Source organism: Nelumbo nucifera, chromosome 3, assembly GCF_055504915.1.
Source record: "Nelumbo nucifera cultivar China Antique chromosome 3, China Antique-T2T, whole genome shotgun sequence".
Lineage (NCBI taxonomy): Eukaryota > Viridiplantae > Streptophyta > Magnoliopsida > Proteales > Nelumbonaceae > Nelumbo > Nelumbo nucifera.
In genome coordinates this window covers 32,100,667-32,155,206 of record NC_142651.1, presented here as the reverse complement: position 1 = coordinate 32,155,206, position 54,540 = coordinate 32,100,667, and the positions used below count along the sequence as shown (strand labels likewise).

At 38.8% G+C, this 54,540-nt stretch overlaps 5 protein-coding genes across 9 annotated transcripts; 3 read left to right on the top strand and 2 right to left on the bottom strand.

Annotated features, from left to right (window-relative positions):
* Positions 1 to 8,981: 8,981 nt before the first annotated feature.
* LOC104591493 (pentatricopeptide repeat-containing protein At4g33990-like) lies at positions 8,982 to 19,862 on the bottom strand. Of its 2 annotated transcripts, XM_010250347.3 has the most exons (3): positions 17,080 to 19,862; positions 10,005 to 10,137; positions 8,982 to 9,879 (listed from the first exon to the last, which is right to left on the bottom strand). In XM_010250347.3, the coding sequence occupies exon 1, from the start codon at positions 19,784 to 19,786 to the stop codon at positions 17,954 to 17,956; it is 1,833 nt and encodes a 610-aa protein (XP_010248649.1). In that variant the 5' UTR covers positions 19,787 to 19,862; the 3' UTR covers positions 8,982 to 9,879; positions 10,005 to 10,137; positions 17,080 to 17,953. The 2 variants fall into 2 exon arrangements, with proteins under 2 accessions (XP_010248649.1, XP_010248641.1); XM_010250339.3 differs by having other exon boundaries at positions 8,982 to 10,137.
* Positions 19,863 to 20,094: 232 nt separating this feature from the next.
* MIA40 (Cox19-like CHCH family protein) lies at positions 20,095 to 31,275 on the top strand. Of its 4 annotated transcripts, none has more exons than XM_088902283.1 (5): positions 20,107 to 20,419; positions 24,896 to 24,927; positions 25,044 to 25,169; positions 30,325 to 30,547; positions 30,928 to 31,275. In XM_088902283.1, exons 1-4 carry the CDS (start codon positions 20,314 to 20,316, stop codon positions 30,505 to 30,507), a joined length of 447 nt encoding a protein of 148 aa, XP_088758409.1. In that variant the 5' UTR covers positions 20,107 to 20,313; the 3' UTR covers positions 30,508 to 30,547; positions 30,928 to 31,275. The 4 variants fall into 4 exon arrangements, with proteins under 4 accessions (XP_010248631.1, XP_088758410.1, XP_088758409.1 ...); XM_088902282.1 differs by lacking the exon at positions 30,928 to 31,275 and adding an exon at positions 30,695 to 30,843; XM_010250329.3 differs by lacking the exon at positions 30,928 to 31,275 and having other exon boundaries at positions 20,095 to 20,419; positions 30,325 to 30,843.
* Positions 31,276 to 34,915: 3,640 nt separating this feature from the next.
* On the top strand, positions 34,916 to 44,525 carry LOC104591473 (ribosomal RNA small subunit methyltransferase J). Its single transcript, XM_010250318.3, has 6 exons — positions 34,916 to 35,459; positions 37,308 to 37,406; positions 39,153 to 39,330; positions 43,249 to 43,346; positions 43,883 to 43,944; positions 44,045 to 44,525. Exons 1-6 carry the CDS (start codon positions 34,995 to 34,997, stop codon positions 44,172 to 44,174), a joined length of 1,032 nt encoding a protein of 343 aa, XP_010248620.1. The 5' UTR covers positions 34,916 to 34,994; the 3' UTR covers positions 44,175 to 44,525.
* Positions 44,526 to 45,520: 995 nt separating this feature from the next.
* Positions 45,521 to 47,443, top strand: LOC104591463 (AAA-ATPase ASD, mitochondrial-like). The gene has a single exon (XM_010250307.3). The coding sequence runs from the start codon at positions 45,527 to 45,529 to the stop codon at positions 47,006 to 47,008; it is 1,482 nt and encodes a 493-aa protein (XP_010248609.1). The 5' UTR covers positions 45,521 to 45,526; the 3' UTR covers positions 47,009 to 47,443.
* A 569-nt stretch (positions 47,444 to 48,012) lies between these two features.
* LOC104594849 (putative pectate lyase 2) lies at positions 48,013 to 50,838 on the bottom strand. The gene is made up of 4 exons (XM_010255370.2): positions 50,276 to 50,838; positions 49,183 to 49,538; positions 48,933 to 49,068; positions 48,013 to 48,457 (listed from the first exon to the last, which is right to left on the bottom strand). Exons 1-4 carry the CDS (start codon positions 50,735 to 50,737, stop codon positions 48,242 to 48,244), a joined length of 1,170 nt encoding a protein of 389 aa, XP_010253672.2. The 5' UTR covers positions 50,738 to 50,838; the 3' UTR covers positions 48,013 to 48,241.
* Between the last annotated feature and the right edge of the window lie 3,702 nt (positions 50,839 to 54,540).

The window sequence follows — 54,540 nt, the reverse complement described above, 5'->3', positions numbered from 1 at the left end:
AAGAACTCATTTTTTAGAAAATAAGTGTTTGACTCGTAATAATATATTTTCATTCTAGTCATTTTTATCCTTCCTTTTTCATTTTAGAATTTGAACTCATGTAAAACCAAACATGACCTAACTACTAAGTAGCTCCTTCAGATTTTGATACTTTTGTTAATTACCAGCTCTCGATCAAGGCCTTGTCCTGGATCAAATGCAGCAAGGGAGCCAAGGAAACCCCGTCTGGTTCTGTACGATGTTATGGGCACACCATCCGGCAGCGCACTGCGGAGCAGTCATAGGCAGCAGCATGCACGGCAGGCCGCACAACAGCAGGCACCGCCAGGCAGCAGTGCGCACCGCACGGCGGCACGCACCGCGCACCCACCCGGTACCACATGACAGTGGCACCATGGCGCGCAGCACGCACCGCCAGGCAGCAGCGCGCACTGCACGCACTGCACGGCAGCACGCACCGCGCACACGCCCGGCACCACACGGCAGCGGCACCATGAGCCGCGCACACGCACTGCGCGGCAGCAGCACTGCGTGCACGCACCGCCCGGCAGCAGCACTGCGCGGCAGCGGCACCATGAGCCGCACGCACACACCCAGCAGCAACAGCAGAGCGGGGCCCACACGACAGCTCATAGGGGTGGGCCCACCCTTATTTGGACACGTCAAGCCAACTCGCCGCCAGCTTACCTTATCCTTATCTTATCCCTATCCCTTATCTTATCCTATCCCTTATCATTGTCTTATTTTATCTTCGTAAGTAGGAGTTGTGTTACCATTAGGAGTAGGTAATTAGGAGTTTTAGTTTAAGTTGGATTACCCTAGCCTAGCCGAATCCAACAAGTAATTCTCTTCTGTAATCTCCTATTTAAGGAGCTACGAATTGAAATAAAGCATTCAGTTTTTCGGCCAAGAAAAGAGTGAGGAGAGTTCGGGTGGTCTCTTGGACAAATCACCCATTCAGTTTGTTACGGTCCCGCGCGTAGGATCCCGTCACGAGTCGGTCCACGGTGCGAAGCCCTGCTTCCCCTTGCGCCTTCCCTTGCGTGCAGACCCTATTGCGGAAACTGAATGGGTGATTTGTCCAAGAGACCACCCGAACTCTCCTCACTCTTTTCTTGACTGAAAAACTGAATGCTTTATTTCAATTCGTAGCTCCTTAAATAGGAGATTACAGAAGAGAATTCCTTGTTGGATTTGGCTAGGGTAGGGTAATCCAACTTAAACTAAAACTCCTAATTACCTACTCTTAATGATAACACAACTCCTACTTACGAAGATAAAATAAGACAAGGATAAGGGATAGGGATAAGATAAGGATAAGGTAAGCTGGCGGCGAGTTGGCTTGACGTGTCCAGATAAGGGTGGGCCCACCCCTATGAGCTATCGTGTGGGCCCCGCTCTGCTGCTGCTGTCAGGTGCGTGCGCGCGGCTCATGGTGCCGCTGCCGTGCGGTGCCGGGCATGTGCGCGGTGCGTGCTGCCGTGCAGTGCGTGCGGTGCGCGCTGCTGCCTGGCGGTGCGTGCTGCGCGCCATGGTGCCGCTGCCGTGCGGTGCCGGGTGGGTGCGCGGTGCGTACGGTGTGCGCTGCTGCCTGGCGGTGCGCGTTGCACGCTATCGGTGCGTGCTGCTGTGCGGCTTGTCGTGCGTGCTGCTGCCGGATGGTGTGCCCATAACATTAGTGTCTACAGGCAGGGGCCAGACCATAGAGCCTCTACACTCGGCCGTCGCCATGTGTTTGATGAAGAGAGCAAGTGAGCACAGAGTGGCTGGCGAGAAGACGCAATATTCGGTCAAGCAAAACCGGGGCCTCTGGGTTCTGGGTAGAGAGGTGAGCTGCGATCTCTAGAGGGGAGAGGTGCGCGCCGGGACCTTCTCTGGCTATTATCTCCAGAACGTTGAGCTCCATGGCTGCTTTCAAGACCATGGGGAGAACTGAAGCGCTCGCCAACTGCATGGCAAACAGACAATGATTCTCATCTTCTTCGGAGGTTGGGAGTTGGGTTGTGATCGAATTCATATTGGGTTTCTGTGTCGATCGAAGTACTGTCGAGAAAGAGAAAAATCTGGGAAAAGCCTGGGGTTGGGTGGTTGAGGATATACTCAGAAATGAATAAATGTCTGTTGTTGTTGCAACTGCAGATTGCATAGGCCATATGGTTAGCAAAATCAAACGAGTACTCAGATCCAACACGGCTGTCCACCGGCGGCTTAAAGTTTCAAGGAATGCAGCTTTCAAAGGTTTCAACCTGTGGACAAATTGGCGCTTCCACCAATAACCACCTCACCAGTCAACGTTACTGCCAAGAACACGACGTTGGAAGTCTAGGCATCTCCCAAAAAAAGGTTTATATATTTTTATTTATACTAAATTTCCGAAAAAAAAAGCTTTATATATTAGGACTCTCGATCTCCTGCCCACGCCTACCTACAAGACACCACCTCCCGTGAATTGGGAGCATCTCCCCCTACATATACTATGCAGAGGATGAGATGCTCTCCATGTGCTGCGATAAACGTGGGCAGGAGATCCGGGTTCATATATTAGTACCTTCAAACTTTAAAGTGCAACAGTTCGGGTACTGAATTATCACATTTTAAAATTCGAGGACCAAAGTGGCACTAGGCTAAAGGTACAAGGTACTAATTGGGAATTATGAATGAGGGTATGGAACTTTTCTCAACAAAAATGTCCACAATTGTTATTTTATCTATATCTAACTATGATGGTTGAAAATGTAATTTCAATTAATGCTGTTTACCTCATTTAATCCCCTCTCATTAACTCTTATGTTTAAGTTATTAACTCTCATTATCTCTTATTAAATTCTATATTTAAGATGTTTTTTCACTAATAAATGCTACTAATTAGATCTATGTTCGAAACTTTTAACAATATAAACCCATATATTTTAAAACTTACTTAAAAAAACAAAACAATTCTTTACCTAAGTGATGACTAAGCAATTCAACCATTAAAGTCAAATTAGTCAACCCATGAAGTCATTGTTAGATAATAAATTTTTTAAATAGAAACGAATATAAAAAATTACAAAAATGTAAAAAAAAAGATACATTTACGATATTTTTATTAATCAAATTAAAAAATAAGTGTAATAAACAAGAATTATTTTTGTTGATAATGAAAATGAAATTCATAATCTAAAACTAACCAAAAATGAACTTATTTTCATGTTTAGCGGAGATCATAGTTCAACTTTTGGGTCAAATCTATCAACCTTTAATGTCATAATTAAATAATAAAAAATAATAAAACATAAAAAACACAAAAATAAAAAACTACATAAATTTTATAAAAAAATTAGGCACATGTATAATATCATATATTTATCATATTAAACAAAAATTAAGTGTATATAATAGTATTATTTTTACACACATAGAAATAGAAAAAATTGAACATATCTATAATTCCATATTTACACTACTATTAAAAATATGAATAAGATTGTTGAACTTTCTTTTGACTAAAATACCCATCTTTTGAATTTAATCCCTATTTAATTGTGAGGTTAAAATGTAGTTTTAACTACAATTTTCACCTCATTTAATTCCCTCTCTTTAAATCTTACATTTTTTTTTTGATAAATGAATAAAAAAAACTAAGATAAAACATTACAAAAAGAAAAATCTAACCAAGTAGGTAGGTTGTCAATGATACCCAAAACTTTGCAACTCAATATGAGGTGCTTACATAATCAAATTCGGAATTTGCAATCTGCATCTGATTAATAGTGAAAAACAAAAAATATATGAATTTTATAAAAAATTTTGGATACATTATTATTATTATTATTATTATCTAGAATTCCCATGTGAAAAGCATGTGCATACTTTCTAGTATGTGTGTGTGTGTCAAATAATATTGGAGAAGAGAAAGGAAGTGCAATGGGAAGCCAATAATTAATTCGGCCTTCAATAAATTATTCTAGGGCTACATCGTTGAGCCCAAATGCATAATAGTATAAGTATATTCAATGAGCACTTAATAAATATTTTGACATCTAAATCAAAAGTTCTTAATCTTTTTCATGGGAAGGCTGGGGCACTTTAATGGAATTGGGATCTGCTCCTTACAGCCACACCCCACTCTATATTGGGAACATCCCCCCATGAATGATAAATAAAAATATGGAAGATGTTCTTGATGTACGACCAAGATAGGCTGTGAAGTCAATGTGAGGCACACTCCGTCAGAGCAAATATGGACTCACTTTATTGGTGTCAAAATAAATAAATGCTTACTCAGTGTATTCATCATGTGTGTCTATCTGATGATCTGAACTGTCCATATTGCTTCTTTATTCTGAGCAGGTGGGAAAGCAGGAAGCCTAAGCAATAGGAAGGGTGAATTAGTTGAGTTTACATCTGTGCCCCCACAAATTCCTCACATGCACATCTCAGCGTGTATTGGGAATATCTCCTAATGACAAGTGAGGCACACCTTGTTGGGTGCAGATGCGATCTCGAATCCGTTGGGACTAGGAACTCGACTATTATGAAGCCAAGGAAGAACAAATAAGTGTTACAATCTGACACAAGATTAGCCTTACCTACGCTGGGCAAGCTTACGTTGAGTGGCAATACTATAAATATGCCAGTATGATTTTTCGCAAAAGTGATGTTTCTTACTAGTAGACCTCTAAAAGCTTAACGTACTCTTTGAGGAGGTGCCTAACCTTGGCACTCCTAGACCAATATCTCTTGTAGGGTGGCCCTAGTTAATAGCTAGCATGACTATTAGGGTTCCTCATGGGCACAATGCTTATGGGGACAATGCATGGACCGACACTATGCCACGCACATGAAGGGGAGGCTTTCTATGTGGGCCTGACCCAAGTATGTCCCTACACCTCAGCAGCCCCATGTCTAAGCTAATCAAACTACCCCATTGCCCACAACGCATGGGTGTGCTCAGGCCCAAGTGGTTTCCTTACACATCATCAACACAACACGCACCTCTCATCATGGCAATCCCCCTTTGGCACGTAAGAGGTGTCTCTCGTGGACCGATAAGAACCAGCACAGAGCCCCGACCATGAGACACAAGATCATGATCCAGTGCCACTGACCTTGGTGGAGCCATTATTTAGTCGACACATGTCCCTTAAGCACACCTCAGGCTTGTCCTGCCACACAAATTTCTTCCGTTGCAAATCTACCCCTGTGACAGTTGGTATCAAAGTCGATCATCCAACTACTATTGTAGTTGGCATTAGAGCAACAAGTTGCCAAATTGGAGTGATCATCTCGACAAGCAGCCACATTGTGGGATGCGGTCCCTCAACACGCCCACTTAAAAGGGTTGAGCAAGCAACAAGCATTAGGCCTAGGCCATATCTTGGAAGGCATATTGTGGTGGTTTGAGTGGGGGAGTACCATGCTTCCTCATGGACATCGGTTGCTGTTTATTTTGGTGAGGTGTGGGTGGTGCGCCTACATCTTGGTTTCATAACGGATGAACCATTGTTCCGTAACTTGTCAAAGGCACTACTAAGGCAGAGACAACAGTCCGAAATTGGTTGGTGCCGACTGTTGGGCAAGGAATATCACTAAAGTGGTGGCATTAGCACAACAAGGGCCCTTGGTTGAAACCACGATATTGAAATGATAGGAATGTGGGTAAACTTGCTGTTGGAGCATGGTGGCACTACACTGGCAATGCATCGGAGGACATGCTTAACACACAACACGCGGAGCATTCGTAGCAACAACACATCACAAAGGCGAGTTCATGTTCGACAACATCATAGGTAAAAGTTGCCACCACTCGTGCATATTATGGTCGGATCCTTGAGGCAAAACACATTGGGGTCCCCTTGGAGCAAAGAGGTAGCCCAAACTGGCGAGGTGAAGTGTAGTTTCGAGGGCCAACAACGCATAAGCCATGGCTAGGTTTGAGTAACCTGAACACAACGAGGTGAAGTCCATAGGCCAGCATGGTGAAAGGGTTCTCGGGACACTATGCCAACAACAGGTGAACACCTATCACATTGTTTTCGGTAGAACCACCAAAAATCTACCAAGAAGATGGCCGAACCTTGAGGTAAAGAGAACACAGGACGAACCTCCACGAAGCATTTCACATACATCACTTCAAGGGCCATACACACACACACGCATTGACGGCATAGACATTGCGCGGTTTGAGTAACCCCAACACAATGAGTGAAGTCTAGGTAGGCTAACATGGTGAAATAGTTCCGTCCCCTTACATGGACACCAAGACCCGGGTTAACCAGGTGGCCCTAAAGTAGAGCACACATGGATGGTGCGAGACACACACACCCATTCACAAAGGAGCCATTGTCAAGGATGACAAAAGATTGAGAGGGGGAGCCTACCACAGTCTGATACAGGCTTAACTTTGTCTACGCTTGGCAGGCTTACATTGAGTGGCAATACGGTAAATATGCCAATATAATTTTTTGGAAAAGTGATGTTTCTTACTAGTAGACCTCTAAAAGCTTAACGTACTCTTTGAGGAGGGGTGGTCGACCTCTTTGGGTGCCTAACCTTAGCACTCCTAAACCAATATCCATTGTGGGGCAGCCCTAGTTAATGGCTAGTATGGCTACTAAGGTTCCTCATGGGCACACACACACTCATGGGGACAGGGCATGGACTGGCACTTGCACCACTCACATGAAGGGGAGGCTTTCCATGCGGGTCTGTTCCAAGCATGTCCCTACACCTTGCCATTCCCATGTCTAAGTTAATCGAGCTACCCTTTTGCACACAGCGCATGGGTGTGTTTAGGCCCAAGCGGTTGCCTTACACATCATCGGCGCAACATGCGCTTCTCACGATCCCCCTTTAGCATGTAAAATGTGCCTCCCATGGACTGACAAGAACTAGCACAGAACCCGACGATGAACCACGAGGTCATGATCCAATGCCACTGACCTTGGTGGAGCCATCATCGAACTGACAGGTAGTCATTAAATACACCTTAGGCTTGTCCTAGCCACCCATGGCCTGGACGCCGCATGGGTTTCTTCCACTACATATCTACCCCCATGACAGAAGGGCATGAATGCCACATGGGTTTCTTCCACTACAGGTCTACCCCCGTGACAGAAGGGCATGGAGATGGGCTGTAGAGCATGTAAGGTTACAGGCAACATGGAATGGATTACGTAAATTCATTTGTTTACATCTATAGACATTCCATTTAATTCTCCTTTTGATCATTTTAGGCATCACCCTTTAGGGGCATTTTGGTCATTTCACCAATTTGAGCAAGCATCGACACAAGCACAGTCACAACTGACAAGGATGGTTGGGGAATCACTCCAATTTGAGCAATTCAAGCAAATCAAATAACAATTTCCATTTTTTTTTTCAAATTTGGGGCAACCACGCAGCTGTTGAATCCATCTGACAATTTGTAGCACAACTGACGGACACTTAAAATCCAATTTTTCTGTTACTTAAGAAAGAAGTCCCTTGCCTTTGGCATTTTCAGTGCTAGTAAGCCTAGACAAAATTAAAGGGTATCTTGCCAACCCACAATTCCTTTCCAGATAAAGCCTCTTCTGCTGTATCTGTTAGTTTTCGACAACCGTTTCACCTCATCACCCCAAAACTCCATTCTTTCAAAATGGTCACACTTGGCATGAACAGTAAAAAAACAAAAACAAACTACCATCCAGTAATTCAATTCTGACAATTGATAATTTGATCTGTGTCACCTACCAACACAATTGTGAAATCATCCTTCAAAAAAAAAAATTAAATTTTCATACCCACATTCGGTAACACACTAGACATATAAGTTTCCTAGAGGTAGAAGCAATTCTCCTATCATCTGCCATCAGTGGCGGAGCCAAGAATTTTCTTTTTTCTTTTTTTTTTTTTTTTTTTTTTTTTGGGGGGGGGGGTTGGGGAGCACATGTTGAACAAGAAAATGAGATATGGAGCAGAAGTAGGGTATAGGAAAAAATGGCTTGAAAATATTTGAATCTATTACATATTTTTTAAAGAAAAAATAAACAATATATATATATATTTTTTTTATTTTGGGGGTTGAAAGAGAATTAGAGTATGATCTTTTACATTTTAATTCTTTTATTTATTTTGGGGGGGCGAGGACCCCCACCAGTATACTTGGCCCCACCCCTGACTGCCATAAGCTTTGACAGAGCTAACAAACCAACACCATGTAGATTAATCAATTTCTTCAAACGGCTGACAATGGGGACATTAGTGGCCTCAAATTCCAAAACATACCATTCAAAAAAGGAATTCAGAGAAGAAACAAGGATCCAAGTGAACGTAGGGTTTTCTGGAGGTTTCCCCGAAGCCTTTCCATCGCTCCCCGATTCGAATTTTAGCTTTTACGCCAAATCAAAGCTTGTTAGTGCATTTGATTTGGTTCTCACAGCAAATTAGCCTCATAGCTTATTAGTTTAGAGCTGAGGAATTTCTAAATTCCTCTCCCAGCCCTTTATTTTTGAAAATGGTTTCGATCATGCACATGTTAATTGGAGTAAATAAAAGAAAGAAAGAAAGAAAGATAAAAATAAGAGCTAGAACTTCTCTATAGTATACCACTCAAGACTACCCATCCAACCCATTGTTTTTGTCATTTCAAAATCCATATAATAGCACCAAATATAAGTTAAAAATTTACAGATTGTAGACACTTGATAATATAATAGCTTTCACAGTCAGGACAGAAGGAATGCTTTTCAATGTGAGACAAGAAACAGGTGAGCTCCTCTAAAACCTTACCTGTTGATGTACATAACCTTCAGAATTCTTCATCAAAATCAGCTTACTTGCCAAAAAAAAGAGAACTACTCAAGAAATGTATGCTATTGTATGGAGCTTTTGCCTTGAATTTCACAGATCAAAGTGGTACCATAAATCCCTGTAAATAGATACACTTTCTTTCTTTCTTCTTTTTCTTCTTTTTTTTTTTGAGAAAAGACAAAGTATACTCATATTGCTGAAGTATAAATGGGTGAAACTTTTTTTTTATCAATATAAATGGGTGAAACTTCCAATACAATGAGTAGCTGTACACCATAAATGGATTCACAAAACTTCAAAAATATACAAGTTATGCCTTTTCTTATCCAATCAGAGAACTTGAAATAAAAGAAGACAGCTCCTTCTCTACCAAAGCTACATTTTCTTTTTTGATCAATAACAATGTAACTTCATTAAACTTTAGGAAAAAGTGCATACAAGCAGAGGGAGGTAAACTGTCTTAACTTCTCCACAAGCAAAACAAAAACAATATTAGAAATGAGCCCAAAACAAAGAATCCCTATTCACCCCTTGCTTGGCTAGCCCATCAACAAGTGAGTTAGCATTTCTTTTCACCAGCTGCATTTTATCTCAATGTCCTTATCCAGTCAGTTGATTTTTTTTTTCTTTTCATCGCTATACTTCCACATTCCAGTCTTGTCTTCCTTTAACCATCTTATCACCTCTGAGTCACCTTCAATTACCAGCCTCCTAATGTTCAATTCTCTTGCTCTTTGGATTCCATCCAAGGTCACAAAGATCTCAGCCCTGAGAGAGTCACCTTCTCCAATTCGGCCTGAGTAAATGGCTAACACATTCCCTTCCTCATTCCTGAAAACTCCCCCAATACCTGATGGCCCTAGATTCCCAATGCTATTGCCATCGAAATTCAGTTTTATGAAGCCAGAGGGGGAGAGGTCCAAGGACTTGGAACGCTCTTAATCTGGGCAGAATTTGCTATCTCTTTCCAATTTCTCAACAGGTCATCCAAAGTGAAATCTATGAACAAGTCCAAGGATTTCAGCCATTGTGCCACCCTTATATGGACCAACTCTATGAATAAGTCCAAGGTTCCAAAAACAATATCAGAACCCTCTACCAAAGCTGCATTCAGAGTTGTATCACGAGCTATATGACTTGCTAATCTAGGAATATACAGATGAATAGATAACTAACTAAATAAGAAGAAATCCAAAAATATGCTGTAAGGGTTCAAGCTGTCATCCCACCTCTTCTCTTGAACTGATAAATAGAATTTATTTTTCAGCATCCATTTCCACTTTTTAATTTGAGGCCATCACTGTTGGCACATAACTGTCTCTGCCTCCACACTGCTTTACGACCTGAAAGGTCTCCCATAAGCTGCAAGAAGATGATTCTTATCAGTACATAACAATAAAATCTCATGAAAAAACTTCTGTATAGATTACAAGTGACTGATAAGTGGTTGGAGGATGCTTATAATCCTCATCAAGATTGTTGGAAAACGTGGGGTTACTGGTGCAGATCTATATTTGGTAGTTGTGTAAAAATAGAATTGTATATATTCCTAGGGTTGTGGAAGGTTTGATTTAGAAAGTTTTTTCTTTCTATTTTCTTTTCTTTCTATTTTTTTTTCTTTCTATTTATTGCAGCAGCTTACTGTATAAATATGCCGATTGGCAATAGAATGAAATACATCAGTATTCTACCATTCCAAAACATGGTATCAGAGCTCTAGGTTTGTCAACCTTGAGATTTTTTTTCGGCCTTCATTGCCAGTTTTTCGTGTTTTTTCTCTTTTGGCCTTCAGTGTTGATCTGTAACCAGAAGTGTTCATTTATTCTCCTTTATTCCGGCCAGTTCTTCCCTCCTTTATTCTCCTTTCCTGCTGGCCTTATTTTTCCTCCATTAACAATGTCCGACATGACTACAACAAGTGCTCCCGTCCAAACCGATGAAGGATCAACAAATTCTCATCCTCACACTGGTGATTTGCAGAATATTCAGGCAACATATAGACTGAATGGCCAGAACTACTTGAAGTGGTCACAACTAGTGCGTACCTATTTGAAGGGAAAAGGAAAAATTAGTCACCTTCTTGGAACAGGGCCAAAGTTGGGCGAGCCAAATTTTGATGCTTGGGACGAAGAGGACTCCATGATTATGTCATGGTTGTGGGGTTCAATGACACCCGAGATCAGTGATGCTTGTATGTTTCTTCCCTCTGCAAAGGCTATTTGGGATGCTGCCCGACAAACCTATTCCAAAGCCCATGACGCTGCTCGTGTCTATGAGGTCAAAGTGAAGACAGTCGCAGCCAAACAAGGGAGCAGAAGTGTTACAGAGTATGCAAATCTGCTGCAAAATTTATGGCATGAGCTTGATCATTATCGGGTTCTTGAGACAAAGTGCCCTGATGATGCTGTGATCTTGAAGATTTTATTGAAAGAGATAGGGTGTATGATTTTTTGGTCGGACTGAATGCTGAATTTGATCAGGTCCGAATACAAATTCTTGGCAAAGAAGAAGTGCCTCCATTGAATGAAGTCATAGCCCTTGTCAGAGCTGAGGAAAGCCGTCGTGGAATCATGCTTGAGCCTAAAGATCCCGAAGGCTCAGCCATGGTGGCAAGGGGAGGAAGTTACAGTGGTTCAAAGGGTGAGAACAATCACAACTTGGCTCGTGACACAACCACCCGTGACTCTAACGATAACCTCTGATGCACCTATTGCAAGAAGCCCAGACACACAAAAGATCGGTGCTGGAAACTTCATGGGAAACCTCCCACATCCAGCAAGGAATGGGGAAATCGAGGAGTTTCAAAAGGTGTTCAACAGGCCCATAATGTCTCCACAACCCCGCAGCAAGAACACTCAAGTCAAGGACCATTTAATGATGAAGAAATTGAAAGGCTAAGGAGCTTCCTGAAATCCTTGAAACCAGGAAGTGGTTCTACCTCTCTTGCTCTCTCAGGTGAGTCTTTATCTCTAGGATTACATGCCTCGGCTAGTGTTTTTCCATGGATTCTTGATTCTGGAGCTACTGACCACATGACACCCTCTTCACTACATTTTCTCACCTATACACCCTGTCCTAGTAATAGAAAAATTTCTGTTGCTGATGGTTCTTTCACCACAGTAGCAGGGATTGGGAATATTCAAATTACTCCATCCCTATTACTTAAAAATGTGCTTCATGTTCCTAAGTTATCCACTAGCCTTATCTCTATACATAAACTCACCCAGGATGTGAACTGCAATGTTGTGTTCTTTCCTTCTTACTGTGTATTTCAGAACCAGGTTTTGGGGAAGAAGATTGGACTTGCTAAGGAAAGGGATGGACTCACTACCTTGAAGCAACCAGCAAACCATCTCACACTGTTATGCATGTCACACACGAGTCATTCTTATCTACCTCCAATAAAAATTTAATTTGGCGTCATCACTTCCGTTTCGGTCATCCTTCATTTCCTGTTTTAAAAACAATGCTTCCTTCCTTGTTTAAAGGAATTGATGTTGAAACCTTTCATTGTGATGTTTGTGAACTTGCTAAGCACAAAAGGGTTTCTTTCCCAATCAGCAATAAAAGATCTTCAACTCCTTTTTATTTGACTCATTCGGATATATGGGGCCCTTCTCAAATTCCCAACATTACTGGTTCTAGATGGTTCGTCACCTTTATTGACGATTGTACTAGGGTCACATGGATTTTTCTTCTTAAGTCTAAATCTGATGTGGGTACGATTCTTCCCAACTTTCATAACATGGTCCAAACTCAGTTTGGTGTGAGAATTAAAAGGTTTTGATCTAATAATGCTACAGATTATTTTAATCAGAATTTGTCCCCATTTTTTCAGAAAGAAGGCATTGTGCATGAATCCTCCTATGTTAACACTCCCCAACAGAATGGGATAGCTGAGAGAAAAAATGGCCATCTTTTGCAAACCACCCGAGCCTTTCTCTTTCAAAATCAGGTGCCAAAACAATATTGGGGGGAAGCTGTCCTTACTGCTGCCTACACCATAAATAGACTACCATCTAAAGTTCTTGACAACTGAAACCCAATACAAGTCCTTTCTCAATTTTACCCTGATATTCGAACCTCAAATAATCTCACACCAAGAATTTTTGGCTGCACTGCCTTTGTTCATGTCCATAATAAGGGAAAATTAGACCCACGAGCAATCGGGTGTGTCTTCTTGGGATATTCCCCAACTCAGAAAGGTTATAAATATTATCATCCAGCCACCAGAAAATTCTACACCTCCATCGATGTCACATTTGAGGAAGGAAAATCTTTTTTCACTCAACCTTATCTTCAGGGGGAGCCCTCATTAATGGAAGATAAGGCCTTGGATCTACTCTCTCTAGATGTATTACCCTCCTCACAGACACCCAATCGTCAAGAATCACATCCCTCTGAGTCACATTCCTCTGAGCCCCACATTCCCGAGTCTCAACAAGAGTCAAACAACCCGACCATTGAACCAAATTCGGACACTGTTAACCCCACGAATGATGTGCATGATAATGTGAGATATATGCAGGTTTACTCTAGGAGAAGAAATCCAGATCCTCAACTTGTGCAAGTCCAAGATTCAACTCCTAATCCTAGAACTAAGGGATGCTCAGAACCTGAACCTACACCTTCACAGTCTGAGTATGAGTATGACCTTCCTATTGCACTGAGAAAAGGAACCAGAGAATGTACCAAACGCCCATTGTACCCTTTAGCCAAATCTGTATCATTCCAAAGATTCTCTAAATCCCATAAAAGTTTTCTAGCCAGCCTTAACACCATTCCAATTCCTAATACTCTAGCCGAGGCACTTTCTAATAAGGAGTGGAGAAAAGCCATGAGAGTGGAAATGGAGGCACTAGAAAAAAACAACACATGGGAAGTTGTGGATCTACCAAGAAACAAGAAGACGGTAGGTTGTAAATGGGTGTTCACAATTAAGTACAAATCTGATGGGTCATTAGAAAGGTACAAAGCACGACTGGTAGCCAAGGGATATACACAGACTTATGGGGTAGATTATCAGGAGACTTTTGCCCCAGTAGCTAAAATGAATACAGTAAGGGTGTTACTGTCGTTGGCTGCTAACTATAATTGGGATTTGCAACAGTTTGATGTAAAGAATGCGTTTCTCCATGGTGATCTAGAAGAGGAGATATACATGGACATTCCACAGGGTTTTGGAGAAGGCATTAAAGGGAACAAAGTTTGTAGGTTGAAGAAAGCACTATACGGTCTCAAACAATCTCCGAGAGCATGGTTTGGAAGGTTTACGAAGGTGATGCTTAGTACAGGTTACAAGCAAAGTCAAGGTGACCACACATTGTTTATCAAACACACAACCTCAGGGGGAGTTATTGCACTATTAGTCTATGTGGACGATATAATCGTTACTGGGAATGATAAAAAGGAGAAGGAAGCATTGAAAAACTGCCTTGCCAGAGAATTTGAGATAAAAGACTTGGGGAGACTAAAGTATTTTCTCGGAATTGAAGTTGCACATTCTAAACAAGGCATCTTTATCTCTCAACAAAAGTATGTTGTTGATCTTTTGAGAGAAACAGGAAATATGGCATGTAAACCAGCTTCCACGCCTATAGATCCCAATCATAAACTTGGAGAAGCCAACGAGAATGCAAGTGTAGACAAGGAGATGTTCCAAAGACTAGTTGGAAAACTCATTTATCTTGCACATACACGACTGGATATTGCATATGCTGTAAGTGTAATAAGTCAGTTTATGCATAATCCTAAAGAAGTTCATCTGCAGGCTGCTCATCGAATTCTGCACTATTTGAAAGCCAATCCAGGATAAGGAATTTTATTCAGAAGAAATGGGGGACTGGCTCTTGAAGCATATACAAATGCCGATTATGCAGGATCTCCAGTAGATAGATGGTCCACTTCTGGTTACTGTACCTTCTTGGGAGGAAATTTAGTCACTTGGAGGAGTAAGAAGCAAAATGTAGTGGCTCGGTCAAGTGCAGAGGCAGAATTCAGGGCTATGGCACAAGGAGTGTGTGAATTACTCTGGTTGAAGATAATTTTAGAAGACCTGAAGATTCCACAAGAAGAGCCTATGAAACTATATTGTGACAACAAGTCAGCCATCAATATTGCTCACAATCCTGTTCAACATAACAGGACGAAGCACATCGAAATAGACCGACACTTTATAAAAGAGAAACTGGACAGCAAGTTGATTTGCACTCCCTATGTGTCTACAAAAGGACAACTGGCCGATATACTTACTAAAGGGCTCAATAGTACAAACTTTCGAAGAATTATAGCCAAGCTGGGAATGAAGGATCTCTATTCACCAGCTTGAGGGGGAGTGTTGGAAAACGTGGGGTTACTGGTGCAGATCTATATTTGGTAGTTGTGTAAAAATAGAATTGTATATATTCCTAGGGTTGTGGAAGGATTGATTTAGAAAGTTTTTTCTTTCTATTTCTTTCTTTCTATTTCTGTACTTTCTATTTTCTTTTCTTTCTATTTTTCTACTTTCTATTTTCTTTTCTTTCTATTTTTTTCTTTCTATTTATTGCAGCAGCTTACTGTATAAATATGCCGATTGGCAATAGAATGAAATACATCAGTATTCTACCATTCCAAAACAAAGATCTATTTCTATGGATGACCTTCCAACCATTCTATAAGAGCAGCCCAGTGCATGAGGCTCCTGCCAAGGTGGGGTCTGGGGAGGGACAGATGTACACAGCCTTACTACCCCTGCACATAGAGAGAGGCTGTTTCCAAGATTTGAAATTTTGAACCCCAGTCAACCAGGTTGCTATGGAGCAACCCAACCATTGCACCAAGGCCCACCTTCCATTCTATTTATCGTAAAACAGTCCACTAAGTAACATTATTAAATCCAATTCCCATCTATGAAGCACAAGGAGCCATGGCTACAACAGATGCTCCTAAATCTCTATGAAGTTGTTGTACATACCATGTGGTTCCATTAGTATTCAGTACATAAAGTATGACTCCATATAGCTAAACAAAATTGACCCCTAACTTCTTTGTCCAAGCCACTAAATGTTGTAGATAAACTAATTCTAGTTCCCAAATATATAGAAGGCATTTGCATTTACGAGTTACTTTCAAGAGATTTGTCCATATGTTCAGCTGTATATTTTCTCCATATTTTACAGAGATCTCTTATTTCCCCTATTTGGGGAGTCAGTATCTTCTAATTTATGTTTCCATTTAAGAATATAATGGAAATTTTCTTTGAAGTAAGAAAAATGTGCTCCAAATGATAGATCCATAAAAAGATACAAAATATGCACTGGATCCCACTGTCAAGTGTCAACATAAAATAACTTATGAAAGCAAAGAGGTTTCACTATGCATAAATAAATCCTTCCTATACCCAATTATGTAAGTCCCCTGGAAATTGAGTTCAGCTCTGTAGATCTGTAGGAGTACCAATAAACCTTTTGCTATTAATCACTATCTATGAGATATCAAGGATGGCCTTAAACTTGATAAAATCTTTGCTAGGCAGGCTAAACAACCAGAGAAACCTTTCTCTAAGGAGGGAAGATTCTAAGTGATAAAGGAAATAGAAGGGGACAAAACCCATGGACAACATGATTTTGACTTTAAACATGACTAAACATAAAATATGTTGGGCCATTGTAAATGCTGAATTAATGAAGATTTGTTTTTCAAAATAAGCTTGAATACCTACCAGATTCAATGCAGTTATCTCAGAAAAGAGATGTCTGACTGGACCAAATTATACAGAGGCTTAACAATCATTTCTAAGATCTCATCCATGAGATTGAAGAATGTGATGAGTCTAGTGGTTTCCCCTTGTCAAGGAGCTAAAAGAACAAAAAACAAATTTTAAATGGTATCTTATAATGATCATAATGGACTCAAGAAGGATAAATGGTAGACCTGGTGTGTCATGCAAAATAGACAAGAAAATGCACAACCACATAAATTGAGATTTCTTGATTACATTTTAGGGAAAGAATTTTAGAACTAAATAGTGCAAATTGGATAGTATCTTGTGTTTACTCCAGAATTTTCCTTTCTCTTGAGTGGGGCATCAAAAGGTTTCTTTGATTGGTCAAGAGATCTTTGGCAAGGCTACCACCTCTAACACTGTTCTTATAAATTGAGAGTCCATGAAGAAAAATGCAGTTAAATTAGGAATTTTCATCAGTCAGTCGCCAAAGAAAGAAAGAAAGGAAAAAGAACAAAAATAAAAACAAAAACAAGAAGCAAAATAATTGCAGGTAAACTGAAGTTCATAATCAGGAGACCCTATAAATAAATACTTACCAAAATAATTGCAGGTAACTTAAAAGTGTTCTCTGCCTCTTTATTCACCACTCTCATGATGATGATGGTTATATGAGATGATTGACTTATAGTTTTGCAACAAAGGAAGAGGCAATAAAATGATACTCAAGAGAAACCCTGGTGCAGACCAAGCATGGATCACACTTCAGCATTCAGGCTTCAATGATATTTGATTGTACTAAGAAGACCAAGCATGACCCGACCCTCACAATATACTTCATAACTGCTCTCTCTTCCTACTTCGAATCATGCATCACCATCTGTGTTTCTGAAACATCATGTCAAAGTTCTTTAAGTTCAGCATTTAACTCCTCTACCTTCTTATAAATATTGACTAGTCAATGGTTTGACTGATTTCCAGTGAAGAAACATCATTAGAGCCATTCACCTCAACCTGGCTTCATCCAGATTCCTTTGCAATTCCTCTATCATTTATCAACCTCCTATAGCTGTTGTGTTTTCCCACTTCCCTTTATTACTTTACATGCTAGCTAACAATTTATAACTGCCAGTGATATAGGGGTACCATATGAAATGGATCACACTCAAAATGTTGAAAGCAGCAGGAATTTCTCAGAGCAAGAGGTCACAGTCATATTCAAGAGAAACCCTGGTACATGGAAAACAATTGTAAGTTTGTAACAAACATTCATATGCTCCATGACCCTGAAAATGATATTTGATTGCACTGAGCAGGCTAAGCATGATAACTTCCTTACTAAAATACTTCTTAACTGCTCCTTCTTCCTAATTCAAGTCACACATCACCATCTCTGTTTCTGAACATGCCAATGTTCTCTAGGTTCCACGTTTAGCTCCTCTACCTTCTTATAAATATCGATTAACCAATGGTTCAATTGATTTCCAACGAAGAAACATCATCAAACACATTGACCTCAACCAGGCTCCATCCAGCTTCCTTTACAACCACTCTATCATTTATCAACCTTCTTGTAGCTGCTGCATTCTCCCATTTCCCTATATTACCATACATGCTTGCCAACACTTTATAATTTCCAGTGACATGAGGCACCATATCAAATAATAGCTTAGCTACAGACTCCCCAAGCTGGATATTGAGATGGATCCTGCATGCACTCAATAATGGAGCCCAAATTTGAGAATTTGCTTGAACAGGTGATTCTTGTATGGTTTTCAAAGCTACATCCAACTGTCCAGACCGACCTAGAAGATCAACTAGACATGAATAATGTTCTATACTAGGTTCTATCCCAAAATCGCACTGCATGCTTTTAAAATACTTCAGTCCATCATCTACCAAGCCAGAATGACTGCAAGCTAATAATACATTTGTGTAAACAATTTCATCTGGCTTAATTCCTTCTTCCCTCTGCATCCTCTGAAAGAGATTAAGAGCTTCTTCTCCCATACCATGGATTGCATAACCATATATCATGGAACTCCACAAAGCTAAATCTTTATCGGAGCTCCTATCAAATACTTCCTTTGCACTTGTTATGTTTCCACACTTGCAATACATGTAGATTAATGAGGTCTGAATGTGCAAATCAGCCTCTAATCCATTCAATCTAATGTACTGTGCCACCTCTTCACCCATGCTAAGTGACCCTAAATCAGCACAAGCAGAGAGCACAATAGCTAATGTTACTTTGTTCGGTCTAACACCTGTCAACAACATTCTCTTAAAAAGATCAAGTGCTTCACTAGGATGCCCAGAGTGAACGTATCCATTAATCATTGATGTCCATAATACCACATTTTTATCATCTGCTAAATCAAAAATCCTTTGAGCAGATATAAGATCTCCACATTTTCCATATATGCTAATAAGAGAGCTTTGAATTGGATATTCATGATTCCACCCACTTTTGAGTATGAGTGCGTGAACTGAGGAAAGTGCTAACAAACTCTCCAATTGGGTACAACCGAGAGTGAGATTTATTAACGAAATAGAATCTGGACTAAGTAGATTGTGCCGCATCTGGTTGAAAAGATAGAAAGCTTTGCCAACATCCCCAATGTGCACATACCCACCAATGATTGTTGTCCAGGAAATGACAGATTTCACATCCATTGAATAGAACACAGAGCAAGCAGAATTTAGTTGATTATACTGCAAATACATACTCATAATCGAATTGGAAAGAAGCAAATCATAATCTAACCCAAGCTTAATCGCATAACAATGTACTGAACAGCCTTCTTGAAGTGCCCAACCTGAACCATAGCAACTTGAGACAATGCTCACGAATGTGCTCGAGTTTGGCTGGAAACCAAGAACCTGCATTTGTTTAAGTAGTCTAAGTGATTCGTTTATTAGAAGCCAATTGCAGTATGCAGATATCATTGAATTCCAAGAAATTAAGCTTCTAACGGGCATTTCATCAAATACTCGGCGGGAAGCAGTCAAGTTTGAGCATTTGGCATACATATCGACCAAAGCTGTCTGGACAAAAGCATCACCTTGAAACCCCATTAGAAATGCATGGGCATGAATCTGCATACCATTTCGCAGCGAACCCAGCCTTGCACAAGCCTTTAAGATCAAAGGAAAAGTGAAGCTATTACCATGAACCCCGGATTTAAGCATTGAGTGGTAGATTTCAAGAGTTTCTGTGAAGAACCCATCTCTTGTTGCAGCTCGAATCCTCAAATTACATAGGAATAACGGTCGTTTGGATATTAATTGGTTACGGAACTGCATCAGTTCGCAGTTGGTACCTCTTTCCTTCCCCGGGAAATTATCTCCGTCTCCCTCACGGGAACATTTCCCGGGGCCATTTGAGTATAGAGCAATTCTAGTCACACGGTTAGTCAAAAACGTATTTATACGGGTTCCGGAATATTGAGTATTGATTCTATTCTACTGGACCCAGCCGGTGCCAAGCGACGCGCGCCAGGAGTGTACAGGATCACGTTGTTGAAAGAACCGTATTCAAGCACGGGTTGACCACCCCGTGTTGGACCGGTCTGATAGTTGATCCCATCCGGGTCATTTCATTATTTCAACTCGGTCTCGCTCAACGATACGCCATTGTTCTCTGACTCGTGCAGTCGTGCTTGACCCTCTCTCCTTCACCTCAGTAATCAGACGCAGTCATACACAAAGAGGGAGAAAGGATCTCTCTAATGCTATAATGCTGGTTTCATTAACGTCTCTGAATTAAGCAGCCCTAGTATATCTGATCTGATGAACGGGATTTACTTTCAGAAGCAAGATTTATCATCTCGATGGGTCAAATTCAGAGTGGCATTGCCTCGGCCGATCAAAGCGTCCAAGACCCTTTAATTGCAAAACATGAATCTCGGCCAACTTCAATGGAAGATTTAATTGCAGGTCGGTCAATTGATCTCTGTTGTTATTATTTCTTTTTTAGTTTTCAGTGATAGAGAGGCCCGTGAATCCTTGTTTGGCATGTGTACAACCGATACTTGTCCAAGAAAAATCAGCCCTATTACTCATTTGAAACTGTGATTTGCGCATTCCTTGTGAAAGTGGAACGTACATAGGGCTTTCTTTTACTGGTTTAAGTTCGAGGATTGTTAAGTGATGATAGTTTGTAGAACAAGAGGGAACAAGAGAGAGAACTTAGGGTCATTACGCAATGCTGGTCCTGATTATTTGTTATGAGCTTGACCAATATGCCAAAAGCCTTAAGACTGTTGGAACGCGTCAAGCACAGCCCTTTAACATTTAGGAATGTGCCACAACACTTCCGCAACCAAGGTCTTTGCGGCTTCACTCTTGGCAGTTTTTACTTTAGCGGCAGGTAGCTCTTTGCCTCTTTCCCTCTTGGTGGCTTTTACTCTACACTAGGCTGTCCTCTCCGTCATTGGAACGTGAGATATGGTGGTAGGCTCTGATATCATTTGTTATGTGCTTAACCAATATGCCAGAAGCATTAAGTCTGTTGAAATACGTCAAGCCAAACCCTTTATAACATTTAGGATTAGCACTATCTAGGGTCTTGGTAGAAGCAGACAAGATATGGACCAAACTCCTGTTTTCTTCATTTCTTTTTCTTTTTTGGCATGAAGTGACCACTCTCAGATTGAAGCCTGTGTTCTCACTTGCCAACCCAAGATTTTACCATTGCACCAAGTAATGTCTCCCAAATGCAGAATGGTCTTTCATTAAATATGACCAAATCATCTTTGAACGATTATCTGTAAATGCAGATGTCCAAATCCACCAATTACCCTAAGAAGCCAAAACATTTGAGCCTACTAAATTTAAGGGAAGTAACCAATTTGTACACAGTGAGAAGAAAGAAAGATTATAGGATGCTTATTAGCTAACACAATTTACAACTACTCAAGACCACGGAGGCCAGCAGTGGCCTTCTGTATCAGATTTTCCTTTTGTGAAGATGGGAGAGGAAGGTGCCTGGGTATAGCTAGCAGGTAGAAAAAAAGTGTTAAAAATTGAGTCTATTGCTATCTGGTGGAGAGTATACTTGTAATTCCTGGGCTGGACTGGTCGATGTTGAGTGAGGAGTTGGTCTTGGAGTCAGAGAAAAGGTTTGAATTGGAGGAGATCAAGGCGGATGTGTTCTCCATGGAGAGGTCTAAAGCACTGGGCCCAAATGATTTCACATTGGTTTTTTATCGAGACTGTTGGGAGATTGTGAAAACAAACCTTTTGGAAGTGTTAATGTGCTCTTTGAGAGGGTGTTTAATAAATTCAAGTGCCAGTGCAAATTTTATAGCCTTGATTCAAAGAGAAATTTTGGTGCTTTCCACCCCAAGAAATTTCAACCTGTTAGCCTAGTAGGGAGCATGTATAAGATTATTGCAAAAGTCTGTCATTGAGGTTAAAGAAGATCTTGCCATCACTCATTTCATAGTTCCAAGGAGCATTTGTTCAGGGTAGGCAAATTGTTGATCAAATTCTTGTGGCTAATGAGTGTGTAGACTCATAGAGGATAAGAAAAGGAGTGGTGGGAAGGGCCTGATATGTAAATTAGACTTAGAGAAGGCTTATGACTTAGTAAACTGGTTCTTTTTGGTGGAAATAATATTTAGGTGTAAGTTTGGATTAAGATGGTCTAGGTGGATGTAGGTGGATGAGTGGGTTGCCTTGGTTCTTATCTACTCAGTGTTGGCGAATGGAGTGGTAAATTGGTAATGGATTTTTTTTTTCTTTTTTTTTTTTAGGCTAAAAGGGGGCTATGACAGAGAGACCCTTTCTCTCTATTTTTATTCACCTTGATAGCCAATATGTTTAGTAGATTGATTTCCAGAGCAGACTTGGGCTACTTTGTACATAAAATTCTCTTATATTAATCAATAAAGGTTACAAGTTACTATCAAATAAAGGGTTATAGCTTGTCCATTACGGTTTTTTACCATTTGCTAGAATATATATGGTGATGAGGTTTTAAAAGGCAAAACAAATGACTAAAGATGTGAGAAACAATAGTTGGCTGATCACTTCAAGCTAATTGGTCCGCCAAAATATATGGCTTTATTTATTTTTTTCAGGAAGATAGTTTAAAATAAATTTTTCTTCATCATTAAGTGAATTAATCATCAATTTGAGAGTATCTTGAATAACTCTTGCTTCTACCAGCACTCTAAAATTTGAATACATTTGCAGTTTGCACAGCTAGCAACAGGACAAGCAGACAACCATAAAACATTTTGAAGTGGTACCACAGAAAAAAAAATATGAACAGTTATCAACTTTCAATTCAACCAATTAAGCATTTTGTCAAACAATGAAATAATGGAGCTATATAAGTGGATAAAGCAAATTGCAGAACCTCTACTTAGAAAAAAGGAAAACAAAACCTATATACATCCAATGTACTAAAGTCTAGAACTAATGAACACAGTTTCATACCAATGAAACTAAAATGAGCATGGTTTCATAAAAAACTTTAAAAAGTAGGGATAGAAAGAAAACAGAAGAAAAGGCATTTAGGTTGTGTGCTTAGCAGTGAAAGTGAGAGTAGAGTGGTTCTGAGAAAGTTTTTGGGTTCAATGAAGGACTTGTTTCAAAATGCAGAGAGATCATAGCCTGGGTTATGTGAGCTTTAGTAGAAAGTAGAAACTTCTTGAAGTTTTGGGTTTCCTCTTTTTCATTCTCACCCTCCAAAGCATAAAATGTTCAGAAAACACATATTTCTTGCTGTTACTGGGCACTTGGCACATGATGGTAGGGCTGTACACAGGTCGGTTCAGTTCAGTTACATAATTTTTTGAACCAAACCGACTGAAACCGACCAACCCTACATGAAAACCAACCACTTGGGTTGAGAGTCGGTTTCTCGATTTGGTCGATTTTAAGCCCAATGACTTTTGACAGTCTTGATTTTAACATTTCTGTTTTACAATAGCCCCAATAAAAAGTTTGCTTGACCTAAAAAGTAGAGCTTGAACAGCCAAGCGTCATTTATGCAGCTTTTACATAAAAAATAAATATGATTGTAAATGGGGAAAAGTTCAAATAAAGCTTACTAAAATAACATTGGTTAAATGGCATTTGAGTCTTTCACATGTTAGGTGAGAAAGAAGGCATTCTCAAAAGGAGTGAAAAACAATTAATGAAGAGAGAGAGAGAGAGAGGTTTCTTTCTACTTTTGTTAAATAGCACTGGTTACTAAATTAACATTTGAGTGTTTCACAAGTTAAGCCAGCAGCCTCAAAAAGAGTGAAAAGTAATTAATGAATGAGAGAGTGAATAGAGATGTTAACAAATATATATATATAATAACACATAGCTGGTTCGGGTTAGTTATTTTCAGTTTACAAACTTACAAACCAAAAACTGAACCGGCCATTCAGTTTATACTTTATACATATTGATGAACCAGAACCAACCCAAAAACTTTTAAAAAGTGGCTATATTGGATCAGTTTGGTTGGTTTGGTGATTTTTGTGAACAGCCCTACATGATGACACATTGGCAGTAGCCATGCCAGTGCCACTTTCATTATCTTAGTACCATCTTGTTTTGTTTCAAAAGAGTTGTCCGTTCTCTGTTTCTCAATGGAGGTAATGCCCCCATCTCAAATATCAGGAGTTCATCCCTCTCGTTATCTTTCCATTCATGTCTTTCAGGTTTCAATCAAAACCCATCAGTTGACCATCTTCATTACTTGTTATTTATCTGCATGGGACAATTATCCATGATTCCTCTCTCATTTTGGAGTGCATTTGACAGGTCTGAAGTCCCTCTTCTCTCTACTTTTAACGGATCTATTTAACCCCCTTCTCTTTTTGATTTTGGAGTGCTTTTATTATAATCACAAAAAAAAAAAACAAAAAAATACAAACAGAAGTCCTTTTATGTAGTCTCTAAAATTCCCAAATCCCAAGCATTCCAGGTATATGCCTCCAGAAATTCAAGGCATACCCCTTGCAATTTGGAGTACAAGCATCTAAGGAAACTTGGAGAGGCTATTTGGAGCAAGGTCAACTGAGCACATTATGCTTGGAAGAAATAATATTGAAATTGAAACCAATGGAATTTTTCAGCCATTCAGATCCCACCAATTAGGATCTAGGAGGAGCAATACCAGAGTTAAAAATAGGGCTGTCAATGTACTGACTACTGAGCTGAGCAGATTGCTAGAACCAGGTTCAGGCTCCATTGTGCTTGGAACAGGCTCAGACTCAATCCTGATCATCTGACCTATGGACCTTTTCCCAACATCCCACTGGAAAAATTTATTACTTTGGATGGTACTGTCAACATTGATATTTTCTTAAAATTGAATCTGTTTTCATGCAACAGTTGTGCTCTATTTTCTTGGTATGTAGAGCATATTCAATATTAGTATTATCTTATTGTCTTCCCTTTTTGCAGAAGCTACAGCATTTGGTGATAATGAGAATGAGGTTAGTCCCTTTTCAGAATGGAGTCAAGACTTATTTTTAGTTGCAAAACTTGACTTAAAGGTATAATTCTTCTATGTATTTGCATTCAGCAAAAAAATTGAACCTTTCTTTTTCAGTCCCTTGATGCAAAGGCACAGAAAGCATTGGAATGCCCTTGTGTAGCTGGATTGCGAAATGGTCCATGTGGGACCCAGTTTTCAGAGGCTTTTGTCTGTTTTCTCAAGAGCACAGCTGAAGAGAAGGTAACTATGGTTAAATCAGGTGATTCTTATGATTTCATTTTGAGTATCTGATCTTTGCATCTCATTGGTATCTGCTTACATAATATATTTGATGAAATTAAAGCTGGCCTTAACAATTATTTTGGTCTAAGAAAACAAAAGATTTCACAAATGTTGTAGTTGCACCTTTATTTATCAATAGCACATTCAAAGGAGATTTTATTAATGTATTTGGAAAGCTCTACTATTCAAGTTCCAAATGGCAGGGGCATAAAATTACACTTCATAATTGGCATGCATTTAATTTTTTCACAAGAAACAAATAAACGATATATAAGAACAAAAACAAGGGTGGTCATGACCAAACCACCACATAGCTGTCCAATCCAAGTGACATGAACAAAAAAGTATGAAACTGCATTCCCAGACCTGAAACTCCTAATTCAAGTTCATGCTGTCCACACATTCTTTTGCCGACGAGTCAGCCAAGGCATTTGTGGATTTGTACACCCACCCAAATGAGACATTTAGGTTGGCTGCTAATATTTTGGACTATCTAATGAGAAATCTGAATTTCTAATGTCCTTGTTTCCTTGAAGACATCAAGTTATTAACTGCTAAACAGTCCCTCCAAGTCTCCAACTGGACAAATTGGTCCTTCTAGTTCAGGTTTCTGTTCCATCAAGTTAATAAATTGAGAGTTCTCTTATTTAATAAAATTCATGGTCATTGATCAAACAAAAATTATGACTTATGTTCCAATTAATTTTTGGATCTTATGTAGATAGGCTTTCTAAAAGCTTGGCTTAGACAAGGTTTAAAATGCCGAATTGCTGATGTCAGTGAAATGTCAATCATCCGAATATGAACATGTCAAGAATGTTGGAAGCATCATATGGAATAATGAAGTTAAATTTTGATGGGAGTTCAATGGGAAACCTGGAGATGGCAGGTATGGGTGGTGTGCTTAGAGACTCCTCAAGTAAAGTGCTGGCTATGTATTCAGGACCCATAGGAGAAGGGGATTCTCTTAAGGCTGGACTGATGTCACTGTTACAAGGCCTAAAATTTGCTAAGCAATCCAATTTCCGAAACCTGGAAGTTGAAGGTGACTCAAAAGTGGTTATTTCTTGGATCACTTCTAGTCACAATTATTCTGTGGGTTTACATACATGCCTTAAGGAAGATGGACAGCTTGAGAGGGGACCTGAATGCTTCCTTCGATTGGATTCACAGGACAGATAATGGGATGGCTGACACTCTAGCTAAGCAAGGGGTTTTGAGGCAGCAGTTATTCTGGGCTCTATTGTAATTTAGTTTTTGAGAGGGGACCTGAATGCTTCCTTCGATTGGATTCACAGGACAGATAATGGGATGGCTGACACTCTAGCTAAGCAAGGGGTTTTGAGGCAGCAGTTATTCTGGGCTCTCTTGTAATTTAGTTTTTGGACATTTGTATTTCCGGGTGGATGGATCCCCAAGCTGTTGTATCTTTTACCTCCCATTAATAAATTAATCATTTTTTTCTGATAAAAAAATCATATGGAATAACGTAAAAATTATAGACATGGTGGAAAACATTATGAAATATGCAAATTGAAAAATTATAGAATGCTGTTTTGTGTAATAATAAAAGATGCATACCTAGAGCCTTTTAAATTATTATCTTGTTCCAAATCATCAAAATTACATGATAGAGTGAGTTCAAACAAAATTTAAATTCATAGAAAGTGCAAGTGGTTCTACTAGATCAACCAAATAATTTATTATACAATAAAAACTAAGATCTAACATCATATTTGAAGATAATTTCGAGCTGGCTCAAAGTAATAATCATGTCCACTAGGTAGGTGGCCAATAACATTGTTACTTCAAATATCTAAAGTATTGTTGCCAACTTATAATACTATCTATTGCACTCCACATAGCACCAGTAACTTTTATTGGGGAATATGTCGACTCCAGTAATATTTCGTGTTAGTACCCATGGAAATGGAAATATGTCATGGAAATATCAAATAATTTATGGACATTTTAAACCATGAGTATAGATCATATATATCTTTGGGAGGCAAGATCACCTTGATCAAATCAACCTTAAACAATCTTCCAATGTATTTCCTTTAAGTGTTTAGGATCCTGTCAAAGTTTGCAAATAGGTTGGAGAAGATCATGAGGGGCTTCCTATGGGAACTGGGGGACAATAAGAGAGACCATTTAGTTAATTTGAGAGGTGGTATGCAGAAGCAAAGAGGAGGGAGATTTGGGGTAGAGAATATTAGAATGAAGAATGTGGCACTGGGCTTCCTATGGGAACTGGGGGACAATAAGAGAGACCATTTAGTTAATTTGAGAGGTGGTATGCAGAAGCAAAGAGGAGGGAGATTTGGGGTAGAGAATATTAGAATGAAGAATGTGGCACTGGGCTTCCTATGGGAACTGGGGGACAATAAGAGAGACCATTTAGTTAATTTGAGAGGTGGTATGCAGAAGCAAAGAGGAGGGAGATTTGGGGTAGAGAATATTAGAATGAAGAATGTGGCACTGGGCTTCCTATGGGAACTGGGGGACAATAAGAGAGACCATTTAGTTAATTTGAGAGGTGGTATGCAGAAGCAAAGAGGAGGGAGATTTGGGGTAGAGAATATTAGAATGAAGAATGTGGCACTGTTTTTTTTTTTTTTGATAAATGAAAGATAATTTTATTAATAAGATAGAAAAGGTGTACCGACACCCTAAGAGGAGGCACGAGATGTTACCTCCCCTTAGGAAAGAGAATATGAACACACTCTTTACAGAAATACGCTTATAAAGTAGCCCAGAACAAATCACCCCTCGAAGCCCCTTGTTTAGCCAAGGAATCAGCCATAGCATTTGCCGATCTGCTAACCCACTGAAAGCTTACAGTCATGTTTCTTGTCAGCCACATAGTTGTCAGGGCAACGCCTAGGTGGGCGCCTAGTCGATCTAGGCGACTAGGCGCCCTTTGAGGCTTGCCTCGCCTAATCGTGTAGCAGTTTTGTACTATGTACTGTAAAATACTTTTTTATTCTTTATTTTTTGACATTATAATTATAAAATAGGCACTATTAAACTAAAATACTCATTTTGTGTGTTTATATACTAATTTGTTTTTATTATTTTCTTATTTGTTAGGATTTAATCAATACAAACATTGCTAAATGCTGTATTGAACCCTCAAAGACTTTAAAACCTGAACCAATAAGTAAGGAAGAAGTTAAAATTTTGTCTAATCAACACTTTTTCTTTTCTTCTTTTCCTATAACAAAAATAAGGGTTCAGACCCTATATTTTTTTAATTTTCTTTTCCTTCTTTTTTTTCTTCTCATGAATATGTTGATTTTCTATACTTTAACATGAATTCTATATTTTTCTTATGAAAATTATGAATAATTATTAAGGAAATATGGCTATGGTACCTAGGGAACTACCCTAGGATCTATATTTTCTATATAAAAAAGTCCATTGCCTAGGCGACAAGGTGCTCCCTTGACGCCCAGCCTTGAAAACTATGGTCAGCCACTTAACTTTCTTGAGAAGACCCCTGTAAGGCCAGAAAACCGTGTCCGAATCTGACAGCCAACCTACTACCACCTTAGAGTCCCCCTCAACTATCAAGTGTTCCACTCCAAGTTGGTTTGTAATCTGTATTCCTTGTACTGCAGCCAATATCTCAGCCCTTGTAGAGTCACCAACATCCACTGATCCAGCAGAGTATAGGGATAAGATGTTGCTATCATTATTGATAAAAAAAAAAAAGATGTTGCTATCATTATCTCTCAAACCCCTCTTATGCCTGAAGGCGACCTCTGCCCAGCTTTTCCAAAGATCATCAAAGGAATAATTCATAAAAAGATCTGAAGTTTTCAACCAAAAAATTGTTCTTGTCAAGATACACTCCTTTACTTCGGCTAAACTTCTTTCCTTTTCTTGGAAAATCCGGGCATTCCTCTCCTCCCAAATGATCCACAGAATAGCTGCCCTCTCTTTGTTGATCGGGAGTATCCATGTCTGGCAGAGTGATGGCCAGGATGCTGATTTTGAAGACACGGGCAAACTCTCTTCTCCCTAGAAAGCTACTTTCAACTTCTATCACCTTTTTCTACGATGCATAAGGTGGTATGATGTATCTTCATGTTCTAAAACCAAGTTTTGGGAAGACATATGGTGGGGGTAGATTTCTCTGAAGGAGAAGTATCCAAGCCTTCACATGTTATCTCACAATTCAAAGCCTATTATCCAAATACAAATAGTGTCTTGGTCTCAATTTGTGGCTTCATGGGACTTGGGTTTTGGGGAGGTTGAAGCGCCTTTACTGTATGAGCTTCTCAAATCCTTGGAGGCTGTATGTATTATTCCCATTATGGATGATTGTCACATTTGAACCCTCAATTTATCAGGTTTTTTCTCATGTGTATCATTATTTATGTTTCTAACCTCCTCTTCTCTTGTGTCTCAAACTTTTCCTATTAAAGAGATCTGGTTTAATCCAATCCCTCCTACAATAAGATCTTTCTATTGGGAAGTGTTTCATGAGAGAATCAATTCCTGCAAATGGATCCAAAACAAAAGACCTATTGGACTTCATCCTCACATGTTGTGCTCGTTTTGCTTTACTGGTGGAGAATCCACTTACTATTTGCTAATCGATTAGTTGCTAGCATTTGGGAATGGTTTCTTTCTCTTTTTGATGGTAGGTGGATCCCGCCTCAAAACTTGGAAAGTCCTTTCTCTTTTTTCTCTATTTTGGAGATGTAGAGGCAGAATCATTTGGAGATGTAAAAGGGCACCCATCCTCTGCACTGTTTGGAAGGAAAGAAATGATAGAATTTTTAGAGAAGGCATAGTAATCGGCCCAACTGAAGCTTCAACCATTAAGGAGCTTACAACCTCCTGAATAACTTATTCACTAAAAGACAAAGCAATATGGCATTCAGTTCAACCACTTGTCCCATTAGTTAATATGGCTATAAGCATTTAAATGAATCGTTTTCACATAATATCCTAGATGTACCTATCAAATGGTGTTTTCCCATTTGTGACATGTGTACAAACAGCAGGAGATCAACTGGAATTTGGAGGTGTAGACATTGTGACTTGTAATTTCTTTCTTCTTATATACTAAATTAATAGCATAAATGTTATGTTTCTGTAGGGCTCGGATTGTGTGCATCCATTTGTGGCTTTGCAGAATTGTATCAAAGCAAATCCCGATGCATTTTCCAAGGATCTTTTAGATGGTGATGATGATGGTGGGAGCAAGAAAGAGGAAGAACACACCCAAGAATACAAAATCATTCCACCAAGATGGTCGAGAGAACCAAAAGACAAGCTTTAGAGATATTGATTACTCCTACATATCTGACATATCATATGTGGTAATTTTTTTTTTCTCGATCCTCTTAATTCTTTTTTGTGGAGGAAGAAACTGTTGAGCTGTTTTGACAAGTTAATTTTCTTACTTCTACAAAGGTGTAGAAGTGGTAGGCTGACATTGGTCAGTGATTGATGTATTTTTTTATTAGGGTTATACTAGCCTGGGAGAATCATAAGGTATGGGGAAACCTCAGCCTCTCATTTCATGGAAGCTGAGGTCATCAGGTGGGACTAGGGTCATAAAGTGGAATGCATGCAAATACAATGGGGGATTGTGTGGTCACAATTCATTCTCATAGCATAAAGTCTAAGGTGTTTTCCACATACTATCATTTGCCTTTTTATTAATATAGAGGAACAAGTTAGATCTTCTTTGTGGCAGAAAAAAGAGATGTGGTGCTTGGAGCTATTCCTAATAGAAGGCAATAGACTCGTAAAGATGAGCAAATCTAGCTGCCTTCAACTTCCGTATGTGATATCTGTAATGGGAAAGATTCCATTCTGCTCAATTCCATTTAGGAGTTTATAGGGCCCAAGAATCAGTTTCTTGGATGATATTTACTTCTGGCTGTTGTGGTATAGAAATATGATTCATGTTCCAAAAATTAGTGTCACTTTGATATGGATTGGCCAACTTTTGTCTAGTTATCCAATGGGGTTAAAAATACCACCTTGGAGTTCTCCTTGCTGCGAATGGGTAATAAAATTTCTCGTTTGCAATTGATTTGATATGCAGCGTGCAGTGTCTTAGCTTTTTAATTTGTAGGTTATGTATTTTGTTATTTTATTTTATGTATTTATTCTTTTGAGGGGGTGGGGGAAACGGGGAAGGAATGTTTTCTTCTTGAATTTTCGGTTAGAGGGGAAGAGCAAAGTTCAAACATCGCAACATGCCATTGCATATTATACATGCCTGTATCATTTTTCAGGGTCACCAATACATTTAGGGCCAGTTTGGTTCGCAATTGGAATTGAAATCGGAATCAAAATTAAAATCTTTCTAAATTGGAATCTGAATGGTCTATTCCTATAGTCTGTTTGGTTCAGACAGGAATGGGAATGAGAATTGAAATCAGCAGGAATGAGATTTTATTTCCAAGGGAGAGGCCAGGAATGACCATTCGCCCAAATGAGAGAATACCATTTCAGCTGGAAGCTTGGAATGAGAATGAGATTTCAATTCTATTCAACCAAACAGTTGGAAGACCCCTATTCCTGCAAATCAAATGGGGCCTTAATACTAGGTTTTTTTTAAGCCGGACTTAATACTATGAGTTGGGTCTAATTGATGGATTTAAATAATAAGGAATTAATAATAATAATCATATGAAGCTACAACTCTGTAAACTGCCAAACTCAGAAAAGGCATATATCCAATCTTTTAGTATCGAACCTATAAATGCTTTGAGCCATGTTTGAGATGAGAATTTAGAATACTCAAAACCAAGGTTTTTAAAATCGAATTGGACAATGAACCGGTCAGGGGTCTGGTTTCCTAGTCGATGAATAGACAACCTGTTCTGACAAAAAAATAAAAAATAAATAAAAACCAATTAATTTGTTGACGATTGAATGGTTCAAACAGTTCAACCACCTGGGTCAATGGTTTGTTGACCAAATCAATGGTTTTTGGGAAAATAACAGTTTTGGGGTAAAATGGACCAGTCACCTGACCAGTTTTTGGTTTTTCTGGTCCGATCGTCTGGTCTGGTTTGGTTTTGAAAACCATGCTCAAAACATTAAAGTATGTGTGAGAGGCAACCTGAATATTCTAGCTAAAGTTGAAGCATGCATTTCTTAAATATGTATGTGCGAGAGGCAACCTGAATAGGCATTAATTGATATTTTTTGCTGAGTTGATGTTTAATGTTTAATTATTCTAGCTAAAGTGATTTTCATATGTGATGTGATAATATATTAGGGTTCATTTGGTTTGCAGTCATAATTGGAATCAAAATCCTTTGGAATTAGAATCGGAATGGTCCATTTCCATAGTCCGTTTGGTTAAGGCAGGAATGGGAATGGAAATTGGTATCATCAAGAATTGGATTTCATTCTCAAGGGGCAAGGAATGGTCATTCCCTCAAATGGGGGAATGCCATTCCAGCAGGAATGGGAATGGGATTCCGATTCCACCCAACCAAACAGTTGGAATCAGAATTAGACTGGAATAGCCCATTCTAATTCTGATTCCATACCATATCAAGGTTCAAAATTTCGATACATATCAGCCCGTATTGGCCAATATGTATCGTATCGGGGCCTTCCCGATACACCCCTACAAGGGGTGTTTCAGGTTGGTGAATGGTTCAGGGGGAGACCGGTCTTAAACCGCCCCCTCTAAACCAGATTTGAAAAAAAAAAAACAAAAAAGAACAGTATTATTATTATTATTATTTTGAACCTTAACCCCTATTCCTGCAAACCAAACGGGGTCTAAATCTCCAATTTGTATTGATTAGCCCAAAACGTTTCAGGTAAAAACAATAATGATATCAATCACAACCAAGATGAAACAAAAATGGTCGGATCTCAGCTCTATTCAAGACAAAAAGGAAAAAAATCTGCTACAATTGGGGAGATTTAAGACTTATTAATCAAAGGGGTGATTTGAGATTTAGTGTCATGAGTGTAAAAAAAAAAAAAAAAAAAAAAAAAAAAAAAAACAGCTGACCATGGTTTTTAAAAACGAACCGGTCAGGGGTCCGGTTATCGGTTCGAACGGTTTGACTGTTCAACCTGAACGGTCAGCCCGTTCTGACGAAAAAATAAAAAATTGGAAAATGGTCAAAACCGTTCGAACGATTAATCAGCCGATTCAGTAGTTTGCTGACCAAAATCAACGATTTTGGAAGAAAACGAACCGATTCCCGATTTTTCCGGTCCAATACGTTGATCAATATTTCACTCCTACAAATTGATACTCAACTGTTACAGATTGTATATTTGACTGTCACAAACTGTTACAAATTCATATTCAACCACTACAAATTGCATTCAACCGTTACGAATGGTCCGATTCATTTCCCACCATGACAATCATCACAAATACTTTTACAAATACGCATTCAATCATCACAAATACTCAATGATACAAACTCTCTCAAAGTCTATAATCAATCATTACAAATGAACATTTACCAAGTACAAAATTGTTGCAAACTCATTCTTAACCATCAAAAGCCATATTTAGTGTCTGTTTGGCATGCCGTTGCTCAAGGAAACAGTGATACATTAGTGTCACATTGGAAAAATTAGTGCTCTAAGAAACGTTAATATATTTGGAACTGTTTCTCCAAAAAAAAATGGTGCTCTAAATCATGCCTTGGAAATTGAGAAGGCATAGTTTGGAACAACGCCGAATTCGACGTTTTCTTAGATTGGAATTTGTTACTGTCAACGAGGGCATGAGGTGGCAGTGATGTGGATTTCCTATAATGGGTATTAGTATTGAAAATAGATATAGAGCATTAGTATCAAACAGAAGGTGTTGCTGTTGCTCCAGGAAACATCCTACCTGGCAACAACGTTTCCAACCCACATATATATAGAGAGAAAAACAGTGATATATCTACAGGATTGATGCCAAACATATACTTAATTGTTATAAACTCATACTTAACTACTACAAACTGATATTCAACTAGCACAAACCTTCATGATCCCATATTTAACCATCACAAACCATGTTCAACCATTACAATTGGTACCCAATCAATGCAATTCATTACAAACCAATACTCAATTATTGTAATCCTATATTCAACCATTACATATTGATACTCGACTAGTATAAATTATGGTTATTGATCATCAATAAGCATTAAGGGTGCGATTGTGTTTGGTTTGAAAGAAAAGATAGGAAAAGGAAGAAAGAGTAATTTTCACATAACTTAGACAAATGACAATACAAAACTTTTGTATCAGTTTGGAAGGAATACAAATACAACAAATATGTAGAGTGAAAAGCCTTATATTTTATATGTATTTGCATTGTATATATTTGTATTTGTACTCCTTCCAAACTGAGCCTAATAAGCAAACCAAACAACATTATGATTTGGTGAAGTCCAATTGCCTTGTAGCACTGATGTGGCAAAGAAGTGGATATGCAATACAATGATACCAAACACACCTTATATGAGTGAGAATCAAGGTAGGAGGAAGGTAATGCAAAATTTGAACCAATTTTAGTGTAAATGAGACTAAGTATACAAATTTTGTAACAGTTAGGCTCAGTTTGAAAAAAATACACATACAAATATGTACAATGCAGATACAAACAAAATATAGAGGTGTGCACACTGCGCACTTCGTTCATTTTAGAACGACTCATTTTTTGGGTCTTTTTGTTATAAGTTTTGAACGATAAAAAGAAAGAACTGAGACTGAGACAGAAAGGGAGGAGCCGGAGAGATTAGAGAGGAAGAACGCAGAAACTTAGCAGCAATGGCTTGTTGTTCACAACTGCTCGGAGCTTCGTCTGCCAGTATTACTAACCTGCGCTTCCGTGCGCCTCCAAAGAGTGGTTTATTCATCTTCCCTAAACCTTCATCTTTATCTGTGCCTAATCATCAGCATAGATGCAGAACCTCTCTCCCGGTTTCAACAATGGCAAAGAAGAGGAGCGAAGAAGCTTCAGTTCAGCAACAAGCAAACTCTAGAACAGAGAAGCCAGTAGAAGAAGAGGAGGAGGAAGTAGAGGAAGACTTGCCGTGGATTCAGGAGAAGGCCATGGACCTGGTGGAGTTCACAGGTTCCGTAACGCAGGCCATTCCCGGGCCGAGAGTCGGTGGAAGCTCCTTGCCTTGGATTCTGGCAATTCCGCTAGCTTATGCAGGAATCACTTTTGTTATCGCATTCGCTAACACCGTCAGGAAGTTCAATTCTCCCAGGGAGAAAAGGAAGAAATTGGTCAGTTCTTTTTCTTCTGCTCCTTCCATTTTATTGTTATCTTTTTATTCGTTTTTTGAATTTGTTCGATTTTTTATTTCTTTTGGGAAATCGGAAGAAGAGAGCTTACATCACTTAACTATCATATATTAGGAAAGCAAAAAATGGCATAAGCCAGTGGAATCATGGTAGAGCTATTGATGCTTTGTTCGCATAGAGCAAGTGGAGACTATAAAGTGGAGGAGCGTCAGTAGAAAGGAATACAGGAGCTAGTGGATGTTATTTTTTGATTCTTATGTGGTGCCTTATTCCTTCAAGAGATTGAAGGAAGTGCAGGTTTTAGTTGGACATCATCACCATCCTCATCTAAGCCCTATCCCAACTATATGGGATTGGATACATGAATCATGTCTAGCCATTCCGTTGTGTTTAATGCTATATCCATTGTTAAATTATGAGCGTTTGAATAATTTCTTACTACTTTGACCAATGCCCTTTTTGCCCCTAGCCCTTAGTTGGACTTCCCATAGGAAATTCTTTTTTCTTTCGATGAATGTACCTTGTCAAGAGCATGTTTTGCTTATCATATCACAGGAACATCATGGTACTAACATTGAGAATTCATCCTTATTATTGATCAAAAAAAAAAAAGAATTCATCCTTATTTATTTGCTTTCTCTTTTTTCCCCTACATAATGTTCTATTAGATGCATGCATTAAGTATAGGCAGGGTTGTCCTTTTACTGTGGACTTTGTAATTTTAAATTTTTTATAGCATCTTTGTTGTCTGAAAATGTCCAAAAATGACCGTTGTATTTGTTTGTCCTCCAAAGAAGTCAGACTTCTTGGATATTTCATATTTCTACATGTCATTAGATAAATTAGATGTTTGGTCTCCTTTCCAAACATTTACTTGCCAAAAAGAAAGGCCAGGATAGGAATTGACATGCTTGCATGGTGACTTGATTCAATCTTCTAATTTTTATTCTTTTCAACTTGTTCTAAGAATTAAAAGTTTCAAGACAATTCGGTCAATCATGCCGACTATAACAAAATATTTAAGGTTATACATTTTTGCAGAATGAAAGAAACAGTAAAGAAGGAACAATATTAGATCTTTTTAGATGTTTGGGATCAATAAATCAATCTGACCTTCTGGGTGGATGTGTCCTACAAGTTTGGGTACATTTGTTTTGAATCATTGCAATAAGAAATCAGTAATACCCTATATTTGGTTTAGAAAATAGTACCCATGTCTATATCAATGTTTGCAAACTGTTGTTGACCCGGATGGTTCGACAGTTTAACCCATCACCTGGAAGCAAGACCACTTCCATTTTTACCTCAAACATATTAGAAGCCAAATAGCCAATAAAACGTTGAATTGGTTAATGAACTACTGACCATCTGGTTAAACTAGTGACTGCTCAACTTTATTCATGGCTTGACAGTTCATACTAATTTATTCCTTTTTATTTTTAATATATATTTTTTAATTATCACGAAATCAGTCTGTCAATGGGGTAGTCAAATAGAGGGGGGGGGGAGGTAAAAAGATCAAGGTTGAGAGACCCACCCCTAGCAGAAGAGAAGCTTACTGGTAGCCATGCTTACCAATATTACCATCTAAGGGGTAGATCAGCTTTAGCAGGTGGACCCATTCAACCTGGATGGTCAAACTGGTAACTGTCACCACGGACAGAAAACCGGATCAGTCTCCAGTTTGGTTTTTTAAGTACTGGTTTATATTTTTAATTTTTAAGATCTAAGAAATGAACTGGACTCTTTTTAGCCATATCACTGATTTAAGTTTTGATAAAATGAAGTAGACTTTGTTTAACCACATACTGATTCAAGTTTGATTTTCAGGTGAACAAAAATGCCATGCTATGCAAATCAATTGATGAACTGTTTCAGAAAGGGAGGGATGAAGTTCAGCATTCATCTCTCAAGGGGCTTATGCAAAAGGTGAGATCTCGAACAGAGACTGACATTATTTCCCTGAATATAATGATTGTCTTGTATGCAAACAGAGTTAGATGTAAGTAGCTAATTATTACGAAATCCGGTTCCATCTTACCATATGATATTTGCTAGAATTTAAAATTAGAAGTATCTAAAATCAAGTTCTGTGTTTATCTTTCTTTATAGTTACGATTGAAAGATTGAGTGGTGGATCATTGGTTATGGCTGAGAATTGGTTGTGCAAGAGTTTTTTTTGTCTTTTCAGAAATAGCCATTTATTCCTCTTTTTCAAACTTCCTTCCATTTAGAGCTATTGGTCCTACAATTGCGGAAAAGTATAAAACTATTTCAGACTCAGGAGTTTGTAAACCTGAACCAGGCTGGATTTTGATAAAAGAGAAATATAATTTACTATTGATAAAAGAAAAAAGTAATATAATTTACTCTTAACTAAATGACAAGGATTGTTCACCAAGAAAGTTGTGGGATATGTGGTGGACATGATCCTTTCACAAGATGTGGGAATAACATTTTCGGAATTACTGGTTGACCAGATCACATATAATATTAGACAGATGTGCAAATTACCTCTTCCCAAAACGCAAGCTAAAAGATTCTCTACTTATCAAAAAAAAAGTTAAAAGTTTCTCTCTACTTCTCTAACAAGACTATGGCAGATATATCAGCTGTACTCTAAAGTCTAAACCCATCTTAATGATCTTCTGATCTTGGCTGTGTGTGATCTAGGCTTCTAATAATTCAAATATGAAGTTCTTGATCACCAATAAGTCTAAAATTGGGAGAACATTCACCCCAAAGCCAGTCCAGTGAAGAGACCCCATATTTGCACTAATTAGAGAGGGAGAAAAGTGTGTACTCACTCCTGAAACCCCAAAGCTTCCCCAAATCAATTTTGATTACTAAAGAAATTTAAAATAGCCACAAAATACTTGAATGCCAAACCCAATCTGATTGCACATATTTCTACCAAATGAAACTTCTCAATCTCTAATCTTTATTGATTTTGGGCAAAATTCTCTAGATTACTTTCTAGGCATCACAACTGCCAACATCAATCTCCAAAAGTCCTTTAAAAATCAAGCAATTTAAATCCTGTTGATAAGCCTTCTTAATTCTCCATACTATCGGCTGATACTAGGTAAATATGGCATCACACATGACACATGAATAAGGAAGCGAACTTGCTCTGATGAACCTTAAACTGTAAGGGAATTGGGGCTTTTTGGGGGAGAGATAAGGGGTTTTATCTCTGTATTTGAACAAACTGTACTTGCCATTTTATGCTCATTTTAATAAAATTTTATGGTATTGATAAGAGAGAGAGAGAGAGAGAGAACTTGCTTTGATACCAACTTGTTTGATTTATTCAATTATGTTTTGGAAATAAAATATAGTTAGAGAGAAGAACAGAGAACAAGGGAAGAGAATGAGGACATGAGATTGATTGAGGGAGAGAACAAAAAGTTTGAGAACTGAGGCATGTTGCCTCTTGTATTTATACTGATATACTTTATACAATAAATGACCAAACTAGCCCTGGTTGAGTTCACAAATATGCATATATCAACAACATGGACCCTAATTTTTCTGTGCTTGTACAGAAGAGGCATAGCAAACATGCATATATCGACAACATGGACCCCTAGCTTTTATGATTGTCTCTCCTCTTCTCTTTCTTTTTGGATTATATTTTCTGCATCTTTATACAATAGCTTACTCTATCTCCAGACAGGTTTTGACATGGTGGAAGTTTTGCGGAAGTACATTCGGTATGCGATGAATGAAAAACCCTTCAATGCTGACTTGGTTGCTGACCTAATTCAACTCAGAAAAGCTTCTATGTTGGATGATGCCCAGGTTGCTGAAATTTTAAATGAGATCTCAAGACGGATTGTGCGAGAAAAAGGTAATTCATCCTATTACTACTCTTGTCACATGTATAGTCTTCATTACCTTTTCCTTTTCCTTTTTTTTTTGATGGATAACTGAAAACTTATATTAATTTTTTTGGGAAATAAATATATTTACAAGTTGATGAGAAAAAGGTAACTCATCCTATTATTATTTTTTTGATGGATAGCTTGTATGCAAGCTAAACATTGAAAAGGCCTATCATTTAGTGGACTGGTCATTTCTTTTAGAGATCATGAGAAGATGTGGATTTGAGAAAAGATGGTGTTGATGGATCTTTGGGTGTCTACATGCTTGTCACAACTTAGTGTTAGTAAATGGAATATTAAGGGATTTCTTTCCTGCTTGTAAAGGGCTTAGACAAGGGGATCCACTTTGGGAGGGTGTTTTAGGCCTATTTGTAATTTGTCTTTAGTTTGGAATGCACCTCGCACCTCTCCTTGAGCCTTGTACTGCTTCTGATAAAAGAAAGACAAGTGGATCCACTTTTTCCCTTTGTTTTTATCCCCGCACCTGATGTCTTTGGCAGACTAATCTCTAGAGCAAATAGGAAGCAATTAAGGGTTGGAGAGTTGGGAGGGAAGAGGGATAATATTGTAGTCATTCATCTTAAGTTTGCAGATGATATAATAATATTCTATGAAGGTTGTGACTCTCAGCAAGTGAGAACTTGAGGATGTTGGTGAATTTGTTTGAGTGTATATCCAACCTGAATATAAACCTTGACAAGAGTTGCATTGCTAGGATTGTTGTGGGAGATAGCAGGAATTCTAGGGTGTTTGTGTTGGAAATATGATTTCCATGTGCTCATTTAAAGCCATATTATATCTTTGTACTGATTCATTCATTAATAAAAAGAGAGACTGCTGTATATGGGGCATTTTATTAATGGTTATATTTGTGTGATCGGAAAGTTCGTAGGTAACATTGTAGGGCGTTTAGGTGATGAGTGAGACTTATCACGGGAGATTTGGGTTACCTGGTTCTTTGTAAACATAGAACATCCCAATTAAGGGTGAGCTTGGGCAGCTCATTTATAAGGTTTGCACATGGACGGTTTCCATCATATGGTGTGATAATATCTCAGCCAATGTTTTAAAAAATGACCCGATTTCCAGGTCGACAGTTCAACCATATGGTTTCGACGGACAGCCCATTTTGACAAAAAATTAAAAAACAATAATTAAAATAAAAAAGGCCAAAAACCGTTGAAAGGATTGAATGGGTTGGCGGGTTGATGGTTCCCAGGCCGAACGGTCCAACTGTCTGGGTCAACAACGGTTCGAAAACATTGATCTCAGCCATTGGGGTGAGAGTCCAAATTGCTATGTGTGTGTGTATTAGATACACACTGATCTGATTCAGCTAAGTTTGATTCATCACAAGATAGGCATGTCACTATTAATAGAATGGATCACATAGTTATGGAGATGTTTCTGCCCTTGGACCTGAGGAGTTCTCAGGACTGTAGTATCATCATGATCAGTCACTTTGATGTGCTATGGGTGAGGTTACCATTGGGTTGTAACTAACATACTTTGTCTACTGTGAGGATGAAAGTGATATTATAGCTAGGGATGAACTTAGGCAAGCTTTGGTTGGACTTTTGTCAAAATTTGAATGGGCCTAGCCTAAAGTCCTGAGCCTAAAGCAATGCAAAATGCTAATTGGGCCAACCTGAGTTGCACTCCTAATTATGACTCTAAGAATATCCAATAAGGGATCCATACCCTCAAACAAGAGGAGAGTGTCACAGCCAAGAAGTTGACCTACACTTGAAGATGGTTTCATCAAGTTAAATTTTGATGGGAGCAGCCATGGTAATCTAGGTCCCTCTGAAATAGGGGGGATATTTAGATACAAAGATGGTCATACTGTAGCTTTGTTTTCAGGTTCAATTGGTGTTGTGTTTCTATAGGGGCTGATCTCCTTGTTGTATTTCAAGGAGTGTAACTGTCAAAAGACATGAACATGGACAAGCTGATTACTGAAAGTGGTTCTAAGGTAGTCAAGAAACATGTCCAAAAAATGAGTGTGGGAAAAATGTGTATGCTGAGATAGATGGAGAAAACTGGGGCTGTTGGAAACGTTGGGCATGACACATCAAACAATTCAATCTCCTATTTGTCTTTTTGATCAAAAAGATAATGAAGGGCAATTACTCTTTTACCCCACACCCATGGTAGCATTACTAACATGTCATTGACCAAGAACGTTCCCCCCCCCCCCCCCAAACACTGATAAAAAAAAAAGAACATTTGCCCCAATAGCCAATGGATGAGTGGAAAAACTAGAAAGATTGGGGTCAGAAATGAAGTCATTCAGAGGAACCTGGGAATAGCTCCATGGGTGATAAATGTCATGCCCAATACACACCATGTTTGGAGTCATGGTATGCAATCAAATCTCTGATAATTAAAACTGGGAAAATCAACATGTATACTAAGCAGCTCCAATTGGTTTGCATTTGCACCTACTTTCTTAAGAACTCCACCAACGGCCCAGGCATTTCTAGATATCAGCTTATGGTATGCCCCTCCTGGAAATTGTTCAGGTTATAATGGAATCACTTTTTTTTTCTTGTCTTTTTTTAATCATTGGGCTATAATTGAATGAACATCGTGTCTTCTTAATTGAACTCAACACAATTTTGATGAATGTTGGCCTTAGACTTGTGTTACTTGGTATTTCAGGCTAACTTCACTAGACTTCATCATAAATGTATTTTTTCATGCCTTTTGTGAACAAGCAATCGGACCATGTCATTGGTTGCTGGGCTTGAAGCCTAAAATGATCTTGAAAAGTTGCCCTTTGGATCAATTTGTTGATTGAGCTATTGTATGCAAACCACATTTGTGGTAGAATTACACCCCATGCCGTAAGTCTATCTTTTTATCAAGTATCCAAGAAGATTTCCTGAACTCCTATTAACTATTGGCCATTTGTTTGTGGATGTTGTGACATAGAGAACTCAGTTTTGTACCCAAAGAGCTTTCCAGAAGTAACTAATAGACTTGATATCCCTTGTGATGAAATGGATTTGGGTACTTGATGGACGAATGACTTCTTTGAAGAAATCATAGATGTCTGTAGCATTTACCACCGAGGAATGATGTGTGTCTCCTTTCAAGAACTGGTCAAATTACAAAAATAGAAACTTGACTTTTTGCATCTTGGGTAGGCTTTGTACTTCCTAAAACTGGAATTAGCATATACTCGGTCTAAGAACTTCCAGATTTTATACTTGGTTCAGTTCTATATTTGAACCCTTAAGCTCAATTGCAATAAGATGTTGTAGGCTAGCTCTTATAAATTACCTTTAAAATACAAATGGCAACTAAAAGAATCCTAAAGATCTAATTATTTATCAACTGGGGTACAATCCTTTCTTGCACGAAGACCCTGTCAATAAAAGGGTAGTAACTTTCCCAAACATGCGCTGTTCACAAGATCATGTTGTTGTATATCTAACTAAAACCATCTTATCCCACCAAAATCAAGTGAAACCCAAAACTTAAAGCTGCAAAAAAGTGATGAATCAACAATTTCAACTTCTTTTAAATCTTAAAAACATTCTAATAATGACCTTAAAACCATTAATAACCTTTAGAATAATTGAACATTTTTCTGTGACAATAATGGAACAGAAAGTAATTAAAAAGGACATCAGAATTTACCAAAATCAAAATTTTCAAAAATTAGAAAATTGACACTGGATGAAAAATTCTCCATGGTTCTTTCCTTCTCATGGCTTCATCACCAACAGTCTGGCCCATATTTCTATTCCAGACACAGGTAGAACTAACATTTATTTCAAGGTTATCAAGTAAAATACCTTGCTAAAGAACATTATAAAGCTTTGAAACAATGCTTTATTGCTCAGTTAATGTGCTTTGTTGTCCATATTTTTCAGGTCCAGTAGTAATGGATATGTCAGGATACTCGGAAAAGGGTTTAAAACGAAAGCTTGCTGTTCAGGCCCTTTTTGGGAAGATATTTTATCTATCTGAGGTAAATTGATGTTTTATGAGTATTCCCTTTTATATTGGAATTATGAGTATTCCCTTGTCATTTTACATAACTTTGTTGCCTCAATTTTTTAGATGATATTAGTACTTATTCAGTATGGCATGGTCGTCCAACTTCATATTTTACCAGCTTTCTATTGGAGAGGCCAAAAATTGTTTGTTCAATCACACAATGCTAAAAGTCAAAACTAAGTGTAATGGACATGGATGGTATTATTGCCTGAATTCTGCAATATATCAAATTTGTTTTCGTAATCGCCCACCAAATGGTTGCATGTGGATTGTACAGTCAGTGTACCTATTGAAGTGGGGGCTGGGGAGGACAACTTATGTTCTACCCTTGAGTGGTGACTTGGTTTTTTTTCTGCATCATATTTCTAGTTATTTGAATTTAAGAATTTTAGTTGTTTTCAAACTAGTTGTGTTATTGTGTACAATGTGAATTCCATGTTTGACTAGTAGGGTGTTGGTTAGCAGCAAGTTGAATTGATTACCCTTTTATGTTTCTTCCTGGACCAGCTGCCAGAGTTCTGTTCGAGGGACAGCTCCTTAATTGTCAAGGAAATATTTGGTGTTACAGAGTAGGTCTTTTCCCTTCTGTCTTTACAGAACTTCTGTCATCCTCCTGAATTTCATCATTGATATATTAATAATATTTTATTTTTGTTTTCATGTATACAGTGAAGATCTTGACACTCTTCGAATACATACTTTCTCCAATGATGGGGATGTTGATTCAATTCAGAAGATGGTAGATAGTCAAGAATCAGGGGAATCCAGTGACGATTCATCCAATGCTTCACGAGATTGATTATGTAATTCTGGGAGTGTAGAAGCAGGGGGCAAATTGCAGTGTTGGGCTTAGTTTAGCATGGGGAGAATTAGAAGAGTAATTTGGGGGTTTAGCCCCACAGAAAGATGGTCTTATATATTATGTAGTTCAGGAGATTTTGTTTTTTCTTATAAGCAGTTCAGAAGAAGATAATGTGAGAAGAAAATTTTGGCGAGTTCTATTTTTTTTTTCATGGTAATACATTCTGTGAGCTTGAAATACTAAATGGATGGTCTCATCTTGCTTTTGTATTCAGAAAACACTGGTTCAATCTCTTTAATGCAGTTGGGTAAATTCCCAGAATGCACTTGCTTGTGAAAATTTCATACACATCTTGGGCTTTTTGTTGAGAGGTCTGGCGGCCCCCTCTAGGCTATTTCCCTTTTAAGAGTAAACGAGGCTCCGTTTCTTTACAATGCAATTCCATTTGCACTAGCACAAATTCATAGTGTAAATGACAAGGTTTTAAATTCTTGTTCAATTTTGCTTTAGGTTTTACATTGCCTTGGTTCAGATTTTACTTCATCTGCAATGTAGACAAACAAAATAAGACAAGATAAAGCAAAAAAATAAATCAAATTTAGCACTCCCATACTTTTGCATCAATGCAAATGAAATGGCAATGCAAACGAGCTAGTTAGCTAGGCCTAATTGCAATATAAATAATTCAGACATGTCAGTTGAACCAGTGACGGACAAGCTTTCAGGTTGGGTCTCTTATTTGATGATTGATGATTTCTTACAGTAAAAGGCTGAACCTTCTACCCTTATGGTAACCAACTGTAAAACTGTGACCCAGTTTCAAGGGTTGCATCTTGTATGGAAGTGGGCCATGATCATGGATGGATAGATGGCTGCATTCAATCACAAGATTCACAACCTATACATATTAAGCTCCAACACCATTTCACCTAATTAAACACATGTATCTCAAATCCATCCAAACGCAATAAATTAAAGTTTAAATCAGGGCTTAGACACAATTTAATAGTAGTTCTGTACTGAGAAATTGAGCACAAAACTAACATTATCACTGCTGAAGCAGTTATAACTTATAACAGGCTATCGAATCAAAAACCCAGATAAATCAAAAATGTAAATGCAAAAGACATTTCTGAATGCGTGGCAGCGTCCCAGTTTGAGTATCACCCATCACAACGCATGAAAACCAGAGAAAGTACAGCTACTGTCTACTGTACAGAGGTGCCAGAACTGCATGAGTAACTAAGCTTCAACTTCTTTGATTCTTGTTCTTCTCTTCTCTATATATTCTTTACCCAACCAGCTCCAGCCTACACTGCTCATCAGATCAATTCAGAAGAAGAAAATTAATGGCGATGGGAGAGATGTGGGTTAAGGGGTTAGGATCAAAGATGGCAAGCTTAATGTTCCTCTGGGCCTTGCTTCAGCAATGCTTCTCGTGCCACCTTCGAGGCTTCATCGAGAAGTACGTGCGTCGATGGACGAGTTTCTTTAACCCCTACATTCAGATCACCTTCCATGAATACAACGGAGATAACTTCTGCCGCAGCAAGGTCTACAGCGCCATTGAATCCTATCTCATCGCCAATTCATCCCTGCGTGCCAGCCGGCTCAGAGCTGATATTGCCAACAACTCCAGGAAGCTCATCCTCAGCATGGACGACTACGAGGAGGTGACTGATGAGTTCCATGGCGTCAAGCTTTGGTGGTCTTCCCACAGATCCATCTCCAAGACACCATCTTTGTCCTTGTACCCCACCGCCGTCGAGAAACGCTACTACAAGCTCACCTTCCATGGCCGCCACCGGGAGCTCGTCACTGCGTACTACTTGAACCATGTAATCGACCAAGGGAAAGCAATCGAAGTGCGAAACCGGCAGAGGAAGCTCTACACCAACATTCCCAGTGAGAGCTGGTCTAGCTACAGGAAGACCATGTGGAGTCATGTGGCGTTCCAGCACCCCGCGACGTTCCAAACTCTGGCGATGGAGCCGGAGAAGAAGAAGGAGATCGTTGATGATCTCGTTGCCTTCAGCAAAGGCAAAGACTACTACGCCAGGATTGGGAAGGTGTGGAAGCGTGGATATTTACTGTATGGACCTCCTGGAACGGGCAAGTCTACCATGATTGCCGCCATGGCCAACCTCCTGGATTATGATGTCTACGACATCGAATTGACAGCAGTGAAGGACAACACAGAGCTGCGGAGGCTATTGCTCGAGACGTCCAGTAAGGCCATTATTGTCATCGAGGACATCGACTGTTCGCTTGACCTCACTGGTCGACGGAAGAAGAAGGAGAAGGAAGAAGATGGACATACAAACAAGGTGGACCCAGTTGAAAAGGGTGCTGAAGAAGAGGGTAAGGAGAAGAACAGCAGAGTTACACTCTCTGGGCTTCTGAATTTCATTGATGGGATCTGGTCTGCATGCAAAGGGGAGAGACTGATAGTGTTCACCACCAATCATGTGGATCAACTCGACCCGGCTCTCATACGGAGAGGCCGGATGGACAAGCACATTGAACTGTCCTACTGCAGGTTTGAAGCTTTCAAAGTCTTGGCAAAGAATTATTTGGAGCTTGACTCGCACAGGTTGTTTGAGAGGATTGGTCAATTGATGGGGGAAACTAAAATGACTCCTGCAGATGTTGCTGAGTATTTGATGCCCAAAATCCAATCTGGGTGTGCAGAGACTTGCCTAGAGAATCTGATTAGAGCTTTGGAGTTGGAAAAGGAGGAAACAATGCTTAAGGCAGAAGAAATTAATGTCAAAAAGATGCCAGAAATGTTGGTCAAGGAAGAAGCAAAGGAAGGAAGTAAGGAAGACTGAGTTCATAAATAAGATTTTCAGAAGGCTATATATATGGCTGCTTTGGAGTTTCTCCTTCTTGCCAAAGTCCAAAAACTTGAACAAAATCGTTCTTGAATAAGATTGTCTTCAGATAGTAGTTGGGCTCTCTCACAAATCTTATGAATGGCTGAGGACTCCTTTCTTATGCAATATATTCTTGCTCGCCTGTCTGGTTGTTAAAACAATCTCCATAGATGGTGAAAAGGTGTCTGTATTGGGTGAAATTGATGGTTTTCCTGTGTAAGTGTTCTTTTGTTGAAGTTGGGTCTTAGTTTAGGTGTCCCTTTGAGTTGTGTGTCAGTTTGTTTCTGTTGTTTTCTGGTCTGGTATTCTTCTGGGTGGTGTCTATTTGGTTGCTTTGTTTATTGTTGCTTGTTCTGGTTTAATGAATTTGCTTTTTACCAAAGACAAAAAGATTTATAGAGGATAATCCTTAGTATACTAAAATCTATTTCGTATTCATCTCAATTCACTGAATGTCATTCAGAACATAGCAGGCTGGGCTGTTCCTAGTAGAGATGTGTATATCTAGGCTCAGTGTTAACCTTAGGCAGGTAGGTTGGGCATGGGCAATAGATAATGGTTTCTTTTTACACCTTATAAAAGAAATGCAGCTATGGGAACTTTAACTCATCAATGAATATGATTTGTATTTCTCCTTGACAGGTTAGAAGGCATATTGGCAGTAGCAAGCACTGATTATTCTTTATCGTCCTATATACTTACTTACCAAGACACCCTATGGTTTGCAAATTGCAACCGGTTTACTTATTAATGGTTTTCTTAGACGGGGATGGGAAATGACATCTTTGACGCTAAGACTGCGTTTGTTTAATTTTCAGTGTAAATACGGAGCGATATAAAACTCTATTGCCGCGCGTTTGTTTTTAATGTAAGTTTTACATTAAGTATTGCAATTCAGAAAAAGTTACAACGGTTCACTCATTTTAAACCCATCCGTGTTGAACTCCATCAATGTACTTTTATATAGATGACAGTTTGCACCAAAAACAAATGCAGCCTAGAAACAAAATGTTGGCTCTAATAATAATAAGGAATTGCTTCTTATTCCAATAACGTCACATTATTTAAGTTTCATATAATTTTGCATTTTTTTATTTAGACAAAATAAAGGGAAACCAAAGGAGAAATTTTCTTTGATCTGTCTATACAGACGACTACTTTTTTTGGTGCCTTCATAGCTAGAATTATTCAACAACTTCTGGAGCATCTTAGGGCACCTGCAGATCTTGTTAGTGACCTCACAGTTCTAGCATCTGCAACAGGGAACCTCTGTTGGCGGTTATAGCGCGGCATTGTTCCTCTCTTACCTGTTTGTCTGAAATAAGCCCCATTGATAAAAACATCCTTCACAGATTGCCAGTTCCATGAATACCCATCACCTCTGCTGTCCTGCTTCCATGTCACCTGATGAAACAACCCACTGTGAGATCAAGAAAACCTCAGATTCATAAAAGCTATCTCCTCAATTTAGGAAAAAAAAAGTTGCTCTTTAGGCCCACTTTACTTTTCTCCAAGTTACTCAGTGTTTCTGAGAAATACTTATCCAGGTAAATATATTTATTCATGTTCTTTTATTTCTGAGATAAATAAGATAATGACCATTTTAACCATAAAAACTATTATTAAAAATGGCATTTTGTTTCATCCAAGTGTTGGCAAAATTTCTCTCCACGTGTAAAAATTACTTATCCACCTAAGAGATAATTATCAATTATAGAGAGGAATAAATTTTCCATAAATCCCACATTAATTTGAAAAGAAAAGTATATTTTGGTCAATGAAAACCAAAATCCTATTGACTAATTTTCCCCCTCTCAAAATCCAAAAAAATTGAACCCCCTTAGAAGCATTCAAGGGATGAGAGGTTTGAGAGTCTTACTGCTTTATTTCCAGATTTGGGAGCTATGAAGAGATTGGATTCACTTCTGATGCTGGGGTTCATGCTTCCACCAATGGCGTACTGTGTCCATCCTTGGTACAGATTGTTTGCAACATGTGCAAACCCATGGCGGATCCTTCAGTTTCAAATTCCATATTTAGTATATATTTTCATCTTCTCCATCTAGACTTAAACATATTGCACAGTAGAGAGTTGACTGTTTACAGAAACAAATTAAGTTGATCATCACCTTGGCATTCGTTGATTGCAGTTGGGACCAAAATGGTTGAAGATCACTGTCACCCTCATGTTCTTGTCCTGAACAAAACCATCGTCATGGCCCAGAAGCATCACCTTGTCATGGTTCCTGAACCAGTTGTTGGAAACAGTAATATCAGTAGACCCACGAGTGACATCGAGCAGACCATCCTCACATTCATAGAAGGTGTTGTGATCGATCCAAATCTTTGAGGACCCAACCAGGCGGACTGCATCACCATCTAGCTGTCCTAACTGCACAATCTTGGATCCTGGGCCCATCACCGGACCGGGAGCCTGAGATCGGCAATGGTGGAACCGGAGGCTGTGAATGATAACGTTGGTCACCTGAAATCATGCCGCATTTCTTTTGTTTATTCCTCACAAAATGGACCGACTTAGGGATGCTAATGAAAATTCCAAAAACCGTAAAACTGATCAACCAAAACAGAAAATCCTAACAAAAAAGGAGTAACCAAGCCAAACCAAATCGGTCGATTCAGTTTTGGTTTGATTTTTAGAGATTTGGTTTTTCAGTCCGGTTTCAGTTAACCTAGAAAAAAATGTGGTTAACCCAACTGATCAATATATTTATATTTTATATTTGGGTTCGACTATGATGCATAGGAAAAACATGATACTGAAAAAACTTATAACCAATCAACTAGCATGATAATAAAAGTGCTAACCAATCACTCAATCTGGTGGGTGTTCATTAAAATTTGGGAGGATTTGGGTCTGGGTGATGTTTGGCATTGATGATGATTTATTGAAAATCACTGTCATGTTTGAGGGTCATCCATTTTAGTGATTTTCAAATAATCGGTCAAAAATCAATTATTGAAATCAGCCCTTTTGAATAAAATTCTAATACAAAAATAATGGGCCCTTGAGAATCAGTACCAAACAAATTCAAATCTGATTTAAGTAGCAGAAATGATGCTAAACAAAGTTATCAATTTTTGAAAAACACACCGATCTTTAAAAAATCGGTAAAGAAGAATCAGCGTCAATGCCAAACATCACCTTGATTTCAGTATCATGTCTTTCCAGTATCATAGAGGTAGTGTTTGGTTTTTACTTACGCCATAGAGCAGGAAGCATGCACCACCAGCTATGTGAACATTGGCGCCACGTCCATCAATGGTTGTGAAGCTGCTAACCAGGAGTGGCTTTTGGAGCTTGATCTGCATGTCTCTTTGGAAGGTTATCCACAGCTTCCCTCTCATCTTTGTCACTCCATACCTCAACGTCCCAGGCTTGGGATTCAATGGGTCATCGCTGGGGTCTTTCACTGTGTAATGTCTCACACCCCTACCCATGTTGTTTGTCATCTTTCCGGTGAACCCCACCGAGCACGTCGCCAGTTGCTGTCTGTTCCTCCGCCAATCGGGACGTCGCCGGCACCGGTCGATCACATTCATGCCTGCAGAGTTCCTGCTCCTCTGGGCAATGCTTGTGCTTGCTAGACTACTGAGGAGGAGGATAAGAAGCAAGATGGCAGCAGAACTAGTGGTTGTTTTAAAGGAGATCATGGTTATATTCATATTGATCTCTGCTGGTGACCGGGAGATTTTAAGTCTAGTCTAGAAAGAAAGCAAGCTATCTCTTCTGGGTTGCAATTTGGCGTCTGGCTGAGTTGAGGCAAATCAAGACAGTACTAGCTATTTAACAACTTCATTTAATTGCATGTTAATTGAATACTGCTTAATGAAACATAACGTAATTCAGTAAAGAGGTTGTTGGTTAAAAACTTGGAACTATTGTGCCTAATTTAGTGAAGAGAAACGTATCTAGTTCCCTTAGGTTATGTTTGGTTTGAAGGAAAAATAGGGAAAGGAAAGAAAAGGTTTTGATACCTTTCTCTACCTTTTTCCTTCAAACCAAACATAGCCTTAATGCGTCTCTCGGTATTTTTTATACTCATTCATTCTTCATTAGATGTTTTCTTTATATATCATTAACTCTTGCCAAGCTGCTATAAGATAGACCCAGAATCGAATCAATTATAACCAAAATTAATGACAGTAAAGTTGATAAGACAAGTATTTTTAACCAACATTAATCGTCCATGTTGCAGGTTTCTTGAATTAATTGCAGTCTGAAAGGAGTTCAGGCGTTTCTCCTGCTCCATTCTATATTAATTATTAATGAATGGAGACATCTTTTGAAAACTAAACAAAGCCCATTGACCATATTATGCAATGTCCCAACGCCAGAATGAATCAGGCTGTCTGTTACGGATTAGACCTATGGGTAGTTTGGGTTTAGTAGTTGATAAACCGAATTATTTAGTCTTAACTGGGCAGAATTCTTGAGGCTGGATTGGAGTTGCACCTTGGGCCGGTTAGTCTGAACCCAGCACAAAGAATCCAGGTTGGATTGGGTTAGGATTGAGCTTTTGGACAAAGTAACCCAACATGAACCCGAAATGTCTATTCTTTTTTTTTACGCAAAAAAAAATGTCTATTCATGCTTGTATATATAAATATCAATATTTTAAAAAATGACCTGGAATTGGAACCACTCTGGCCATCGGAAAAATTGGAACCGGTTAAGTGATCGGTTCTGTTTTTCTCTAAAATTGGATTTTTGCCAAAAAAATGTTGATTTGGTCAGCAAATCGCTGACCCGGGCATTCAACAGTTTTGACCATTTTTTTATTTTTTTATTTTTTCTGTCAGAACAGACCGACTGTTCAGTTCAAATGGTCAGACCGTTCGACCGGGAACTGGACCCCTGACCGATTTGCTGCCTGGGTCGATTTTAAAAACCTTGGTTTGGAATGTCCCCTGATTAAACGCTCAGGCTTCTTTTGTAGCCCCATTGGTCCCCCTCTCAGGAAACATGTGAATATGGTGTTTTCAGATCTTATGAAGAATTCTGGGAATTGGGATGATGTAAATAGGATGGGTAATATTCTAGGTCCTCATATGGTGCAGAAACCGAGTGTGTTAGTTGATCTGTTTCGATGCAGAATCAAATCTTGCAATTAGCACTCAGGGGGAAAAGGGGTCAGAGAAAGTTATTAAGAACATAAAAAAAAAAGGATTTTTAGACTGCACTCCACCTCAGAATTCTAATTTAAACAGACCTATAACAATTCAAAATTATAATCAGTTCCACTTATGACATTTATACCCGCCCATGAATTGGCATCAATTCCGAACTGGCACCTACCCCACCTATACAGTGGAGTTAGAAATTCTGAGGGTGGACTAAACAGTAAAAACTCCAAAAAATATGGTGCAACTGATTGTGAATACTCATATTTTTTAAATTTCCTCAGGAAAATCATTTTGTCTGGGTGTTGGGTAAATCTGGGGTATTGACTCTTAAAGCAATCTATTTTCATATTTGGAAAAGTATGGCAAATAGGCTTCCTTTGGCTTATCTTAGTCTTATTAGGAAAGTTTAGAAGCTCCCTGTTCTCCCGAGGCATAGGTTGTTTCTTTGGAGATTGCCAAGGAATAATGTATTGGTTCATTCGGTTATGTTTCCTAGAGGTATCAATGTTTTTTCAAATTGTGCTTTTTTCTTTTTTGTCAAAACTCATCTGAGCATGTGTTGCACCTGTTCTTTTGTTAATTTTCGTTTCCTTCCCCTTGGGATGTTAGGTTTTTTGAAGGTTTTAATGGGAACGCTTGTGATTTCATTTTGGAGCTGTTTGAGTAATTTCCCCTCTCAAATAGATAAGACTTTGTTTTTATCTTGGCTTGCTTTGGCTTCTTATTCTATTTGCTCCGTAAAGAATGCCATTTTATTTAGAGGTGAGGTTTTGAGTTTGAATAGAGTTATTAGAAGGATTAGAAACCCTTTTACAGAGTGTAAGTACAGTGGTAAGGCGGTAAGGGATGGTCTTTTTGAAAGACAAAGATGGGATCAAGGCTTCAATGGAGATTGCAAGTTAAGGTTGCATATAGACTTTCAATTCTGAGGAAGAGGAGGTTTGGGAGGTCTCAAGTGGTGAGAGAGTGAGTGTCAAGATTGTGTTCCATCCCCCTTTTATAGAGAGAATCCCGATGCTATAAGGAAAATGATCCAAAAAAAAAACATTTCCTATTAGGAAAGGAGATCTTTGTCCTTATGTCAATTATTAAGGAAGCATCATTGGGGTTTTGTTACATGTCCAGCAAGATCCTTCAAGGACAAAGCTTCCTTTCCCCTAAAGATTCTCGTGTGGCACGTGTTGGCTATATCCCTTTATGAGTTTCTTGTGACTACATGTCAAGGACAAGATCTTAGCATGATTGAAGGAATGTCAATCACCCATAGGCAAGCGTCGCTAGTCTCAAGTTCTATCCATTGTTCTTTACAACATGAGCTACTATTTCATGCTCATCACAAGGTACTGGTGGTGTATTAGGTTTGTTTCATACTAGCAATGTCATTTTATGTCCATTACAAACCTTAGGTGGCGCCCGTTACTCATTGCAGGTCCTAGGAGGTATTTTATGCTCATCACAAGTCTTGAATGACCCCCTATGCTCATCTCAAGTGTATAAGCCTTGCATCATTTTGATAAGGTGTCATCGTGTTATTATAAAGGTGTCTCAATGTCATTTTATATCCATCACAAGTCTCAAGTGACGCTCGTTCATTGCAAGTCCCAAGAGATGTTTTATGCTCATCACAGGTCTTGAATGGTCATCTGTGCTCATCACAAGTGTATGAGCCTTGCGTCATTCTGGTAAGGTGTCATTGTGTTATTATAGAAGTGTCTCGATTGTTCTAGTGCCTCAGATGTCTCTCATCGCTTTGTCTAATTTAATCAGTTTGTCTCTCTCGGCTAGGGGTTTCTCTATGCGGTTTGAGGTCTTCATTAAGGTTCCGGTGATGACAAACTACATGTATTTACACAAAGTGTTCTAGACCTATAATTTCTAATTCACATCATATGGTTAGTAACAATTCTTCAAGTGAGAATGTATCATATTCGGTTCAAGCAGATTTTATGGCTATTTTGCTTTGTGGAGGTATCATTTCAGATTCCCTTGGGTCTTCTGGATTTGTTTGTTTGGATGCTATCAGTTTTATCGTTGTTGCAGCAGGACAGTGTGCGACTTGTGCCGGTCCATTGCGGGTGGAGTTTTTTGCTATTTTGAAAACTGTTCAGTTTGCTAAGGACAGAGGTTTATCTAAAGCGTTGGTGAAGTCTAATTCGTTGATAGCTGTGAATGGAGTTTGCTCAAGTGTTCCTCGGCAGTGCTTAGAGATAGTTGATAATATTGTCTTTTAAGTTTATAGCTTTGAATGTTGGGTTGATGATCCTCCCCCGTTTTTGCTGAACTCTTTATGTAAATTATGTTATTAAACTAAAGTTCCATAAATCTAGAAACTTAAATAGATG

What these genes read in the sequence shown, in the direction of transcription:
- LOC104591493 (XM_010250339.3), bottom strand. Translation starts at nt 19,786, where the DNA reads ATGCAGTTCCGTAACCAATTAATATCCAAACGACCGTTATTCCTATGT.
- MIA40 (XM_088902283.1), top strand. Translation starts at nt 20,314, where the DNA reads ATGGGTCAAATTCAGAGTGGCATTGCCTCGGCCGATCAAAGCGTCCAA. An exon ending in AATGGAAGATTTAATTGCAG is followed by an intron (nt 20,420 to 24,895) that starts GTCGGTCAATTG and finishes CCCTTTTTGCAG; the next exon opens with AAGCTACAGCATTTGGTGAT. An exon ending in TTGGTGATAATGAGAATGAG is followed by an intron (nt 24,928 to 25,043) that starts GTTAGTCCCTTT and finishes TTTCTTTTTCAG; the next exon opens with TCCCTTGATGCAAAGGCACA.
- LOC104591473 (XM_010250318.3), top strand. Translation starts at nt 34,995, where the DNA reads ATGGCTTGTTGTTCACAACTGCTCGGAGCTTCGTCTGCCAGTATTACT. An exon ending in GGGAGAAAAGGAAGAAATTG is followed by an intron (nt 35,460 to 37,307) that starts GTCAGTTCTTTT and finishes TTTGATTTTCAG; the next exon opens with GTGAACAAAAATGCCATGCT. An exon ending in AGATATTTTATCTATCTGAG is followed by an intron (nt 43,347 to 43,882) that starts GTAAATTGATGT and finishes TTCCTGGACCAG; the next exon opens with CTGCCAGAGTTCTGTTCGAG.
- LOC104591463 (XM_010250307.3), top strand. Translation starts at nt 45,527, where the DNA reads ATGGCGATGGGAGAGATGTGGGTTAAGGGGTTAGGATCAAAGATGGCA.
- LOC104594849 (XM_010255370.2), bottom strand. Translation starts at nt 50,737, where the DNA reads ATGAATATAACCATGATCTCCTTTAAAACAACCACTAGTTCTGCTGCC. An exon ending in CATGCTTCCTGCTCTATGGC is followed by an intron (nt 49,539 to 50,275) that starts GTAAGTAAAAAC and finishes GCATGATTTCAG; the next exon opens with GTGACCAACGTTATCATTCA. An exon ending in TGCAATCAACGAATGCCAAG is followed by an intron (nt 49,069 to 49,182) that starts GTGATGATCAAC and finishes TTGAAACTGAAG; the next exon opens with GATCCGCCATGGGTTTGCAC.